Source organism: Neomonachus schauinslandi, chromosome 11 (genome assembly GCF_002201575.2).
Source record: "Neomonachus schauinslandi chromosome 11, ASM220157v2, whole genome shotgun sequence".
NCBI lineage: Eukaryota > Metazoa > Chordata > Mammalia > Carnivora > Phocidae > Neomonachus > Neomonachus schauinslandi.
Genome location: NC_058413.1, coordinates 11,582,292 through 11,654,380, shown reverse-complemented (window position 1 = coordinate 11,654,380; position 72,089 = coordinate 11,582,292). Strand labels below are relative to the sequence as shown.

At 40.5% G+C, this 72,089-nt stretch overlaps 6 protein-coding genes across 6 annotated transcripts; all 6 read left to right on the top strand.

Moving 5' to 3' along the window:
• The first annotated feature begins 7,330 nt into the window (after positions 1 to 7,330).
• Positions 7,331 to 8,289, top strand: LOC110576152 (olfactory receptor 5A1). Its single transcript, XM_021685228.1, is given in 2 exon segments — positions 7,331 to 7,637; positions 7,640 to 8,289. Coding segments are annotated over 2 exon segments (957 nt in total).
• Positions 8,290 to 22,630: 14,341 nt separating this feature from the next.
• LOC110575851 (olfactory receptor 4D6) lies at positions 22,631 to 23,575 on the top strand. The gene has a single exon (XM_021684875.1). The coding sequence runs from the start codon at positions 22,631 to 22,633 to the stop codon at positions 23,573 to 23,575; it is 945 nt and encodes a 314-aa protein (XP_021540550.1).
• A 7,336-nt stretch (positions 23,576 to 30,911) lies between these two features.
• LOC110576154 (olfactory receptor 4D9-like) lies at positions 30,912 to 31,847 on the top strand. Its single transcript, XM_021685229.1, has one exon. The coding sequence runs from the start codon at positions 30,912 to 30,914 to the stop codon at positions 31,845 to 31,847; it is 936 nt and encodes a 311-aa protein (XP_021540904.1).
• Positions 31,848 to 43,857: 12,010 nt separating this feature from the next.
• Positions 43,858 to 44,793, top strand: LOC110575853 (olfactory receptor 4D10). Its single transcript, XM_021684876.1, has one exon. It carries the CDS (start codon positions 43,858 to 43,860, stop codon positions 44,791 to 44,793), a length of 936 nt encoding a protein of 311 aa, XP_021540551.1.
• Positions 44,794 to 59,076: 14,283 nt separating this feature from the next.
• On the top strand, positions 59,077 to 60,012 carry LOC110575855 (olfactory receptor 4D11). The gene has a single exon (XM_021684877.1). It carries the CDS (start codon positions 59,077 to 59,079, stop codon positions 60,010 to 60,012), a length of 936 nt encoding a protein of 311 aa, XP_021540552.1.
• A 9,154-nt stretch (positions 60,013 to 69,166) lies between these two features.
• Positions 69,167 to 70,102, top strand: LOC110575856 (olfactory receptor 4D9). Its single transcript, XM_021684878.1, has one exon. The coding sequence runs from the start codon at positions 69,167 to 69,169 to the stop codon at positions 70,100 to 70,102; it is 936 nt and encodes a 311-aa protein (XP_021540553.1).
• The last annotated feature ends 1,987 nt before the right edge of the window (positions 70,103 to 72,089 follow it).

The following is a 72,089-nucleotide window of genomic DNA, read 5'->3' as shown; positions in this document are numbered from 1 at the left end:
TGTGAAACCTACATGAAAACCATTATGTAAAAACAATTCAAATGGGACAAGTTATTGTTCTGTTTTTTAAATTACCAATGTGTCTCAGAAGACACATCTCCAACTGTAGTGTTCTGATACCAGCTTATTAGAAATGCATGGTAATCCATATTATTTTTGTGCCCGGCTAACTATATGCTTTCATTAAACACTAACTAACTACTGTACGTTTTAATTAAAATGCCAACTAACTTGGACATAGTTTTTAAAAGGTTTTCATGTTTAGCAAATCTTGGCGCAATAATTTTTTTATAAATGGTCATTGCTATCACTGTCATTCTTTATTATTTTGAGCTTAGTGTTACTATGAACACTATTTGTGAATGATGTTGATATTATACTTCTGGAAAATAGTTGAACATATTAGACTCTCTTGGAATTGCTAGGTAAGACTTAAATTCAAAATGAATCATTAGGTGATTATAAGTGTTGAATCCTAGGGGTGCCTTGGTGGCCCAGTTGGTTGAGCGACCAACTCTTGGTTTCGGCTCAGGGTCATGATCTCAGTGTAGTGAGATTGAGCCCCACGTCTGGCTTGAGTTTCTCTCTCTCTCTCCCTCTGCCCCTCCCTCTTGCACTCTCTCTCTCTCTCTAAAATAAGTAAATAAATCTTTAAAAAAAATAAGTGTTGAATCCTAAATAAAATGAAAATATCCTTAACAATTGATATAGTAAAAATGGCAGCAAAAAATTTAAACTTTAAATAATCTTTTTTTTAAAAAAAAGATTTAATTTATTTATTTGACAGAGAGAGATAGCAAGAGCAGGAACACAAGCAGGGGGAGTTGGAGAGGGAGAAGCAGGCTTCCTGCCGAGCAGGGAGCCCGATGCGGGCCTCAATCCCAGGACCCTGGTATCATGACCTGAGCCGAAGGCAGACGCTTAACGACTGAGCCACCCAGGCGCCCCTAAACTTTAAATAATCTTAATGGAAGTTTAAAAATGTCCCCTACTGTTATCAAGGCATTTTAAGACACATATAAATCAACATTATCTCAAGTATGAGTTTTCCAAGAAGCCTTTGAACATTGTTTTGACTAAGCATCCATGGATCTAAATTTCGCTCAGGAACTCTCAAAAGGAAGAGCCCAAAAGAAGAATGAAAGTGCACTCATCTGGTTTCAGGACAAGGGTGCAGGCTGAGAGGAGAGAAGTGATTTGGGAAAGAACCATTTTTTTATCACTTAAATCATTCTTCTGCCAAAGCCCAAAGAGGCTAGGCTCTTCAAACAGGGTAAGAGACTATTCTCGTAGCTAGGAAAGTTCAGAGTCACTTGGAGGTTCAAGATTATCTACTTCAAAAAAAAAAAAAAAAGATTATCAGCTTCATTTGAGCTTATTCAAATGTCCCCCATTCCAATTCTCATCAAAGTTCAATATTCTCAGTTTAAGAAACAAATGAATCAAACCTCTTCCTTTTCTCCCTCCCTCTCCAAACACATGAATTATTGACTTCCTTTTTGTTGCCTGTCTAGCCTCAAATTATTTTTTTTAAGATTTTATTTATTTATTTGAGAGAAAGAATGAGATAGAGAGAGCATGAGAGGGGGGAGGGTCAGAGGGAGAAGCAGACTCCCTGCTGAGCAGGGAGCCCGATGTGGGACTCGATCCTGGGACTCCAGGATCATGACCTGAGCCGAAGGCAGTCGCTTAACCAACTGAGCCACCCAGGCGCCCCTAGCCTCAAATTATTTTTTATTTGTACATGGCCCTCCGTAGAATAAAAGTCTTTCATCTTTATACTACATCATGCTATACCAGAGTAAATTTAACAATTTTTAGAGGAAAAAGTCCTGTATCTAAATGTCTCTCCCAGAGAAATATAACTAGGTTTCTGTGGAAAGAGAATGGATCAATGAATGGAAGGGTACAGTTGACCTTATCAACACATTTAGGTACAGTTGCATTCCAAAATAAATGCATGCACCATTCATATGCAGAGTTTGGTGTCACGTAATTATGGGTTCAAATATTGGATCGATCTCTTATTAGCAGTAAAATTTTGAGCAACTTATTTAGCTTTTCTGCACATATATACAGTTCTGCTTCTTTTGCAGAGTAGGTGCTTATCTTGTCCTCTATGTTCTGTTGCTATCCTGAGTTCATTCATCATGTACTACCGGAAGAGATTTTGAATGGCGTTGGGGGATCAGAGGAGCTAGCCATTGGGATGGAGTTTAATAAGCATTTATTGTCAGAGGATTTATATGAGTATGTGTTCTCCATACCACCCCAGAGATCAATTAACTACAAATCTGTGAGGTTTGGGTGATATATTTTTTTCGCTTTCAAAAAAGACCCTCAAGGGCAAATGTAATGAAACTTCTCCAAGGAGAGAGGGAAAAAAAACTCTCTCAAAACCATTTCCAATCCCAGCTTTGAAACATTTTCCCAAAATGACCCCAAATGCAGATATTGGCAGATACCAGAAGAGCTTCTTAAAGATTTTCTCTCTTTTTTCCATACATTTTTTTCCCTCCACCTTTCTGCCCACAAACACGCATTCTATGCATCAAGTGGATATTTTTATTTTTGGTGAACAAACCAGCCCCAAGCTTGCTCTCCCAGCTCATTAGCACTTTGGGGATTGGAAGCAGTTACCAAAGCCTGACTAGACTCCTTACAAAGCAAAACTCAAGACAGGCATCAGCTAAAGGACAGACAAATAAGAGGAAGAGGGTGAGTGCAGTCATTCATCTTTTAATTTTTGTTTTCATGCCCACATTAATCTTGCTTTACAGAGCAATTTAGATCTTCAAGCTCATATAGATGACTAAGGAGTTCTTTGGATTAGAGGTTTTCTCCATGTACCTCTCAATTCTGTCTTTCCCCACATTCAGCCACAATCTTACCTTAACACTGCTTTGATGGGCTTCCTGGACTATGTTTGAGCCCTTGCAACTAAAAAGAGAATTGAGAGGGAATGAAATTTTGGAAGGAATTGTTACACCTTTGAACAGAGCTCCAATTATTAGTAAGTGGTTTGAAAAGTGATTCGGAAGTGCTGTTATTGAAGCAGACTTTATACAGCTGATTTTCCAAACACCGCAGAGACCTCTAACCTCCAAAACCCTCCTTCTCTATTCTAACTGGTGGCCTGAATTTTACCATCTGAATCTTAATTCTTGGATTAAAGCTTTGGTGCCTTTTGAATGCTCACCTTATGTCAAAAGAGACTCTTTCATTTCCATCAAGTATTTGTACATTTGAATGAAGGACAGACCTGGAAGAAGACCTTGAGGGCATCAGGCTTCTGCAACGGTGAGAGGAGGCATCATAAAGTGGAGGACAGAGCTCAGAGCAGGAATGACGGGGAGATCAAACGATCCACTCCTATTCCCCAGTTTCGCTGAAGTTCTCCTTGTCATTATACCGTGTATTTTTAAAATTTTTTTAAGATTTATTTATTTATTTGAGAGAGAGAGAGAACTGGGGGGAGGGGCAGAGGGAGAAGGAGAGAGAGAATCCTCAAGCAGACTCCCTGCTGAGCACAGAGCCTCATGCTGGTCTTGATCCCTGGACCCTGAGATCATGACTGGAGCCAAAATTAAGAGTCTCCCACTTAACCGACTGAGCCACCCAGGCTCCCATTATACTGTTTTTTAACTCCATCACCAACTATGTTAAGCTCAGACTAGGCAGACTTAGCACTTTCTTGCAGATATTTGATAAAAGATGAGCTGAGTTGTAAATCAACTTGACCATTTCCCATCAATCTCTGAGTGTCTTCTATGCGCAAGGCACCGTGCTAGGTATCTGATTTTACTGTGTTATCCTACCTTCACCAAGGCCCGAAGACTAGTGTGATTTACAAAGATGCAGCTAAACATCTGTAAATGCAGTGAGGTCACTGAGCCTCCCGAACTCTCTTTTTTTTCAGCTGCTATTGATTATACCTATATGATAGGATTCGTAGGGAGTCTAGATTCAGATCAGACTAGCTCTCTACCCAGCTTGCTGCCAGTGAAGATTTCTTTCTCTCTAAAAAAAAGAAGCACCTCTCTGTGAGCAGAGTTCAGTGACATAAAGTGCTCCATAGAGCCCTGAAGATACCTTCTGTTTAATGTTCTAGGGTAAGATGGTTAAGATTCAGGGCATCAGTGGGGAAGAATAAAACTCTGGATATGCTTTTCCTTCTGTTCCAATTTGTCCAGATTCACTTTCTGTTTCTGGGAATGGGAAATTTCATCCTTAAATGTGAAAGTTTTCCCCCTGATGGCAACATTGAAAACAGACTTGCAGTTGACCCATCAACCCCCCCCCCGCCCCCGCAGATAATTAGTCTTCAACCTTTACTCCCAAACACTTGTTACAAACCTACATGGCCCATCAGGGGACCTCTCATTTCAACCCACCACATGAGGGAAAGTGTTTTCAAATAAGACTCTGTTCCTTAAAGAATTCTTTAAGGAATATTCACTGCTGATAGCAATCACAGTCCCAATTTGTTAAGCAAAGATATTATCTCAAGACCCATGAGCCTTTTGCATATTATCTTAAGCAATCCTCCAACAACACTGTTAAGTCACGATTATCCCCATTGTACAAATGGAGGAATTGAAACTCAGAAAGACTAAATGAGTTGCCCAACATCTCACACCTGGCAAGTGGCAGAGTAGGGATGAGAACCAGGCTTATACTGAAGCCTACCCAGAATCAGAACCACCACCTTATTCCCCTCCTTTTGCTGCTAACCTGAGTAAGTGCTCCAAACAACCTCGAATCATATCATGAACCTCAGGTTTCTACCTGACTGAAGGCTGAGACTACATGAATGGGTGAAGTCTCCAGCAGAGCTGTTTCGTTTTGCTCACAATTTCTCCATGTGACTCTACATCTGTACTAGACGATGCCAAACTTTGCTGCAGGTCTCTGTCTTTCCTTCAAGGGGAAAGAATCCTCTCCTGATTCTGGGAGGTTTACACGCCCTTTCACAGACAGGTGCAGAGCCTCTGAGTATAAAGCTTAAAACCATACTGACAAGATTGGGATAAGTGTGTGGGATCTCTGAAACTGCACAACGATGGCATGGTAATGACCAAAAGGAGCTTCACATTCTCTCGCTATCCAAATTTGAGTGTTTTAGCACTGAAAAGTCTGTAGCAGAAACCATTAAGAGGAAGGAGCGTGGACCCCAATTCCAAGGGCATCTCCCTGTTTATAAGCTTCAAGAAGAAAGTTAAGGTCAATGACCTTGACTGGCAATGGGTAGATATGAACTGATTTATGAAAAACTGGGATATCAAAATAAAATGGCTCTCTCAAACTGAGCAATAAAATTCAGAGCAAATCGAGTATTACTTCCCAAACTGTGAAGTGACTGTCTTGGAATGACTTGTATAATATATGTAATTTATTGAGGGTTTGTGTTCTATAATACAAACACCCACACACACGTATATATATTTGCACATGTAAGGTGTACTCCAAAATGTTAAGAGCTCTTATTTCAGGAAATAGAATGTCATAATTTCCAGGCTTTTCTTTTCTTTTTTTCTTTTTTCTTTTTTTTGCCTTGATCAGGAACTGAACATGATTTTTAGTTTCAACTTTTCACGGTTATATATTGATCCAATTATTGTACAGTGCTCACATTTTGCTTTTAAGGTCATAAAATAACACTTCCATTTTGAAAAATAAAATGGAATTTATGAGATTCTCTATACTTTAAGAGGTAGGTAGAATAGGCTGAAAGTATGGTTTAAGAGACAGTTAATGTAATTTTGTTGAGTTCCAAATTGTTAAGACCCGAGGAAGGATCAAGATATGTTCCAGACCTATAAGAGTCATTCACCATGAGCCATGGGGTCCCTCTGACCACACTTTTCCTTCTGCAGGGATGGGACCTCAGCATCAGAGATCTGCTGACAGCAGGAGTTCTTTCCTGATTTATAGGGATTGAGACTTAGTGTGGGTGTGTCGGGGGGTGATGGGAATTCTTATCCATGTGAACTTGATGGAATCAATCCCTGATCTTGAAAGATGTTTCGGGCGCCTGGGTGGCTCAGTTGGTTAAGCGACTGCCTTCGGCTCAGGTCATGATCCTGGAGTCCCGGGATCGAGTCCCGCATCGGGCTCCCTGCTCGGCAGGGAGTCTGCTTTGCCCTCTGACCCTATCCCCTCTCATGTGTTCTCCCTCATTCTCTCTCTCTCAAATAAATAGATAAAATCTTTAAAAAAAAAAAAAAAGAAAGATGTTTCATACACTGACATTTCTAAGAATTTGATCAGGGACACTTTGTATTTAGGTTTAAACAACAACAGCAACAACAAACACAGAGTACTTACTATATATAAGTTAGTCATGTCCTAAAGGAGATGATGGATAGATGATAGCTAGATAGCTAGATGATAGATAATAGACAATAGATAGATGGATAGATAGATGATAGATAGATAGATAGATAGATAATTGATATATATATAGATACTAATTATGAAGTAAGTGCTGTTATCTCTGATTTTACAGAGACGGATGGAACGTCCAAGTGACCTGCCCAAGATCACACCTTTACTAAGTGGTAAACCTGGGGACTGAATCCAGGTTGTCTAAATCCAGAGTCCCCATTTCCTAACAAGTCAATAGTTTAGAGCTAGGACTACAGACAAATTTGAAAATACAACTACATTAGTGTATTCAGATCTAACAGTTGACAATTGAGAGCACTTCTGTATACATCTGGCCTAATCCTTTGGATTAAAAACATTCTAAATGTCTGATTGTTTCACAACTACAGAGCTGAACCTGGTCCCTCCATTAATTTCCCTGTTCCATTATTGAAACTTGAATAAAGCTAGATGACTAGTTAATTCAGGGAATGACATGACTCATCTGGGACACACAAAACTGTCCTGACAACTTTCACCTGGGACATACTATGTGTCAGTCACTTTACACACTTTGCCTTATTTAGTTCCTAAAACAAATATATGAAGTAGGTCCTGTCACTCATTTTGGAAGATAAGGAAACTGGAGCGTAGAGATGTTGGATATCTCACCCTAAGTGACACAACTACTAAGTGGTAGAGACAGAAGGTGATCACAGGGCATCTGAATCCAAAGCTTGAGCTCACATCAATCACACTGTACTATATAAAAAGAAAACAAAAATTAAAACAATGACTAAAATTGCCTTCTGAGAGAAAGAATCTTTGCATAAAGTTGTGATTCTCTCAATACTGTGCCCCCCTCTTGTGCATTTTGTAATTTTTTGTTGACGGACGTAACCTGTAATGTGGATTATAATTATTATGGCAGGTCTGCATCTTGTCCTTGTGGTCCATGGGAAACATGTCCACAACTAAGGCCTGGAACAGCTCTTCAGTGTCCATGTTCATCCTCCTGGGATTTGCAGACCATCCAGAACTCCAGACTCTTCTCTTTGTGACCTTCCTTGGTATCTATCTTGTGACGCTGGCCTGGAACCTGGCCCTCATCTTTCTGATCAGAAGTGACCCCCATCTGCACACACCCATGTACTTCTTCCTCAGCAACTTGTCCTTCATTGACTTCTGCTACTCTTCTACAGTGGCCCCCAAGATGCTCACTGATTTCTTCCAGGAGCAAAAGACCATATCGTTCTTGGGTTGTGCTGCTCAGTTTTTTTCTTTGTCTGCATGGGTCTCACTGAGTGTTTTCTCCTGACTGCCATGGCATACGACCGATATGCAGCCATCTCCAATCCCCTGCTCTACACTGCCATCATGTCCCACAGCCTCTATATACACATGGTGCTTGGGGCATATGTTGGTGGCTTCCTGAGCTCCCTGATCCAGGCCAGCTCCATATTTCGGCTCCACTTCTGCGGACCCAACATCATCAACCATTTCTTCTGTGACCTCCCACCAATCCTGGCACTTTCTTGCTCTGACACCTTCCCTAGTCAAGTGGTGAATTTTCTCATGGTGGTCACTGTGGGGGGGACATCATTCCTCATCCTCCTCATCTCCTACAGTTACATAGGAGCTGCTGTCTTGAAGATCCGCTCAGTGGAAGGCCGAAGGAAAGCCTTCAACACATGTGACTCGCACCTGATGGTGGTGACTCTGTTGTTTGGGACGGCCCTTTTCATGTACCTGCGACCTAGCTCCTGCTATTCACTTGGCAGGGACAAGGTGGTGTCTGTGTTCTATTCGCTGGCCATCCCCATGCTGAACCCTCTCATTTACAGTTTGAGGAACAGAGAGATCAAAGATGCCCTGTGGAAAGTGCTGAAGAAGAAGAAAGTGTTTTTCCTAGTTCATGATTGAAAATATACGTCTCTAAACTGACAGAAAAAAATGATCTCTAGCATCTACCTTCACTTCTGGCATCAATGAGGGAGACATCTTGTGTGCATGGCCATTTTTCTGCTGACCCCACCATGGATAGTCAAAAGGGGGAAGAGATTACTTCAGCAGAAACACCACCCCAGGATACCCTATCCTCACAATCGGTATTACAACTACCTTTTATTGGGTGCTTAATGTGTACCAGGCACATTATTTAATTAAATAATTAAGTTCATTGCAGCTGTACGATCCACACAGTACCATCCCCTTGTTACAAATGAGGAAATGCAGTCCCAGCAAGGAAGACTGACTTACCCAAGGCCATACAGGAAGTCAGAGGCAGAACCCATTCAGACCCAGGGCTTCCTGACTCCAGAGCCCATGCTCTGCCCAAATGCTACCTTCCACATTCAACAACAAAGAGCCCTGAAGTTGTACAAGTGTATGACTCTTACTACTGGCATATGGCAGAACTCAAAAAGATACACTGTGTATGGTTGAGGTGAATTAAAAGAACAAGATGCCTACTCCATTCAACACTCTTCCAAGACGTCCCTTTTGTTTTTTTGTTTTTTTTTAAAGATTTTATTTATTTATTTGCGAGAGAGAGAATGAGAGACAGAGAGCATGAGAGGGAGGAGGGTCAGAGGGAGAAGCAGACTCCCCGCTGAGCAGGGAGCCCGATGCGGGACTCGATCCCAGGACTCCAGGATCATGACCTGAGCCGAAGGCAGTTGCTTAACCAACTGAGCCACCCAGGCGCCCTACCAAGACATCCCTTTTGGACTCCCATTATGACTACTGAATAATTTGCTAAGACTGAAGGACATTACCTTTGACTGCCTTTCTACCTCAGCTATGTAGGGATCTAGAAATTCTGAACCCCATAGAATCACATCAGTGCTCTTCTTCCCAGTCTCAGTCACCTAACCTGTTCAGCACCTGACTCAATTTCACAGCATGCTCTCCTTTTCTCATCACTTTCCAAGTTCCTCTTGCTCTCTTCTATCTGAACCCATTGCTCCTATAAGATCCTTGTTTCTTTATCTGTATAGATTAGCCCTTGCAGACCACAATGAGTATTATCTGCTATCATCTCAGGAAGGTACACCTCAGGCTCTCACCTCCAGGTTATTCCTCCTTTATGGAGGGTAATTACAGTGGAGTTGGCCAGAACAACCATTCCTGCTGGCAAATCCCTCTCTCATTCATTTGTGGCTCTGTCCCCTTCCCAGCACACTTTCCAATAGTGTGGGTCTATTGGATATGCAAAAAGATTTTATTTGATTTTGTTGTCCATATAGGTGGATCAATTATTTCTTTCATATCTGGAAGACCATAAAGGATGCATGGGGAGGAAAGATGTTTGTCTCATGTCTCCTGGGTTCTCCAGTCTCCTAAATTCTTTCCCAAGGTCAAGTAAACTTAAAATGACCCATAGAAATAACACCCAGTGGTATTACCCAATAGGTAACTTTTCCTAAAGTTTCTTTATCAGTTGCCTTTATGAATATTAAGACCTATATGGCTTTGCACTGGAAATTCTGAGAATCACCTCTATTGATGGATTCTATGCCCCAGATAGCTCTAGTTTAATCTTCCCCAGCTGGCAGAGGATAATGTGAGGAAGCCTCTACGATTATTTCAGATGTAAGATCCAATGAAGGGGCCAGACTGGCCAAAAGAGCAGACTTGGGGACCCAAGAATAGATTATTCCTTTGAAGCTTAGAATTGACAGGCTTGAATTCTGATATATTTGAATCCAAATGAGTAAGTTTGATTAAGGATAATTATTCTTTCTGCCTAAAAGAAGTGATGCAGTTTATGAAAGATATGGGAAAAGGTTTACCTTAAAGAAAATCTACATATTTTTCAATATCAAATCATTTTACCTTCTTCTTTAAGTTAAAACACACATGCATGACCTTCATTTTTCCTTATCTGTCTTATTTGCCAACCCATCATAGACCTCCACCTGACCTCGTGAGGGAGCTTTACATTTAGCAGAATAAAACACGGCCCTACATAGTTTGATCTGAGGAATCTGAATGTATTAGTTTACTATCACTGCTACAAACTAATTACCACAAACGAAGTGGCTTAAAACAGCATAAATTTATTATCTCACAGTTCTGTAGGTTAGAATAAACTCAACCAAGATCCTTCTTTTTTCTTGAAGACAAAGACTGATCCTTGTTCACTCTTGTTCACCCAGTACCTAACACAGTGTCTAGAATATAGTAGGCACGGAATAAATATTTGTTTAATAAATGAATGATTCACCGTGGTATGGCTAACAAGGCTTCTTGTAGATTTGTTTCAATGAAAGAGAGACCAAACTAAATTAGACCCTTTTTCCATCTATTACTCTTTTTAAAAAAAAAAAATTTTAAGAGAGTTTTAAATTCAATTGTTACTCATAACAATTTGAAACTTTGGCAGTACTAATTAAGTATAATATACAACTAGAGATAGTTAAAGTGGAAAGCAAACACCAGAGTATCAGCACAAATAAAACACCTTATACATCAATCCTCAATCATTTTCCATCTTTGCTCTCTCTAGGTGTAACTTATTTAAACGTGTGCAAAACTGCTTAATTGCAGTGAGAGATGTGTTACCATATTCCTGGCTTGAGTGAGCTTGCATCTTCAATCAGGTATGAAAGCATCCATTTCTCTAGTCTGAGAAATCTAACCCACTTTGTGCCTAAAAACAAGTGAGAGCCTACTCTAGTCTTCTTTAACCTTCTCTACCCCCTTCCTCTTTAACTGTAGACAAAAGGGAAAAAGAGACCATTGGATCACAACATGAATCCACTGTTTCCAGAACAACATACTCTGAAGACCAGCTTTCTCCCTCTCATTCAGAAATCTTCCATCTCTGAAATGTAGCTATTTTCCCTTAGAAATGAAAAGCTGACTTAATTTGGTTAAAGTATAAAGGAATTTTAGAAAATATTTACAAACTCAGTTTTGCCATAAACACTTTCTAGAACATATTTAAACATTAAATAACCTATTTTTTTAAGTTTTGAGGCAGGATTAAAAAGTCTCCACTTTTTAATTTTTACTCTTTCTAGTTTCAAAATATTTTATTCTAGTTTCAAAATTCAAAACATCTTACTCTTTCTAGTTTCAAATACACATGCACTGCACAAAATAAAGCAAGTTGCAAAGAAGTGAAGAGTTATATGCTTTTTAAAAGTTATAATGCTGGGCACCTGGGTGGCTCAGCCAGTTAAGCATCTGACTCTTGGTTTTGGCTCAGGTCATGATCTCAGGGTCATGAGATTGAGCTTCATGTTGGGTTCCATGCTGAGGGTGGAGCCTGCTTAAGATTCTCTTTCTCCCTTTTTTTTTTTTTTAACATATAATGTATTATTTGTTTCAGAGGTACAGGTCTGTGATTCACCAGTCTTACACAATTCACAGCGCTCACCATAGCATATACCCTCCCCAATGTCTATCACCCAGCTACCCCATCCCTCCCACCCCCAACCACTCCAGCAATCCTCAGTTTGTTTCCTGAGATTAAGAATCCCTCATATCAGTAAGATCATATGATACATGTATTTCTCTGACTGACTTATTTCGCTTAGCATAATACCCTCTAGTTCCATCCACGTTGTTGCAAATGGCAAGATTTCGGGTTTTTTGATGGCTGCATAATATTCCATTGTGTGTATAGATAGATAGATAGATAGATAGATAGATAGATAGATAGATAGATAGATATACCACATCTTTATCCATTCATCTGTTGATGGACATCTTGGCTCTTTCCATAGTTGGAATATTGTGGACATTGCTGCTATAAACATTGGGGTGCACATATCCCTTCGGATCCCTACATTTGTATCTTTGGGGTAAATACCCAGTAGTGCAATTGCTGGGTCATAGGGTAGCTCTATTTTCAACTTTTTGAGGAACCTCCATACTGTTTTCCAGAGTGGCTGCAACAGCTTGCATTCCCACCACAGTGTAGGAGGGTTCCCCTTTCTCCGCATCCCCGCCAACATCTGTCGTTTCCTGACTTGTTAATTTTAGCCATTCTGACTGATGTGAGGTGGTATCTCATTGAGGTTTTGATTTGGATTTCTCTGATGCCGAGTGATGTTGAGCACTCTTTCATATGTCTGTTGGCCATCTGGATGTCTTCTTTGCAGAAGTGTCTGTTCATGTCTTCTGCCCATTTCTTGACTGGATTATGTGTTCTCTGGGTGTTGAGTTTGATAAATTCTTTATAGATTTTGGATACTAGCCCTTTATCTGATAAGACATTTGCAAATATCTTCTCCCATTCGGTCAGTTGTCTTTTGGTTTTGTCAACTGTTTCTTTTGCTATGCGAAAGTTTTTTATCTTGATGAAGTCCCAACAGTTCATTTTTGCCTTTGTTTTCCTTGCCTTTGGAGACGTGCCTAGCAAGAAGTTGCTGTGGCCAAGGTCACAGAGGTTGCTGCCTGTGTTCTCCTCAGTAAAAGAGTTTCTTAAAGGTTACAGTTTCTCTCCAATCTCCCTCTGTCTTGTCATGTCTAGCGTCTGCCCACAAACACACCCTCTTGGGCCCAGGAGGATGGATGAATAAGGCAGATGCAAATTCTCGTAGCTTCATTAGAGAGCAGCAACGCGAGGACAGGGAAGAGCTACATGTTTCTGAATGCAAAGCAGAGTCAAAGTACAAAGTACTTAGAGAACAGACGGGCAGGTGCATGAGGGAGGGAGTGTGCCCACAGACAGTCGGCATTTGCTGCGTGTGCATGTACCAGCCGGGCTTATTTACTATTTACGAGCCCCCTGGGAACTATAAGATTCAGCCAGAGAACAGAAACTTCTTGAGCATCTCTTCTCCATGCATTACTCTAGACTTTCTTTCTATAAACTCAACCCAGATCCATCCTTTTCCTCTTCTGCTCCTCTGATGACATCCTGATTAGCATCCTGACCCATGTTTGAATCTTTGCCTCAAGGAAAAGAAAAAAAAAAGTTCCCGAGGAGGTTGCCTGCTCTCAACCCCTTACCTAAAAAATTAGGAGTGACATATTTTCTAAGCACAAGGAAAGTCCCCAAACTCCAAACTCCCCCTATTTGCATGCTGATGCCTAGAATTCTACCATCTGAAACTCATCTGTTAATTTAAGGCTTGCCCCCTCTTAAAATACCAAGCTCCCCCTTTTAATAGAGGTGAATTACTCTTCGAGTTTCGCAGACGTGTGTACAATAAGGATCTGAGAGTGAAAGAAGGCTCTAAGCACCTGGGAAGTTAAAGGAGGACAAGTTCTGGACCAGAAGAGGGCGCACTGCAGACAAAGCACGCAAACCCCAGCCTGATGCAGGTCTGGTTCCTTACATGGATATCAATGTATGCCGTTTCACTTTCACGGTTCACGGTCAAGACACCTGTCAAATCAAAACTGTCGATCCAAATGGTCAAGCCACACATTTTAAGACATTTGAAACTGACAAGAGCCAATTCAGTGAGATAAGGTGTGTAAAACATTCTGGGTCTTGCGCACCAATAAAATTATGTTTTATTAGTTCTGGTATTATCATCTAACTGGAGAAGGATCAATTCCCCAGATGCCTCCTACCATTCCCCTACAGTATACATAAAGGAATTAATGTTTACCTATTACTCATGGAGCGTTGTGCTAGACAGCACAGTGGCTGTTTTATGTAATCAGCACGATAATCTGCCAGGTGGGTATTTCTCAGATGATCAAGGTTCCAATCCCAGAGCCACAAATTGCTGATGGACAACTTATGGATTTCACTTGTGCTGTCACATCCTCCGTCTCTAAATCTACCAAGGGTATGCTACTAACTTAAGATTAATTAATATTTAGGACGCTTGGGTGGCTCAGTTGGTTGAGCGACTGCCTTCGGCTCAGGTCATGATCCCGGAGTCCTAGGATCGAGTCCTGCGTGGGGCTCCCGGCTCAGCGGGAAGCCTGCTTCTCCCTCTGACCCTCTACCCTCTCATGCTGTTTCTCTCTCAAATAAAAATAAAATCTTTAACAAAAAAAAAGACTGATTAATATTTAATTTCACATCTATTTGGCACAATAAGTATGGGAATTAAATTATATAATATATGTAATTTGTGGAATTTATGTTAGGTTTCCATCTCTCTGTCTCCTTCTTGGTGCAGACTGAATTCTCTGTTTTATGGCGAGGGCAGACACTTACCCCTCTGTCTCCAGGAATGAATATCTCCTCTTCTAAGTTCAGAGAGTCTTTATACTTTTACAATAAGAGTTCAGGGATTACTGTTACATCAAAAATCCCTGATGATAAATCATTCTAATTTGTTTGTAAAGTAATATTCAGGGTAGTATATCCGTATGCCTCTCCTTCTGGTGTCAATTTATCAAATAGAAAATAGAATTTATGGTGCTAAGAAATCCTACCCTTAAACTGTGAATGTTCTATCTCAAGGCTATTCTCTAAACTGAATTTTTAAAGACAAGATAAAAGAAATCAAAAAGAGCCCCTTGATTGATGCTTCAATCTCAGGAAGACTAAATTCCCAACATTACCTCTACAACCACCTTCCTCTGAACTTGCATATCTCTCACAGGGGACTCAGTTTTCCTGTATTTAGCATATGTCAACATGGAGTCCATGACATATACTCCATCCATGCCCAAGAGCCACCACTGGTAATATGCCCCTCTATAGGAGCACTCACTTGGTGCCTGGAACTTTATTTTAAGCTTTATATACTTCTTCTGAAACAAGAATCTCAACAGCCCCATGAGATAAGCAATATCATTCCCATTGCACAATAGGAACCTAGCCTCAAAAATAACCTGTTGCAGGAAATGCATATCAAAACCACAATGAGATATCACCTTACACATGTCAGAATGGCTAGAATCAAAAACACAAGAAACAAGCGTTGGCAAAATGGGGAGAAAAGGAACCCTCATGCACTGTTGGTAGAAATGTAAATTGGAAACTGTGGAAAACAGTAGGAAGGTTCCTCAAAAAATTAGAAATAGAACTACCATTTGATTCAATAATTTCACTACTGGGTATTTACCCAAAGAAAATGAAAACACTAATTCAAAAATATATACCCTATGTTTATTGCAGCATTATTTACAATTGCCAGATATGAAAGCAATCCAAGTGTCCATCAATAGATGAATGGATAAGGAAGATGTCACACACACACAAACACACACACCTGGAATATTACACAGCCATAAAAAAGGATAAGATCTTGGCATTTGCGACAACATGGATAGACTTATTATGCTAAGTGAAATAAGTCAGACTTAGACAAATATCATATGATTTCACTTATATGTGGAGTATAAAAAACAAAATAAATGGGGGGTGCCTGGGTGGCTCAGTCAGTTAAACATCTGCCTTCGGCTCAGGGCATGATCTCAGGGTCCTGGGATTGAGCCCTGCGTCAGGCTCCCTGCTCAGTGGAGAGTCTGCTTGAAGATTTTCTCTCTCCCTCTGCCCCTCCCCTGTGCTCACATCCTCTTTCTCTCTCAAATGAATACATAAATAAATCTTTAAAAAAAAAAAAAAAAAGACAGAGACCACAGAGTGGATGTTTTTTTAAAGACCCAACTATATGTTTTCTATAAGAAACCTACTTTAAATATAAAGACACAGGTTAAAAGTAATGCAGTGAAGAAAAATATACCAAAAGAAAACAAGTAGATACATTAATTTGAGATGAAGCAGACTTCAGAACAAGGAAAATTATTAAAAGAAGATCTTTATAATGATGATGATAAAGGGGTTAATTCTCCCAGTATGTAATAATCATTAATGTGCATGCCCTTTAACAGCAGAGTATCAAAATAGGTAAGGCAAGAACTGATAGAAATACAAGGAGAAGTAGACAAACCCACTATTATAGTTGGAGACTTCAACATCCCTCTGCCCACAATTTAAGATCCAAAAGGCAGAAAATCAATAATGATACAGTCGAATTAAGTAGCAACATTAATCAACTGGATCTAATTAATATTTATATTTCATCCAACAACAGCAGAATACACATTCTTCTCAAGCTCATACGGAACATTCACCAGGATACACCATATTCTGGGCCATAAAACACACCTTCACAAATCATACAAGGTAAACTCTCAGACCCCAGTGGAATTAAACTGGAAAGTGAGAACAGAAAGATATATGGAAAAAATCCCAATATATACACGCTAGTGACTTTTTAATAACTCCCATTGCATCTGCGACTGCCAACTTCCCCATAGAAAATTATATTTCCTACAAATATCTGACACTATTCCCTATGCTGATTATTATATGAGACTTCCAACTAGTGTCTAAGGGAGCATGTAGACTGCGTGCATTTGGGAAAAGAGGAGCAGAGCAATGAAGATGGGGCAACTGGCAGACCCCCCTTTCTAATGCAAAGGTAGGTGAGGATACCTGAAGACACAATTACAGGCAACCTAGCTTAGCCCACACACAATTTTAGGATTTCAATAGCGTTCAGTCTCCAGTGCCTGAAAGGTACCATAACCATGTACAATTCTTGTAGTATTTGTCCATTACAGCTAAAACCCTTAGGCTGATTAAGATCTCCTGCCTCTTTTGTAAAATACTAGGCTTCTCAAGACACATTCAAATTAGAAGTGATTTTTTTTCACTAAAACTCATTCTATAAACATTACTGAGCACTTACAATATATAGAAAAATAACTGGTACAGTCTTTCTCTAAAAAAGAGATTAAAAGCTAGCAGGATGCAGGGAGAGAAACAGAACTATATAATGCCATTAACATTATGGTGATATTACTACCCCATGCTTGTATGTGCTTTGAAGTTTACAATGTGCTCTCATATGAATTGTCATTCAAAGGACTTAATGCAGCAACAAAAGTGAATGGGGGGCAGAGAGGGAATGTTTAGGATGAGGCTGGAGATGAAGTGAAAACAAACAAGTACTTGTTGAGTAACTACTGTATTTCAGACACTGGCCATCCATCTGTCCATTCATCTATTCAAAAAGAATCACAAAATAACTGATATATGCCTGGTAGGAACAGGAGATACAATGGTGACAAAACAAAGTCTCTGCCCTTAAGAAATTTACATTTGGAAGAAGAGGCAGAAACAAATAGATACATAATGACAGGTCATAAAAAGTGCTAGGTTGGGGCGCCTGGGTGGCTCAGTCGTTAAGCGTCTGCCTTCGGCTCAGGTCATGATTCCAGCGTCCTGGGATCGAGCCCTGCATCGGGCTCCCTGCTCGGCGGGAAGCCTGCTTCTCCCTCTCCCTCTCCCCCTGCTTGTGATCCTGCTCTCACTGTGTCTCTCTCTGTCAAATAAATAAATAAAATCTTTAAAAAAAAAAAAAAGTGCTAGGTTATCATAAGTAAACCCCAGTCTGCAGAGTAAACCTTATGCTTCCCCCTTCCACGGAGGGAGATTAATAGGTGCATAAAGGTTAAATTTCTCGGGGTCACACAGTCAACATTTAAAATGCTTGAACCTGAATTCAAAGGCTGTGCTCTTTTGAACAAACTGCCTCTATGTTCCATAATGCAGCCCGAGGTTATGAGATAGGCCACCATTCTATCCTGTCCTGACATTGCACCAAAATCTGGAACCTTCTAAGATGATTGACCAGTAGAGTGAGTGGAATCATATTAATTCAAAGGAGAAACCAATAGTAAGCAACTTCAACACCAGTGTCGAGATCTGACTTGGCTGGTCCCAGGCTCTCTTCTAGACAGCTTCAGCCAATGCCTCGCAGAACCATTAAATAGCAAGAGAACACTAGAACTGTCTTCCCTACACTTCTCTTTTCTTAAGAACTCACTTTTCTTAAGACAATTTTACAGAAAAGGAAGAGGAAAATACAAGAGGCATACTATCAGAGTTCAAATTAATGGGGAAATCTACTTCAAGTTGTAAATATGTGAGATTTTGGTTTTTTTTTCAAAATTAGAAGGCATTTAAAATTTTTTTTTAATTGGACACAATAGAATATCCTCTTAAAGTAAAATTACCAAAACCCAATTACTCACAGGTACTGGCTGCTACCACTGTGATATCTTTTCACATTTCTTCCAGGCATGTAGATTTTTTTCCCCCAAGATAACATTATATGATACATTCAGTGTTTCAATCTGTCACTGAAAGGGAATATTACCATGTCTACAAGTTCTACATTTTCAATCTAAATGACTGTAATACTAGATTGTTCTACTGTACCATAATTTACTGAAACAATTTTATATATTAGACATTAACTTAAATTCTAATTTCCTCTATGATCAAATTTTTTTGTGCTTATGATAGTAAGCACTTGGTTTACTAACATGTTAGCATAAATTCCTAAAGTAGAATTACTGTATGGAAGGATTTTCATATTTTAAGTTTTGACACATATTTCCAGAATGACCCCAGAAAGTTTGTCCTTGTGTATACACACCTACCAACCACTATGGCGTTGATCAACTTTTCATATGTGGACTGACCAACTGCATTTCTCTGTGAATTATGACCCATTTTTGCTTTAAAGTATCTATTTGGTTCTTATTGATTGACAAAAGTTCTTTATACATCAAAGATATTAAGCCTATTTGTATTATGTTTTTTACATATATTTTCCCAGGTTTTTCATTTATTTTTAACTTATTTTTCATGCTTTTGAACATTAAAGTTTCCTATTTTTATTTAGTCAAATCTAATAATCTTTGGTGTTATTCTTACAAAGTCCTCTACCCCCAAAATTATAAAAACATTTAGTTAAACTTCTTTCTAATATTTTAATTAATTTTTTGACATTTATATTACTAAGATGACAAAATCTTCAGTCTTCTATTCCCATGAGAAGTTAAAAAGTAATATAATTTCTTTCAGCTCATAGCATCTACCTCTAAAAGGAAATCAAACAAAAAGAAAAAGAAATCAAACATTCAACACAACTAAAAATGGGCTGCTTCTTTACAATACCTTAATCATCAGCTAAAACTAGAAAACTAACATATTATTTGACCTTGTAAGTCCAGATGCACACAAAAATGTATTTACAAAATGTTGAGAGCAGCATTCTTTGAAAATAGTAATTAGAGCCCAACTAGGCAAACTGAAGAGGTCAATGTATGACTTTTGTGACCCCTCACCTAAATATATTCTACAAGCTTGACTTCCAATGCCACCCACCCACCCCTAGTTTCCATATTCCCTCTCCAACCCCTGTCTCCCAAGACTGTTATGCTCGCCTGGCTAGCAACCTCCAATCCAGTCTAGCCCTAATGACCAATGCTCATTCTCGACCTGCCTGGTTGCCATATACCTAAGAAAACCATTCTCTACCTTAGTAGTCAATGTATTTACTCCCTGCATTCTACAAAGGATTAGGGAGATCTTATAGCAACAGCAACAAAACACACATAATAAAATAATAAAATGTAAGTAAGAAACTGTTAAGAGACTACACTTGAAAAAGTATGGCATAGGAAATTAAGCTACATATATGTTTCAAGTGTATGGAAGACAAAGCAAGGGGAAATGGTAGTACATAGTCTTCATTGTCTATGAGGAAGAATCTTACTGGTTTCCCAGGGGAGCGCTCTCTTACACTGGGGTTTAGGACAAATGTTTCCCTTGTGGTTTCAAATGGGGACACTGAATAGATCCTGCCCTTAATACAGTCTTAAGGTGGGCTCTCCTTTTTAGACACCCCTGTTAAAGACAATAACATAATTCTGAATACAGAATACCATTTGCAAGGCTTTCTATTTGTTAGGCGGCACTAAAAAACTCCAGAGTGCCAGTTTTAGGCACTTGTTTAAAAAAGGACACTTGTTTAAAATGTTATTCCTGGATGCTGGCATACATAGGATTCCTATCAGATCATATTTAAAAAAAAAAAACTTTTAAGAAAAAATTCAATTTTCAACAGGAATTAAAAGGCTCCAGTGAAAAGAATATAAGGGATCTAGGAAAATCGACAGAGAAGTTTATTTCAGAGGCTTTTTTAAAAGATGTATTTATTTATTTGGGGAGTGGGGGCTGAGGGAGAGGGAGAGAGAATCCTAAGCAGATTCCCTTCTGAGCACAGAGCCCAGTGCAGGGCTCCATCCCATGACCCTAACTGAGATCATGACCTGAGCCACCCAGGTGCTCCCAGAGGCTTTTTATATGTCCCAAACCCTCAAGTTAAATCATAAAAAGCTCTCAAGTATAACAGAACTGGAAAAAGAAACATCAAAAAATAGGTTGTTTGCAGGATGCTTTGTTATGCTTTTATTTCAGGGAAAGTGCTCGCTTCTTCTTTCATCTGGTTTACTCTCTTCTTTCTTAGCCTGTTCTCTTCAAATATAATGTCATTCCTGCAGCTACCAAGACTATCTATCTTCTATTGTTGAACTGGATTTTAGTCATCTCAACTATTTGAATTTTTAAAACTTATCTGTCCTTGGACATACTGATATTCTTATTGAAAAGAGTTTTGTCCTCTGATGGCCAAATATCTGATTTTGAAAAAAACAAACATTGTATAATATAGCAATAGTAGAAAATCCCTGAGGTCTGAATCATCAAACCTGGTTAAAAATCTCTTTCTATTAGTCTGACTATTTTAGAATCCACATATAAGTGAGATCAGAAAGAACTTGTTTCTCTGTGTCTGGCTTATTTCATTTGCATAACATGCTCTACTCATAGCAGCACAGAGTAGAATGGTGGTGACCAGGGGCTGGAGGGAGCAGGAGATGGGAGGTGTTGGTCAAGGAGCACAACATTTGAGTTACGCAAGATGAGTAAGTTCTGGAGATCTAATGTACAGCATGGTGACTACAGTTAAAAATACTTTATTGTATACTTGAAATTTGTTAAAAGGGTAGATCTTAAGTGTTTTCATGACAAACAAAAAAGAAACAGAAAAGTACTTGAATATTAAAAAAAAAAATTCTCTGTCTTTCACCAAATCAGACTGGTTCTTGAAGAATAAACAATCTTCTCTGTTCACCCCTAAAGTGAGGAGTTTTGGATTAAGTCACCTCTGAGGCTTTAATAGTTTGTCCATAATACCTGCATGTGCTCTGATCAAAGACTGCAGCTCTACCCTCTATCAAGAGCCCTGTGGGCCCAGTGAGGTCCAAGTGTCTCTGAGGGCCCGGAGGATTACTTATCAGGGCCTGATTCTTCTTTTCCTTTAAAGGAGGAGGTAAGGATTAAGTAGTCAGGCTATTTAATTAACCACTTAAGCCTTATCTACCCAGTATAATTCTGATAAACCAAAGTTAAGTTCCAGACTCTCTCATCTGGCAGAATGGTACAGGGAGAAAGCCTCTGGAGTCTGTTAAACAAAAACTATTCACTGGACACTTGTTTAAAATGGCAAGACAAATTTTATTCAAGACTCTTGCAACAGGGGTCAAGATGATTGCAATAAAGGAAAGAGATTAAGCTTAACTCCAAATACAATAAGGATAGGTGGGGATTTATAGCCAATGAGCAGAGTGAGGGGGTCAGTGGATGGAAAATTATGACAAGGACATATGAAGACCAAGGAATTCAGGCTAAATTGGCTTAACAGGACTCTTTAAAGATAAGCCAAGGACTTAGATACAAGGAGTTAGATATCAAGGGCCAGGGAAGACACATTGATCAGACGTCAAGGTAGGGGCTTCTTGCTAAACTGATTTAGCAGGATTCTCAGCACGTAAAGACACAGAAAGCCAAGATCTAGGCCTAGTTGAAAAGAGGGCTCAGAGGAGCCCAATTAACATTTGGTCTTTGTCAAGTCCAAAAAACTATTTGGATTTGAATCCTCGATTTGCCACTGACTAACTTTGCAGTTATGCAAATGTGGGCAAGACATTAACTGCTCCTTAAGCTTCAGCTTCTCCAATATAACATGGAGATGATCATAACCACTCTCTAGACCCCACAGAGACATCATGAGAATGAAAATCAAGATGAGATGCTGCCGGTGAAAGCCTTTGGTAAAGTATAAAGCCCTGCATACATGTGAGGAAGCTACTCTTGCAGCACATAAGGCAAGCCATTAGTCAAATGACCATAGTCTTGCCATCTCCCTCTTATCAGAGGAAAGGCATCGGAGTATGATGGCTCTTGCTGTCCACTCAGGGTATTTCCAATAGGAGAGAAGAATCATCAGGATAAAGAATTTCCTGGCCACAAAAGGGGAGACCCTAGCCCAGTTTTTCTGAGTAGTCATGATGATCTGGATGCTCAATAGAGCCTTATAAGAATATACAATAAGTGATGCTGTCCCCTCATGGCACTCTACTCCTAACCCTAACGTACCTTCTCCCAAGGTAGACCTGGAGGAGGATGGTCTGCACCATGGGCCAGAGCAACCACACCAATGTGAAGGAATTTGTCTTCCTGGAACTCACTCACTTCCAAGAGCTAGAATTGTTCTTGTTTGTGGTCTTCCTTGCTGTGTATGTAGCAACTGTGCTAGGCAATGCCCTCATTGTGGTGACCATCACCTGTGAGTCCCACCTTCACACTCCCATGTACTTTTTGCTGCGGAACAAATCGGTCCTGGACATTGTTTTTTCATCTGTCACTGTTCCCAAGTTCCTGGTGGACCTGTTATCAGAGAAGAAAACCATCTCCTACAATGGCTGCATGGCACAGATCTTCTTCTTCCACTTCGCTGGTGGGGCAGACATTTTCTTCCTCTCTGTGATGGCCTATGACAGATATCTTGCAATCGCCAAGCCCCTGCATTATGTGACCATTATGAGGAGAGAGGTGTGGGTGGGTTTGGTGGTGGCTTCCTGGGTGGGCGGTGGTTTGCACTCAATTGTCCAGATAATTCTGATGCTCCCACTCCCCTTCTGTGGCCCCAACATCCTGGATGCCTTCTACTGTGATGTGCCCCAAGTGGTTAAGCTGGCCTGCACTGACACCTTTGCCCTGGAGCTTCTCATGATCTCTAACAACGGGCTGGTGACCCTGCTGTGGTTCCTCCTGCTCCTGGGGTCTTACACCGTCATTCTGGCCATGCTGAGATCTCACTCTGGGGAGGGGCAGAAAAAGGCCCTGTCCACCTGCACCTCCCATATCCTTGTGGTGACTCTGCACTTCGTGCCTTGCATCTATATCTACTGCAGACCCTTCACTACGCTGCCCATGGACACAGCTGTGTCCATCAATAACACGGTCATTACCCCCATGCTGAACCCCATGATCTACACCCTGAGGAACCAGGAGATGAGGTCAGCCATGAAAAGACTGCAGAGAAGGCTTGGGCCTTCTGAGAGCAGTAAGCTGGGGTGAGCACTCACATAGAGACTGGAAATCTATGATCTGGGTTCCTCGAACTACTATCCTGAGGCAACAGATGGCTAGCTAGCTCACCAGTCATTTCTATATATCCTCATAGCCACTCAACTCTCTTAGCAGGAATCTAACAACAAAAGGAAGAGAAGAGATTGAACATGAGCTATTGGGCTTGTGAACTTGGGAGAAGCAGTGGGTAGAAGATGGAAATCAATTACCTAAAGCTATTTTGGTGTAATCTGTGATTCTCTGCCAACATATTTTACCTTACTTTGACCCCCTGCAATATGGAAATGACATTGTCTGCTCACAAGGTGTTCATGAGAATGAAGAATGATAAATGTTGAGAGGATGGTGGTTCTGAAGATTAGCACCAATGGTGGTGTTAATCAGGCATGCAATCCACGTTCCCTATTGTCTATCCCTCTAATCCCAAATATGCACATGTGGAGATTATGGATGTGTTTATTTCATAGGTGCTCTCTCTAGTGACTCTGTATTTCCAGTTAATTATTAAAATCACTTCTTGATTTAATATTCTGAATACAGAATCTTCAATATATTTCACCAACTAGTGAAAAGAGAAGAAATGTTTTAAACGTGTTCAGTCGGATATATACATGGACAAATCTACACATGGACCAAGAATTTCCTCTTCTCAGGTCCATTCTACTAATTTGCCCACAGAAATTAACCTCAAAAGTGCTTGTATGGTTTGGGGATATATCTGCACAAATTCCACCATGGTAATTTATTTTATGTTAACCTGAACTTTCTTCTTCCCCCTCTTCTCTCCCCATTTCACTCTCAGAGCTTTTATAGCTGGAGCAAATCTATAGTTTTTGTCTTTGAATGCCTGACAGTTCAAGAGAAGTCACTTAGAACAACAACAAAAATACCTAAGAAATACCTTTTCACACACTCAATACCCGTTTTGTGTACCAGGAGAGGGAAGAAACATATCATATGCAGGGTCATTTAGGAATAGCCACTGGGTCTGTGTTGTAATCCACATCTCTCCAAAGAAGAATTCCACAGAATTTAATATGTAGAAAGACAATAAATGCTTCTTCACTCCCTATGCTCATGTCAAATTCCACCCTCCAAGCCTACAATCGTCATTCAGAAATCAATTAGTAAAAAAGCAACATACAGTAAATCAGGATATTGTAACATACAGAACAATTTTTTGCAAATTGTTATGATGCATTAAAAGGTCCTAGTAAGTGACACATAAATGTGATCTTCTCTGAATCCTACAAGACGGAGACATTAGGCCAAGACTTTTTTTTTTTTTTTACCTTTGTTTTTATTTTATACAGAATTTACTCCCAGGCCATAAGGTTTTTTTCTTTAGTTTCTTCTGGGATATTTTTTTCTTCTGTGCAACCTCCTCTTCTAGTTTAGGAACAACCTTCTCTCTTTCAGTAAGGAGCATCTCAGAGCGGCAGGGAGAGCTCATGTGTGGGTTAACCTGACCATGAGCCCTGTAAATTCCATGCCGCATCTTGGGAGCTTTGTTCACCTGGATGTGCTCAGTGACCAGAGAACCTACATCTAAACCCTTAGGGTCAGCATGACTCTCTGCATTTTTAAGCATGTGCAGTAAAAATTCAGTACTCCTTTTGGGCTACCGACCCTGTATCCAGCCCCACTATTTGGCCTGAGAGCACCGACCAACTCTACCATTATAGCAACAGAATGGCACACATTGCTTCTGCAAAGTGACATCCTTCAGATACTTGGTGGTTTTTCAGATATGCATACACCTTGATGGCCTGGGTAGTTTTATGTGTGTTCTTAGAGTGAACATGAAGATTTGCATGATTTTGTAGGGTTTTCTGGGTCAAGTGAATAGTGAACCATTTTCAGAGGTCACTTCAGGCCACTTATGGAAGAGCCTAGGCCAAGACTTAATCATATGTCAGTGCTTCTCAAATTTTTAAAAATTATTGCCCCCTCCAAGGAACTTTATTAGATATTTTTCCTAATTGCTCTCCCACCAGAAAAAAATTTTTTTAAGATTTTATTTATTTATTTATTTGACAGAGAGAGAGTAAGCAGGGGGAGTTGCAGGCAGAGGGAGAAGGAGAAGCAGGCTCCCTGCTAAGCAGGGAGCCCGATGCGGGGCTCAATCCCAGGACCCTGGGATCATGACCCGAGCTGAAGGCAGACGCTTAACTGACTGAGCCACCCAGGCGCCCCACCCTAAGAAAATTTAATACCAAAGATATACAGTGTATCTTTTTATGTACTGAAACTCTTTGAAGAGCCACACAGCACTGTAATATCTAAGAATTTTTTGGCCCCCAAGAACCAATTTTTGTCCCCTTGGGCATGTTGCTCACATTGAGAATGAATGATCATATGACATTAGATGTTTATATTAGTATGTTTCCCTAAAACTCAGAGAGTCACAGAGCTGATAGATTTATACCTTCGGCATTTTACAAGAATTTAGAAAACAGAAACGTGGGCATCTGTGTGTATGTATGCATGTGCATATGTGTGGACTTGCATGCAGTAATGACTTGGAAACTGTTTAATAACCCCCACTGGAACTCCAACATGATCAAAGAAGGTCCATTCTCTCTTTCCACACTCATATCCAGTAAAATTCCCTTTGCTAATTCTTGTATTTAGGCTTGGGCCTGAGGGATTAGTGCATGTGACAGGGGAAAGCAGAAGAGTCATGATGACACAACTCCCTGAGTCTGCCCTTTCCAATGTGAAGGTGGAAGAGAAGACCTTGAAATCTAGTGTTATCTAATCTTGAGACGGACTTGGCCTTCTAACATGATGGTTCCCCAGCATCAAATACGCTGACACCCACCCACCCAGTCTCAGATGGTGCGAATTCCTGTTTGGACACCGAAGGTTTAGGTAAGGACATGGACCTGTCAGTGTGAGACACTGTGGATTATGCATGAATAGGATAAGCATGAAAAATGTACCCAGTGCATTAGATACTGCAAAAATAGCTCTCTCTTTAGTGAGAGAAAATGAAGTGGATGTTAAATATTGGGAAAGGAGGAATGTCTTTCTAAGAAGGGGCCACAGACATGGGGTCAGCATGCTTAAAGAGAAAGCAGCTGGTATTTGGTAGAACAACTGAATTGCATTTAAGGAGATTTTATTCCAGCTTAGGGTCTGTCCATGGGGATCACAGAGCATTCTTCCACAAGATGCGTGTTTCCTTAAAAATACATGATTCTAAAATGCCCTAAATTCCCTTAAAAACTGTAGAGGTTTTGGGGTACCTGGGTCGCTTAGTCAGTTTAGCGTCTGCCTTTGGCTCAGGTCATGATCCCAGGGTCCTGGGATCAAGTCTTGCATTGTGCTCCCTGCTTGGTGGGGAGCCTGCTTCTCCCTCTCCCTCTGCTGCTCCCCCTGCTTGTGCTTGGCGCTCGCTTGCTCTCTCTCTGTGTCAAATAAATAAATAACATCTTTAAAAAAAAAAGAAAAGCTGTAGAGGTTTCAAAGGCAGCCCCATATCCACACATTGCCCATGATTCACTGAGTATCTTTTGCCTTTGATCCAGAGCCAGCTTTATTCCCAAACCCGATGACCTAGCACTGAAACCTCTGACCCATTTGGTTAACCCACATAAGTTCATTGAAATAGAAACAAGCAAATTGGTTCAAAGAGAAGCTGTTCTACTGAATAATATTTTACATTCTGCCAACGTCTTCTTAAATAACTCTTCATGACAACCAGGGAAGATCCTGTTTTCAGGGGAAAGGGAAAGAAATCAAGTTAATTGAATGCCTACTATGTGCTGGGAACTTTACAGACATAATCGTAGTTGCTCTTTATGCTACCCAATGAAGTTAAGTACTATGCTTCCTAGTTTACAGAGGAGGAAACTAAAGGAAAATAGAGGACTTGCTCCAGGTAAAAAAGAAGGAAGAGGCAGAATTCTAGTCCAGGTATGCCCTACTCCAAAGCCCTTAACATTGCTCCACACCATATCACACTATTTTACAACTGAGGATCTGAGGCAGAGAGATGAATGACTTTTTCAAGGTCACAAAGCTATTTTATAGCCTGGATCAGAAAATGCATCTCTATCTGGTACCCCTGAGGTCAAATCAAGGACATTAACAAAAGAGTTGCTTAGCCTGTGTTTGTCAAGATCCTTCTCACTCACCCTCATTCCAACGCCAATGCCTATGTCATGATGAACACTTACCAGGTAGGTTTATTCATTAATTAAAAAAACAAACAAACATTTTTTGAGCACCTAACACTTGCCCAAACTAGGTAAAGCTTTGGTGATGTTAGGATGAATGAAACACTGAGCAGGTAGGATGAACTTGAGGCGTAATAGGGAAATTATACTGAACTAAGGAGAGACAGACACGTAAGAACTTAGATGGAACGATCTGTTACAACTACCAGAAGAGAAGTCAGTGCAGAGAATGAGGAGTCCCAAAGGGGTGTCAGAAAAGTTTTCACAGAATAGGAGACTCTGACCCTGAGTGTTGAAAGATCAGTGTCTGTGAAGGCAGATAAATAGGAGATTCTGGAAGTGGGGAGGGCATGGTGGGTAGAGCAAGCCACAGGAACACAGATCTAAAGGTGTGGGCCAGAATTTGCATAACATTTAAATACCTGAAACAGAGGATCAAAGGAAACAGGGTACCAGACAATACCAACAGGAGTTTAATCTTTATTCTGTAGACAATAGACAATATTCTGTAGACATTAAAGATTTTCAGAGAAATGAATATATGGTCCCATTTGTGACTTGTAATTACATTTCTGGGAAAAACAGACAGGATGAATTAGAGAAAGCTACACTGAAGGAAAGGAAACCAGTTAGGAAACTTGCAATGATCTAAGGAGAAATGATAAGGGGTTAACTGAGGAGGAAGAGAAGGGGACACACTGGGAGAGGTGAAGAAAGTAGAATCCTCAGGAGAGTTTTTACAGTGTCCCGGTTCCTTGCAATGTGAGTGGCTCAGTAGAAGTCTTTTGGATAAAACATGCTACCTATCAGTACCTGCTGTGGGGGCCACTGTGCTCACCAAGACAGAATAAACAGAGGAAACAAGGCAAGTGGTCATATTCTTCAGAGCAAAGGAGATGCAATGTGTGTTTGGAGGTTATTTATCCACATAATTTCTCAAGGCTCTCAAAGCTTGTTTCTACACAGACCAAGAGTGATGCTTCCCAAGTGGGCACATTCTGGGGACCACCTAGATGGTGGTGCCAGATGGTTCAGACAGATGCTTAGGCTGAAGATGGCTTTTTCCTCTGAGTTAACTTTGTCACCACTGCCACCATCATAAATCTCAGAAATTACTAAAATGGCATGAGTGGAATATGTATTGTGCTGAAAGCTAAACTTCACCACTAGCTTTCTCTATGTCCTTCTGCATGTCAATTAAACTTCCCTGGGACTTTTTTTTTTTTTTTCAAAATTGACCCTCAAGCAATAAAATATTGCTCACTCCTGACTCCCACAGGCAAACTAGAATGAATTGAAAATTCTCTAAGTTGGATCTGCCACTTCCTTCCCAAACAGGACTCTATAGTAAGAGAACCTATGGGCCTCCAGGGACAGGGAGCTACCATTGTTCCATTGGGTGTTGATCTGTATGCTGTTAGGAAATGCAAATCCTAAGCTCATCAGAAACTCCTCAGGTTTTATAGGAAGGGTGTACCTGCATTGCCTATATCTCTGCGGTAGGCTTGTACTTCATGCCCTCTCTCTACGTATGCATGCCTAGACTTTGCTGTCTTCTTTGTGAACAGAACCATCTCTGGTACCATCCTTGTCATCTTTGTGTTAAACCCCGACCTCTGGGTATTGATGAAATGAAATTTTTTAAAGTTGAAAAAAAAAAAAAACAACTTGTCATTTCTAAAAGATATAGAAGCTCCCTCTGACCCTCCCCCCTCTCATGTGCTCTCTCTCTCTCATTCTCTCTCTCAAATAAATAAATTAAAAAAAAATCTTTAAAAAAAAAATAAATAAATAAAAGATATAGAAGGGCAGTGGTCTAAAATTCCTTGGTCATGGAGAGAGGAAATGAAGGGGCTGATGAAACCCACTCTTGAAAGGACTAGGAAAATTCTGTAAAGAGTCTCTTATACAAATTATTCTTGGATTTATATATTCTGAAGCTGGCAGGCAGCATGGAAGAGTAGAAAGATCCTAGAACTAAGAGACAGAAGAGACTTGTGTTACTTTTCCTGTGCCACTGATTTTCCATATGACCTTGGAAAATTGGCTTAATGCTTATTGAGTTCACTCTTTCAGTTTTGGTATTAATTGACATGGGAATGCTAATACCTTCCCCTCTAACCTCAGAGGGATATTAGAAAAATTGATTGTAATTAGGTGGGCAGTGCTTTTAAAACTATAACATGCTGTTCAAATCAATCCCATTCATGGTGTCACTGAAAGGCCTATGAGGGTTGTTTTATTCCAATCGCTTTTAAGGCATAGGAAGAAAGTGGAATGAGAATAAAATCAGAGGTGCTCCCATTCATGGAGGTGTAGGGAACCCACAGCTCCTTCCATGAAGCCTTCCTTAGTTCTCTTCCTCAACAACCTCTGGGGTGGATTTTTTTTTTTTTTGAACCAAAATATCATGTAACATTTAATAATTGCAAATATATTTATTACAATTTACAGATTAAAGCTATATACACAAATATAATTTTAGCTATAAAATCCCAACAAACTGGTTACATTTATGTCACTGGATCTGTAGAAGCCCATTTAGAGTCTTCTAGTCCCCTAAATTCACCTTCCTTAAGTTATCCAAAAATAAAATCTGATAGTTTTAATTTCAAGTTAAAGATGAAGAGGTGCTGTTATCACATTACAATACTCAAAAAACTTTACCTGTCTGTACAATGCCTTTCACATGCTACATTGATACTTAAAGCACCATTGCAAGACTTTAAATGTGTATGACATTCAATTACAACGTCCAAGTTTAACTCTGTTCTAACAACTAGGATTGGGATGAAACGACAAGAATTTTTTCTCCATCAGTCCAACTCAGAAACAGCCCCTTCGGTCCTGTCTGTCTAGGGTTGGATTTTAACAGATGCCAGAGGCCCCAGTAAGTACAGTAGGGAAATGAATGATCTAGCTCAAACCACATTTTGGGCTAAGGAGGGAGCTGAAGCAAGTTAAAACTGAGTGACTTCCCCAGGTAACACAGCAGGTTCATAAAGAATAAGACATATGATTAAAACTATATTTATGCATGTTCAATTTCCACGTAAGAGATAAATCTTTGCTTGATTTCAATGCCTCAGCAATATTATTGTTTCTTTCAAAGCTGTACATGGAGGAAGAAATACCATCCAATGGCCCTGAAAAATCATACCAGGGTGTCTGAATTTATTTTTTGTGGACTTACCCAGTCTCAAGAGTTGAGCTTGCTCTTATTTTTCTTTTTATCTGTAGTTTATGTAACAACTGTGTTAGCAAATGTTGCCATCATGGTCACTGTGACCTATGAGTCCCGCCTTCACACCCCCATGTACTTCCTGCTCCGCAATCTCTCAGTCTTGGACATCTGCTTCTCCTCCATCACTGCTCCCAAGGTCCTCGTGGACCTTCTGTCAAGGACAAAGACCATCTCCTTCAATGGTTGCATCACTCAGATGTTCTTCTTCCACCTTCTCGGTGGGGCAGACGTTTTTTCTCTCTCTGTCATGGCCTTTGATCGCTATATGGCCATCTCCAAGCCCCTGCACTATGTGACCATCATGAGTAGGGGGCGATGCACTGCCCTCATTGTGGCCTCCTGGGTGGGGGGCTTTGTTCACTCCATCGTGCAGATTTTCCTGATGCTGCCCCTCCCCTTCTGTGGACCCAATGTTCTTGACACTTTCTACTGCGATGTCCCACAGGTCCTCAAACTTGCCTGCACTGACACATTTGCTCTTGAGATCTTAATGATTTCCAACAATGGTCTGCTCACTACCCTGTGGTTTGTCCTTCTTCTTGTGTCCTACACAGTCATCTTGATGATGCTGAGGACTCACACAGGGGAGGGCGGGAGGAAAGCCATCTCCACCTGCACAGCCCACATCACTGTGGTGACTCTGCACTTTGTGCCCTCCATCTATATCTACGCCCGGCCCTTCACTGCCCTCCCCATGGACAGAGCTGTCTCCATCACCTTAACGGTCATCATCCCTGTCCTGAACCCCATGATCTACACCCTGAGGAACCAGGAGATGAAGTCATCCATGAGGAGACTGAAGAGAAGACTTATGTTTTCTGGAAGGGGATAACCTCATTATAGACTGTCGATCAAGATACAAACATAATGGAAAAATGTTCTTAAAAATATTCGCTGTCACATATTGGGGCTCAACCATGCATAGACAATTAACTATAGCAGGATGGCACAGACACAAAGGATCAGTGACCTGAAACACTGGTATTGAGAAAGAACACTGACAGGAAGTTAAACAGGAAAACACAGTACTTGCAGAGAAATTGACAACAAGCAGGTTATAAATGTGAAATATAATAGGAGGTCTTGGGTGTCCCAGCAACAGGGTGAAGGATAGCACTGCGATGTCCACACATGCAGTAGGCAACAGGGACATCTATCTCAACATAGCAGGGCTCCAGCTGCTAGGTCCCAGTCCAGCAATAGTTACCCTATGACTATTTATTAAGCATATACTGTGTATCAAAGACTGCTTGTAAACATTCTTCTCCATCACCTCTGCTTTGTCAGCAACTTTGGGCCTTTTTAATCAATTCACCTACAAAATACACAACAATGTAAACACAACAATGGCAAGAATCCAGAACAGCCTGTCCTACTGTTCAGAGCACTGCCTAAGGCATAATAGCTGAAAAAAGAAAAGCTGTATCCAACCCAATAAATACTTTTATTTTTCCTATGTGCACTCCTTTATCATTTCCCTTACCACAGTGTATTAAAATACCCCATAAAACTCCATGTCACTAGATCTGGTTTTCTTTATATTCCCAGTGTCTAGAATAGTGCCTGACCTGTAAAAAGCTGTAAATGTTGGTTGAATCTGTGGAATGGAATGAAATGAATGTCAGAAGATGCCAAATTCTACTTAATCTTGTCTTTTAGTATTTAGAACTGACTTTGGAGCACCTGGTGGCTCAGTCGTTAAGCGTCTGTCTTCGGCTCAGGTCATGATCCCAGGGTCCTGGGATCGAGCCCCGCATGGGGCTCCCTGCTCCGCGGGAAGCCTGCTTCTCCCTCTCCCACTCCCCCTGGCTTGTGTTCCCTCTCTCGCTGTGTCTCTCTCTGTCAAATAAATAAATAAAGTATTTTTTAAAAACAAAAATAAATAAATAAATAAAACTGACTTTATTTTCTAAATAGATACTTCCTCGTGGAAGCCAAAGGAAATTGAAATGGCTAAATTAGAGTGTACTATAATCTTATACTCAAAGTCTTAGCATCGATATATGTCTTTATAAAATCACCAAATCAAGTGTTAGATCCAAAAACGTTTGTTGAGAACCATGTACACAATTGAAGATAAACATCCCAGGGCAAATGAATGTTTTGCAACACTCAAGGAAAATGAATGTACAAATTCATTTAGAGTTCCAATAAACCTGTGCTCTGAGTATGTCCAGACAGCCCCTCAGGATGCCTGGTAATTGTATACAGAAGCATGGGATGTATTTCCTCTTCTCTCCTCTCTCCTTCTCTGGAGCATGGGACCTAGTAAAACTGAGTAAGGAAAGAGGTTCATGGAAATGTAACTACAGGTTAATTATAATAATAATAATAATAATACTACAGGACCACATTCCTTTATCTTAATTTATTAGGACCAAATAGGCTTTGGAATTTGGAGTTCCTTAGATTTTAAAAAGATAGCATAGTGCATGTATTGTATATTACATCATTTCTCCCGTGGGGAGCACCTCATATCCACACTTTAATATTTCTGTAAGAAAATGTATAAGTAGGGGTGCCTGGGTGGCTCAGTTGCTTACGCGTCAGACTCTTGGCTTCCAGGTCATGATCTCAGGGTTGTGAGACTGAGCTCTGCGTTAGGCTCCACACTCAGGGAAGAGTCTGCTTGAGATTCTTTCCCCCTCCACGCCCACCCCCTCTGCTCCTCCCCTCGCTCATGTTCTCTCTCTTTAAAAATAAATAAAATAGGGGCGCCTGGGTGGCTCAGTCGTTAAGCGTCTGCCTTCGGCTCGGGTCATGATCCCAGGGTCCTGGGATTGAGCCCCGCATCGAGCCCCGCATCGGGCTCCCTGCTCGGCGGGAAGCCTGCTTCTCTCTCTCCCACTTACCCTGCTTGTGTTCTCTCTCTGGCTGTCTCTCCCTGTCAAATAAATAAATAAAATCTTTAAAAATAAATAAATAAAATAAATAAATAAATACAATCTTAAAAATAAAAGGAAAGAAAATGTATAAATAGTCCCACTAAGTATAATCAATAAAACCATGCATGGCCTCACACTAACTCAGATCAAATTTTGCCACAAAATTAATTCAGGTAGATGAGATTTTACTACCAAATGATCTTCTAAAAACCTTCCAGCATTCAGAGTTTGGAGACTTCAGAATGAAATGAGAAAACTGAATAAGAGGGGATTGTAATAGGCAGAATAATCTCTGTCTCCCCCACCAAAATGTTCAAATCCCAATCCCCAGAGTCTGTGAGTGTGCTATGTTATATGGCAAAGGAAACTAAGGGCGCAGATGGAATTAAGGTTGCTAATGAGCTGACCTTTAAATAGGGAGACAAGCCTGATTACCTGGGAGGGCCCAATGTAATCACAAGTGTCCTTAACAGTGGAAGAGGTAGACAGAAGAAGAGGTCAGAGTCATGCAATGTGAGGGGTACTTGACTTAACATGGCTAGCTGAAACAGTGGGAAGATCCATAAACCAAGGAATGTAGCTAGCCTCTAGAGGCTAGAAAAAGCAAGAGGATTGATTCTGCCTTAGAACCTCCAGAAAGGAATTCACCCTGCCAACACCTTGATTTTAGCCAGTTAATACTCATCAGATTTCTGACCTAAGAATTTGTAAGACAACAAATTGGTGTTGTTTTAAGCCACTAAATGTGTGGCGATTTTGTTACAGCAGCAAAAGGAAACCAATACAAGGGTAATACTTCAATTGGAAATTATGAGGCTGTAAGAGCTGAAAAGGAAAAGGAATAGAAAGATGGATACAAGGAAAAAGGGCTGGAAGTAGGAGGTGAAAAAACCAACGGAGGGTGGTCACATGCTTCTCCCAAGAGCCCAGGAATGGGCACCACACCCATGCCCAAATCTCAAGTACAAGTGCACTAGGCTAGAGAAGCCAGTCCCAACCTGTCACCTCTTCATGGACTCTGCATAGGATGGAATAAAACATTTGAATCTGGAGTAAAGATCTAATTTAACACCCTCTGAAATGCCCCCATGTAACTGATTAATAGTGAGACCATTTGACACCAAGCAGACTGCTTCTATACTTTATGAAAAGAGACACGGAGATGGAGTTTCGAGTATTTTTGCATGGTGACTATACCATATTTGATTGAAAAGGTCATCCGCTGGAAAATGCCACTTTAATAACAACTATGTTGTAAAAATGAAGCAGTACCGTGTTACATGTACTCATTGATGGAAAGACACATCTTAATTTCATGGACATTAAAATGTGAAAAACCAGGGTGCCTGGGTGGCTCAGTTGGTTAGTCATCTGCCTTTGGCTCGGGTCATGATCTTGGGGTCCTGGGACCCAGCCCCGCGTCCGGCTCCCTGCTCAGCCAGGGAGTCTGCTTCTCCCTCTCTCTGCTCATGCTCTCTCTCTCCCCGTCTCTCTCAAATAAGTAAATAAAATCTTTAAAAAATAATAAAAAATTTGAATAAATAAATAAAGTGTGAAAAACCATCTGCAACAACATGGATGGAGCTAGGGGGTATTATGCTAAGTGAAATGTCAGTCAGAGAAAGACAAATACTACATGATTTCTCGCACATGTGGAATTTAAGAAACAAAACAAACAAGTACAGGTTGTTTTAAACGCAGTACCGTGTAATGAGCACAGTCTTTAAATGCAATAACATGGTCTTATTTATATATACAAGTGGTGGTCTTAGAAACATCTTTTTTACTAGTGATACTACAGAATGGTTTAAATTCTGCCCATGAGTTGAATACATCTTTTCCTTGAAAAAACACTATCCAGATGCAATGTAATTCTATCGCTCTTCAAAACACCTTTTATACTTATGACATTACATAGTGTGTCCCTTGAACTACAGTGTGTATATCACATTCTTTAAATGAAATAACGCAGTAGTTCTGGCACTTACAGAAATATCTATTATATGTGTTCCTTTATTAAGTGCAGCAAAGTATTGTGAACACAGTCTTTCATTGAAGTAATACCTAGATGCAATAAAATTCTATTACTGATTCTAAAAATGTGAAAGAAAGAAATATTAAAAAGAAAGGTTCACCTTAGAACTTAAGAAATTCAATATTTAGGGCGCCTGGGTGGCTCAGTTGGTTAAGCGACTGCCTTCGGCTCAGGTCATGATCCTGGAGTCCCGGATCAAGTCCCACATCGGGCTCCTTGCTCGGCGGGGAGTCTGCTTCTCCCTCTGACCCTCTTCCCTCTCTTGCTATCTGTCTCTCATTCTCTCTCTCTCTCAAATAAATAAATAAAATCTTTAAAAAAAAAAAAAAGAAATTCAATATTTAAAGATATAAGTAGGGGGCACCCTGGCGGCTCAGTCAGTTAAGCATCTGCCTTAGGCTCAGGTCATGATCCCGGGGTCCTGGGATCCAGCCCCGCATCAGCTTCTCCCTCTCCCTCTGTGTACTCACTCTCGCTCTCTCTCTCAAATAAATAAATAACACTACATCAAAAACTAATGATGTACTGTGTGGTGACTAACATAACATGATAAAATTAAATTAAATTTAAAAATAATAAATAAATCTTAAAAATATATATAGATATAAGTAATCAGTCCCTGATGTGTGCACACACACTCTCTCTCTCTCACAAACACACAAACACTTTCCCAAAGAGAGATAAAAAGCAAACATGTTTAATTTGGTCAACCCTGTGCTTTAGGAACACATAAGACTGTCATCAACTCACTAGTACAAAACATATTTTTTATGACTAAATTTTGATCATCTATTACACAAATTACATTATTCATACACAGTTTATCAGTTTCTTGGTGTTAAAAGAAAGTTTGAAACTGCTATTTGTCCTCACTTCAGGGGACCAAAGATACTATTGCTATAGTTCCTCATATTATCTTTTTTTCATACAGAAAACATACAGAACCCTCCTTTTGTTCCCCAAATATCCAGGCACATCCAAGAGTGACAATTCTCTCGAGTATACAAACAAATGTAATCTATGAACTTGCACCCTACTAAGAGAAAGAAGTAAAGACTCAGTGCACTGAAACATAGTATTAAATTTTTACAGGATGGAAGAGAGAATATAATTTCCATGGAAAATATAGGTTACCAAAATTGACTAAAGGAAAGGGGGAAAAAATCTTAATAGATCAATAATTATAGATGAATTGAAAAGGTGTCAAAAATAGACCCTTTGAAAAGGCACCAGGCCCAAACTGCTTTGTCAGTGATTTTCAATAAATATTCAAAAAGCTAGTAAATCCAATATTTTAACTAATTGTAGAAAGCTTCTTAACTCATTCTATAAAAATGGCATAACCCTATCTATAAACTAGATAATAGCACCTAATATATCTAGTACTATCGTGTATCTAATATATGTGTACACACCAATCACATCTTTGAACAAAAATGTTAAGTTCTTATTACTCTTTAGCAAATTACATACCAATGAATTAAAACAATGACAAATTATCATCAAGTAGGGTTTATTCCCAAAATTCAAAGAGAACTTTTGGGGCGCCTGGGTGGCTCAGGTCGTTAAGCGTCTGCCTTTGGCTCAGGTCATGATCCCAGGGTCCTGGGATTGAGCCCCACAATGGGCTCCCTGTCCGTGGGAAGCCTGCTTCTCCCTCTCCCACTCCCCCTGCTTGTGTTCCCTCCCTTGCTGTGTCTCTGTCAAATAAATAAAATCTTTAAAAAAAAATTTTTTCAAAGAGAACTATTAATGCAATTCACAGCAATAATGGATTAAAAAGAGAAACAATGTGATTATTTCAGTGATGCAGAAAATATTCAATACAACACAATTTGTTCTTACTTGAAGAACAAAACACCTATAAAGCCAAGAACTGAAGAAAAGTTGTATTATCTTTTTTTTTTAAGATTTTATTTATTTATTTGACAGAGAGAGAGAGAGAGAGCACAAGCAGGCAGAGCGGCAGACAGAGGGAGATGGAGAAGCGGGGAGCCTGATGCGGGGCTCGACCCCAGGACCCTGGGATCATGACCCGAGCCGAAGGCAGCCACTTAACTGACTGAGCCACCCAGGAGCCCCTGAAAAATTGTATTATCTTGATAAAAAAAATATCTATTAGAACCAGAGAGCAAACAGTATACCTAATGATTAAACATTAAAACAATTTCCATTACCATACATAACTAAACAATGATACCCACTCTCACCACAAAGTCATTAAACTTGAATTTACTTACAATTTAAAAACAAGAAAAATGAGAAAGAATATAAACTTTGGAAAATTAGAGGAAAAAATTATTCTCAGATATTGAGAGGCTATCTATATCTAAAATAATATAAAGAAAATTCACCGAAAGATCACTGAAAATAACAAAAGAATTAAACTAGGTTGTTACATACAAAATCAAATTACGTACACCACTAGTCTCCCGTATACAACTATATCCATGGAGAAAATGTAATAAAGCTATTTCAGGCAATATGAAAGACTATATATCATGAAATAAAGTCCTGATTTAAACATGCATACACACATTAAAGTGCTTCTTGCAAACATTTACTTTAGTTTACTTAATTTACTTAAGTGCAAACAGAACTCACAGAAAAGGAAGGGAAAGGCTCAGGACCAAAAATAGAAATAAAGGAGGAAACCAGAGAATTAAATATTGCTCCATCTGTGGAAAGGTAAACTGGAAAAAAAAAAAATCCACCTACCAGCAAAGAGGATAACTATCAGAAAGAGAAATTAAGAAAACAATTCCATTTACAATTTCATCAAAAGAACAAAATACCTAAGAATAAATTTTTTTAAAATGTTTTATTTATTTATTCATGAGAGTCAGAGAGAGAGAGAGAGAGGCAGAGGCAGAGGGAGAAGCAGGCTCCCCACTTAGCAGGGAGCCCGATGCGGGACTCGATCCAGGACCCTGGGATCATGACCTGAGCCGAAGGCAGACGCTTAACCATCTGAGCCACCCAGGCGCCCCCCTAAGAATAAATTTAACCAAGGAGGTAAAAGATCTATTCACTAAAAACCATGAGACATAAATGAAAGAAATTGAAGAAGATACAAATAAATGGAAAGATACTCCATGCTCATGGATTAGAATAATATTGTAAAATGTCCATAGTACCCAAAGAGATCTACAGATTCAATGTAATCCCTATCAAAATTCCAAAGGCACTTTCCACTGAAATAGAAAAAAAAATCCTAAAATTTATGTGGCACCACAAAAGACTCCTAGTAGCCAATGCAATCATGAGAAAGTAGAACAAAGCTGGAGGCATCACGATTATGATTTCAAACTATACTACAAAGCTATAGTAATCAAAATAGCACAGTACTGGCATAAAAACAAACATATAGACCAATAGAACAAAACTGAGAGCTCAGAAATAAAACCACACATATATAATCAATTAATTTACAACAAAGGAGGCAAGAATATACAACGAGAAAACAATAGTCTCTTTAATACATGGTGTTAGGGAAACTGTATAACCACATGCATAATAATGAAATTAAATCCCTATCTTACATCACTCACAAAAATTACCTTGAAATGGATGAAAGATTTTTTTTTTTAAGATTTTACTTATTTATTTGACAAAGAGAGACACAGCAAGAGAGGGAACACAAGCAGGCAGAGTGGAAGAGGGAGAAGCAGGCTTCCCACCGAGCAGGGAGCCAGACACGGGGCTCGATCCCAGGACCCTGGGACCATGATCTGAGCCGAAGGCAGACACTTAACAACTGAGCCTCCCAGGGGCCCTGAAATGGATGAAAGATTTAAGTATAAGACCTGAAACCATAAAATTCCTAGAAGAAAAACGCGAGTAAACTCCTTGACATTGGTCTTAGCAATGATTATTTTGGATAGGACACCAAAAGCACAAGCAACAAAAGCAAAAATGAATAAATGGGACTACTATATTCAAAAATGAATAAATGGGACTGGATCAGCCTTAACTGATGTCATTATAAAACTTCTGCATAGCAAAAGAAACAATTAACAAATGAAGAAAACAACATATAGAATGGGAAAAAAGTATTTGCAAATCATATAGGGCTAATATGTAAAATATATAAAGAATTCATACAACTCAACAGCAAAAAAAACCAGTCTAATTTAAAAATGGCAGAGGAACTGAAGACACTGTTCCAAACAAGACATACAGATGGCCAACAAGTACATGAAAAGTGCTCAACATCACTAAACATCAGAGAAGTGCTAATTAAAACCACAATGAGACATCACTCAACACCTGTCAGGATGGCTATCATCAAAAAGACAAGAGATAAGTGTTGGCAAGGATGTGAAGAAAAGGAAACCCTTACGCACTGTCAGTGGAAATATAAACTGGATCAGCCACTATTGAAAACGGTATAGAGATTCCTCAAAAAATTAAAAATAGAACTACCATACGATCCAGCAATCCCATCTCTGGGTACATATCCAAAGGAAATAAAATCAAGATCTCAAAGAAGTATCAGCACTCCCATGTTTATTGCAGCATTGTTTACAATATCCAACACAGGAAAACAATCTAAGTGTCCATTGGATAAATGGATAAATATGTGTATACACGAACAAATACACACACACACACGCTGGAATATTTTCAGCCATAGAAAAGAAGGGAATCTTGCCATTTGTGATAACATGGATGGGTCTTGAGGGCATTAAGCTAAGTGAAATAAGTCAGACAGAGAAAGAAATACTGTATGATCTCATTTATATGTGGAATCTGAACTCATGGAAATAGAGTAAAGTGGTGGTTTCCAGGTACTGAGGGGTGGGAGAAATGGGGAGATGTTAGTTAAAGGATACAAACTACCATATAGGATGAAAAACCTTTGGGAACCTAATGTACAGCATGGTGATTATAGTTAACAATACTATATACTTGAAATTTGCTAAGACAGTAGATTTTAAGTGATCTCACCACAAAAAAAGAATTAGTAATTATGTAAGGTAATGGAGCTGTTAGCTAACACCACAATAATAATCATTTTGCAATATATAAATGTAACAAGTCAATACATCATATACCTTAAACATACACAATATCATTGTATATGTTTAAGGCTGGATCAGCCTTAACTGATGTTATTATATCTCAATAAAGCAGTGGGGGGGGGGGGAATTACCTATCTCAAATATACAACCTGTCTCATACAGTTTTCATCTTTGTAGATCAGTTTAATATAACAAAACAAAAACAAAATGGAAAAGCAGGTAAATCCAAACCCATCATCCTTGTAGAAACAGAAGATACAAAGTCAAGCCATTCAATAAATTGAGTTAATCCTAAGTAACTACTGTAGTTGTTAGCTTTACTAACATACTCATCTAGCCATATCCAAATTGAAAGATACCACACGTGCAGAGTATAGGAAAACAGGAAAAATGTGCATTCCCCAAACACCATCTAAGTCATGTTTCCCCACATGTGGGGACTTACAGTAACATCATGAGACTATAATCATCCTGTGTATAATTAGAAATTGAACTGGCAGCAAAGGATTTTAGGTCCAGTTCTCTTGTAGTTTTCTGGCAATCTAATTGAAACCTATATATAATGTCCTCTGAGACTTGCAAGCCATGAAAATTGGACCCTTGTAGTCTCTTGGGCACAGCATTTGGCACGTTTTAACAGTGTTCCGATTGAGCTGTGGATAAGGGGATAGATTTCCACTACTGCTTCTAAATAATTTGGACACTAATCAAAATGTGTCCATCTGTGTGTGTGTACACATGTGCATATCTTGGTAACTTTTTAATAACTCCCATTGAACCTTCATCACCACCAGCAGAATCAAGCATCTGACTTCCACATCCTTGCCCAATAATATTCCCTTTGCAATTCTTACATTAGGCCTGAGGTTGAGGGATTTGTACATAAGACAGGGATACAGTAGAAGTTCTTGAAGATGTGATGCTTTGAATCTGCCCATTTTCTCTTGAAAGGAGAGCAAAGGTACTAAGATTTAGTCTTCCAAAAGGCTTTCCTTCAGAAACAAAATTTTCAAGAATTAATGTCTCCAAGTGTAATATTCTGCACTGTACCTAAGAGTGTACAATTTTTAGTTGGAATTTCAGGATCAAAGGAATTCGGTCAAGACATTAAACTTCTAGCTAAGGTTAACATTATGAATAGTGAAACTGACATGTTGTCATTTTGATTATATATAAATAGTCTGACTTTGATATTTTCCAGGTGTATCAAGCACTTCAGAGCCAAAATGATCTTCCCAGCGACAGAAACAACAAAGGTGGGTGTTAACTATCAGGAAGAGGGATGCTGTGTTAAAAGGGATTCCAGAAATGAGGTCCGTTCAGTGTGAGGGAAGACATCATATATTTGTTGTGATCCTTTGAGTTGCTTGTCAGTGAAGCCACCTCAGACTAAGGTCGATGTAAATGGGGTTTCCAGAGCCCCGTTTTGCCAAATCCCTGTCTTCGGACAGACTTTATCAAACATTCTTGTTATATGAAATAAGACCCTCCAAATGAGATTGAAGGGGGAAAAAAGAAACCTCTATTTCTTCCATCCTGTTTCCATCTCTTCCTTCCCTTCAGCCAAACGTAGACTCATAGTACATTCCATATGAAAAACAAGAATAACATTAATATTTACTAAAGGATAGTGGTGCACATTAAAGGGCATTAAGCTAAGTGAAATAAGTCAGACAGAGAAAGAAATACTGTATGATCAACATTTTATAACTCTTCACACATAGTAAGCACTCACAAAGTAGTAGCTTTTGTTGCTCCTGGAAATCACAATATCTATACCATATCTCTTCTCCCACCTAAATCTACCTTCACTTTTCTCATGACACATTTCACATTTTATCATGCATTTTGTTCATCAACTTACACAAATCACCCACTTTTGTTAGAGTGTAAACACTTGGACAATGTGGTCCAACTTATTCTTATACCTATGAAGATTGCAATAAATATTCACTTGCTAAGTACAAAGTGGAACAAATAAAAATTTATAAAAATAAGTAAGAATTACCCATAACAGTGTATGAAAAAAAAAGCATTATTCTAATGATACTAACGTCTCTCCTTGCTGTGTGATCTCTCTTTCTCTTAGCTCTGATCCAAAAAAGAGGCAGAAGAGTATGATGGATACAGAATAGTTCACTTCTCAAAATCAGGTCATTATCCTTATTCTTTCCCCCACACTCAGGCAAGGACCACATCAGTTATAGAAGATGAAGAAGTTCTAGAAAACTGCTATAAAACACTGTGCACCTAAAAATTTGTTAAGAGGGTAGCTCTCATGTTTAATTGTTTTTACCACAATAAAAAAATTTAATGTGATTCTTTGAGATTTAGATTTATACGCTGTCTCAATCTGTTCTCCAATAGCAATTTTTGAATATTTTAAAATGATTATCAAGCAAATAATCTGATTAGTATAAAGTAATAATCACAGTAACAAGTTACCTACATGGAATAATAGGCTGAAGATTTAAGAAATTTGACATAAAGCAGTCAAGAGCAAGGAAACTGACTCATGCCACAGCAACATTGCAATAAGAAACAGAACAACGTTATTTTCTAGCAAGATAAGACCCTCTTGAAGTCAATGGAATATTTGCTAATATGAACATTACGCTTGTAGACTATAAGTCTACAATGGCTGGAAACATGCTTATTCTTTCCAAAATGAGTTTTATAGGAAGAGAATTATTGAATGACTTTGCATGTGGTAATTTTATTTGATCACAAAACTGATTTCAATCTTAAAATTTGGACAGCCCAACAAATTGCAAACACTATAGCCATATGGGCAAGATTCTGAATTGCAGTGTTAGTGCTTAGGAGGAAAATGAAATCAATAGCCAAGTACGTTCATGTGAAGTAGCTTGAAACAAAAGAGAAAAACAAAATGACTCAATGGAGCTGAAAAATTACACCAGGGTGAAAGAATTTACTTTCCTTGGCCTAACCCAGAGTCAAGGACTGAGCTTGGTCTTATTTTTTTTCCTGCTTCTTGTGTACTTGACAACTCTCCTGGGAAACCTCCTCATCATGGTCACTGTGACCTATGAGCCTCGCCTTCATACCCCTATGTACTTCCTGCTCCGTAATTTATCGGTTGCCGACATCTGCTTTTCCTCCATCACAGCTCCCAAGGTTCTGGTGGACCTTCTGTCACGGAGAAAGACCATCTCCTTCAATGGCTGCTTCACCCAGATGTTTTTCTTCCACCTTCTTGGAGGGGTGGACGTATTTTCTTTGTCAGTGATGGCACTGGATCGATATGTGGCCATTTCCAAGCCCCTGCACTATGTGACCATTATGAGTAGAGGCCGTTGCATTGGATTAATAGTGGCTTCCTGGGTGGGGGGCTTTACCCACTCCATCGTACAGATTTCCCTGTTGTTCCCACTCCCCTTCTGTGGACCCAATGTTCTTGACACTTTCTACTGTGATGTCCCCCAGGTCCTCAGGCTCACCTGTACAGACATTTTTATGCTTGAGCTGCTGATGATTTCCAATAATGGACTGCTCACCACACTGTGGTTTTTCTTCCTCCTGGTGTCATATATGGTCATATTATTAGTAGTAAGGTCTCAGGCAGGGGAGGGAAGGAGGAAAGCCATCTCCACCTGCACCTCCCACATCACTGTGGTGACCCTGCACTTTGTGCCCTGCATCTATGTCTATGCCCGGCCCTTCACTGCCCTCCCCACCGATAAAGCCATTTCTGTCGCCTTTACTGTCATCTCTCCTCTGCTGAACCCCTTGATCTACACTCTGAGGAACCAAGAGATGAAGTCAGCCATGAGGAGATTGAAGAGAAGACTCATGCCTTCTGACACGGAATAGACAGGTAGTTCACACCTTCTCAACACCCTTAAAAAGTCTGTCCATGAAATAAACTGTATTTATTCAAGGTTTCTAATTAATTTTTATGTTTCTGCTAAGCTACAGAGGACTTTCAAAGATTCTGCTCAACATGCAGTAATAATGTCAAAATATGGGTTCCATGGTACAAAAGAAATCAAAATATTAGCCAGGGGGGGTACATGTTGCCTTTGCAACACAGCCTTGGAAGAAACAAGGAAATAAAAATATACTCATTTTATCAATTTGGAATTTTCAACTCTACTGAGGTATTATTGTGTGAAAATAAAGGAAACCTCATTTAAAAATGGAGTCGGGAAGCCCTGAAGGGGGCGCTCTCACACTACCACTGGCTGTAAGAGGCCTACCCGGCATTCCCCAGCAGGGAGAAGGCTGTTCTGCCCCAGCAGGAGGAGGGAAGAATTTCTCCTGGCCCAGCAACAGCCCCGCTAATGAGAACTCAGCAAAAACAGCCCCGCCCAGCTTCCTTCTCTCCAGTATAAAAGCAAGCGCCTCTCCCCTATTCTCCCCCACTTGCCTGTTTTTTGCCATAGTTGGCTTGTTCTGAATAGCAGTTCCTCAACCGTCCCCAAATAAACTCATTTTGCTGGTAAAATAACTGGCCCTTTTGGTTTTTAAGGTCAGTATTACATGGTGACCACAAAGGAACCTGAAGGAGATAAACCCCTAAGTAAGTAATGGCCTCTAGAAGCGTGTGAGGCACCCACTTGAGCCCCTTGCACTCTCTGCTTCCCTGAGTCATCTTTTCCCTTTGGGTTCCAAGTCTCCTCTCAGATCAGGGTTCCCTCCTTCTAGCTGAGCTCCACAACTGTATTTGGAATCTGGTTTTATGTTGTTGGGAAGGCACTGCCCCTTCTGGTGACTACTCTTCTGTTTACCGAATCTCTGGTTTTGAGTAACGGCATCTGAATCTGCTAAATTCTCTCAGGAAGGTCCTCCTTCTGGGGCCCAGTGTGGTTTTATGTTTAAAAACTATGGTCCATAATTTTGAATAAAGACCTGATCACAGCCAGTGAGAAAAAAAAAAAAAAAAAACTATGGTCCTTCCTCAAGAGTATTTTAAATTAATTGGACCAACTTAACCAAAATTAATTTAGAACTCCAATGGCCATTAGGGGGCACTTTTGATCTCCCCAAATTTGCTTTTCTTAGAAGACCACAGCTTTAAAAAACACAAACGGAATGGGATGCCTATTTCAGCTGGTATCTTGAGGCTTCCAAGTGTGTTCAGGACTCTAAAATCACCTCTCTACAAAATGCCATTTCCAAGTTAACTGAGGCAAACAAGCAACTGAAAAAAGACAAGCTTTTGAGGACTTGTTCTCCCCCCCCATCCTCTTTATCTCCATCCTCACTTTCATACACTCCACTTCTCTCACTGAACTTCCCATTTTTTTCCAAACCTCTCCCCATGTCCTCCTCCTCTGAACCCATTGGAACCTGTTCCTTTAAACTTAGGCCCTCTAGGGAGGTCTGGGTGGCTCAGTCAGTTTAGTGACTCTAGATTTTGGCTCAGGTCATGATCTCAGGGCTGTGGGATGGAGCCAGCCACGTGTTGGGCTCTGAGCTCAGTGCAGAGTCTGCTTGTCCTTCTCCCTCTGCTCCTGACCCCACTTGTGCTTGCTCTCTCTCTAAAATAAATAAAATCTTTTAAAAGAATAAAATAAAGTAAGATAAAATTAGACCTTCTGAGGATCCTAAATGGTAAGCCTATAATTTCCTATCTTTCCTGGACTAAGGATGAACTATGAGCCATGGCCAAAGATTTTCCTAGAGTTACTGAAGATCCTCATAGATCTGCCAAGGAATTTAACAGTGGTTCAAACTTACCAACTAGGTTTCTGATTTGTACCAGCTAGCTCACATGCTCCCTGGTGAAGGCCAAGCCAACGCTAGATGAAAGCAGCTAATTGGGATGATCCTGAAGGCTCCAGGACTGCAAAACAAGAGGCCAATCCCCTGTCTTGTTATGTGATCAGGCTCACCAATCACTAAATGACTCCCCCTGGCAACCCCTAGGCTTTCCCAAAACCTGTTGATTTAAGATTCAGGCTCGCACTCAGAAACCCAGGGAACCTGTGCATGATGATTACCATCAACTACAAATTGTTTTTAAGGAAAATTCTGGCCTTCCTATGGATGTAGAATCCATTCAGGTAGCCTTCAACTCTGTGTTTAGTAATAGGCTGAACTGGCATCTTTCCCTCCTAGTTAAAAGGAGCAGGATAGAATGGGAAACTGTATCCACTCCAGATTTAGTTAATTTAGCAAATCAGCTCACCTGCACCATTGAGAATTCAACTAAAAGGAAGACCACTAAGATCCTTAGTTTTCAGTTCCAACAAATGGGAGTCCCCTAAATAAAACCCCCTCCTGGCCTCTGCTATTATTGGGAAAATCCAGGACGTTGCAAGAAAGGTTGTTACAAAAGTGCTCCAAGTGTCTTCAGCCCTCTGACCAGCCTTTCCCACACCCTCTCACAGGACTCCGAGGAAATACAGGGACTTTCCCCAATTCCGCTCTTAACCAGCGTGGAGAAACAACTCTCCAGATTGGGAATGAATCTCTCCCTATACCTTATTGACGTCAGAGCCACACTCTTGGTGCTCAACACCATTGTTATTAAACCCCTGCTCTGGGGTTCTGAACCATCTGAAATGGTTCAAACATAGGGAGTCTCAAACCTCAACACCTTCCTATCTCTAAGCTTATCCCCTTTTGGTTAGGCCTCCTAAGAGATACTCATTCTTTTCTCCCCAAAATTAATCAATACCCTATAAATTAAGAGGATTTTCAAGGCATCAAGTCCATAAAAAAAGATCATAAGGCTCAGGACCTCCTGATCCCCTGCTCTAGTCCTTGTGATATTCCTACGGTGCCTGTGAAGAAACCCAAAGCCCGCGGATAGAGATTTGTCCAGGATCTCTGACCCATGAACAATATTGTTATCCCTCACCATCCTGTTGTTCCAGCCCCAATATTTTGTTAGCCTGCATCCCCACTGAAAGCAAATATTCACTGTGGTTGATTTATGTAGCACCTTCTTTAGTATCCCTGTGGATAAGGCCAGTCAATATCTGCCTCCACTTGGGAAAGAAAGCAATATGCCTGGACAGTAATGCCTCAGGGTTTTACCTAAAGTATTTCCACTTATCCCAAACCTTAAAAGCGAATTTGGATGATATAAGTTACCTGGAGGCTCTACTTTATTACAACATGTAGATGACTTAGTTCTCTGCTCCCTTTCTGAGGCCTCTTCACAGCAAGACGGCATCCACCTGTTAAAACTTTTAGCCTTAGTGGGATGCAAAGTCTCCAAGGAGAAATTGCAATTTTCTTGCACTCAGGTGTGATATTTGGGGTACCTGATTTCACAACAAGGGCTACCTTTAGATCCAAATAAGCTCCATGGCATCTTGAACTTCCTCAAACCCAAAACTAAGCACCAATCGCAAAGTTTTCTTGAGCTGGCTGGTTGCTGTCAAGATTGGATTCCAAAATCCCTTATGGCCCAACCCCTTTATATTTTCTTTTATTTTACTCCTATATATTTTATTAAAAAAACAATAAACCTGACCCTGTTATTGGGGAAGATCAAGATAACTTAGCTTTTAAAGCCCTGAAGGGAAGTTTGGTAAATCCCCCTGCTCTTGGACATCCCAATTATCAACTTCTCTTTTTCCTTTTTGTATTTGAAGAGGAAGGGAACACCCTTGGGGTACTCACCCAAAACATGGGCCCCACCACTGACCCATAGGGTATTAGAGCCAACAGCTGGAGCCGATGGCACAAGGTCACCCCCCCTTGCCTCAGAGCCGTTCCTACCAACACCCTTTCAGTCAAGACCACTGAAGAGATAGTCATGGGATCCTCTCTCAAAAATCTTTGTACCCCGGGCGCCTGGGTGGCTCAGTTGGTTAAGCGACTGCCTTCGGCTCAGGTCATGATCCCAGAGTCCTGGGATCGAGTCCCGCATCGGGCTCCCGGCTCAGCGGGAAGCCTGCTTCTCCCTCTTCCACTCCCCCTGCTTGTGTTCCTGCTCTCACTGTCTCTGTCTCTGTCAAATAAATAAATAAAATCTTTTAAAAAAAAAAAAAAAAAAAAAATCTTTGTACCCCATGGAGTTGAAGCCCTCCTGAGTGCCCATCACACTCAACACCATTCAGCCAGTTGTCTCACCTCCTCTGAAATCCTCTTGCTAACCATGCCTCACATAATTCTTGCTGTAATAATTTTAACCCTGCCACCCTTCTTCCCTCCTCTACAGACGATACTCCTCATGACTATTTGACACTGACAGATCTTCTCCCGACCCCTTGTGATGACTTACAGGAAACTCCTTTGGATAACACTGATTTTTCACGGTTTACCAATGGTTCTTATTCAAGAGATGAAAATGGTAAACATTATGCTGGGTATGCTCTTGCAACTCCTTTTGAAATCATTTAGGTGGTACCTTTGCTGTTGGCTACCTTGGCCCAGTGGGCTGAAATGTGTGCTTTTGCTCAGGCCTGCATTTTTAACCAAGGACAAAACTGCAAATATCTATGTTAATAGTAGGTAAGCCTTTGGACTAACTCATAACTTTGGGGTGCTATGGAAACAGTGAGGCCTCCTCACTTCCAACAGGGACAAAATTTTAAATGGTCTTTATGTTCAGGAATTATTAGGTGCCATACTCTTACCAGCTGCTTTAGCCATTATCAAGATCCCTGGGTATCCCAAACTTGATTTCCTGGAGGCTAAGGGAAACCACCTTGCTGATATTTCCACAAAGAAACTTTATATACCCCAACAGGAGAAGGGAAGAATTTCTCCTTGCCCTGCAACAGCCCAGCCAATGAGAATTCAATAAAAACAGCCCCTCCCAGCTTTCTCCTCTCCCCTATAAAAGCAAGCCCCTCCCCTCTGTTCTCCAGACTCACTTATTGTTCACCATAATTTGCTTGTCCCAAATTGTAATTCCTCTGCTATTCCTAAATAAACTCATTTTGCTGGGGGGGGGGGAAAATAGCTCCTTTGATTTTTAAGATCAACAATTGACAAAAATGGCACATACTTAAGATGTACAACTCAATGTTTTGATATATGTAAATGATCATAGGGGGAGACTGCATTAAGGTAGGATCTCTGTTATTTCCTACAACTGCATGTAAATCTACAATTGTCTAAATTAAATTTTCGATTAAAAAAACACCTGTCTATGTATATACTCAGAGATTCCCACTACATTCCTGCCCTGTTACCAGGAAGGGAGCTGAGACACATACTAGAGACATAATGTATCTTGGGCATCAAAATTCTACAAGGTCTTTCATAAGGTAATCACATCTTTCTGGAGTAAACACATCCAAATTAAGTTCATCTTCTGCCTCTATAATATTAATAAGGTAACTATTACCAGAAGATTGTTCCATCTAAAGCCCACATCCCAGTGGTTGAGAGCAGGTTCCTTGAAGTTAGCCCAGCTTGAGTAAGATTATGCACCTCACCAATTATGAGTTCTGTGAGCTCGTGCAAGGTCCTTACCCTGACCTTCTCTGAACTGCAGGCCTGTTGGCCACACGAGCGCTGCATTCCCTCAGCACCTGGTGCTTAGCTCTAGCACAGAACTCAGGATCCTGTTTCTTTCTTTTTTTTAAAAAAAATTTTATTTATTTATTTGAGAGAGAGAGAACACATGAGAGGGGATAGGGTCAGAGGATGAAGCAGACTCCCTGCCAAGCAGGGAGCCTGATGCGGGACTCGATCCCAGGACTCCAGGATCATGACCTGAGCCGAAGGCAGTTGCCTAACTGACTGAGCCACCCAGGTGCCCCGTCAGGATCCTGTTTCTATTCCTTCTTCTCTTTCTTCCTATCTCTCCCACTAGGTTTATGCTTTACTTATTATTGTATCCCCAGCATCAGCATCAAGTGGAATATAGTAACAATGCATTAAAAATTGTTGAATTAAGACAACTCAATGATTTCACAATGTTTCTCAATCATTTCTGCAACTCAAATCGTTGGAGGATATGGTTAAAAAAAAAACAACCAAATCATTTTTACTATCTGATAACATGACTCCCTAAAATTGACAGAAACCTATGAAGCTGCTTTAGACCATGCATAGACATCAAAAAAGTTGGAATGAAATGGAACACATTATTTAACACATCAACTCAGTATGTATTTGTTTACTTATTATGCTATGTATAGCTGCTGGATGTTTTTTTAAATCTTAGATCTTAAAATTTTTGAAACTAAAAAAATGTTCACATCATGATACAGATCTCAGTCCACAAATCCAGATGTTCAAAGGCCCTGAGTTGGGGATTTGCCCAGATCATCCAAGAAACAGCAAGGAGGACTTTGTAACTAAATGAGAAGAAGCAAGGAGGAACGAGGTAGCCGTTGAGGTCAGAGAGATCATGGGGCCACAGGACCTGGCACTAGGACCTTTTAGATCATTGTAAGGATTTTGACTTTCCCATTAGGTAAGATAGAGGGTGTCGAAAAGCAGAATAATGATGTTTTAACAGAATCACAGGGTCCACTATGATGAGTAGACTGAAGAGGAGTAAGGACAAAAGCAGGGAGACCAATTAAGAGGCTGCTGTATTAGAAATAATAAAGACATGACTTAAGGTAGTAAGGGTGGAGTTGGTGAGAAGTTGGAAAAATTCTAAAGGTCAAGCAAGTAGGATTTGCTGGTAGATCCAGTGTGGATTTCCTGGCTACTTGTGTATCCTTTGAGAACTTGGTCATCAACCCATCCTCAGTTCCTCCACTCCCGCCTAATAACCCCGTCAGGTCCAACGGTCCTTCTAATACTTTTGTGCCACATGTCAGAACTCCCCCTGCATGGGTGACACTGCCTGAGGAAGTTGTTCAGAATCCCTAAGAATCGATATTTATTTTCCAACAGGAAAATTACTAAGAGGAAACACCAGAGTTAAAGGGGTGGGGGTGCAGGAGGCTCTGGCTAAACCAACCTAATGGGATTCTTGCTGAGGTGATCAGATATGAGGGTGGGGGATTCTAGCTAACCTGACTTAGCGGGATTGTTGCTAAAATCGGACAATGCAGAGACAGACACGGAGGTCCAAACGTTGAGTCCTGCTTAAAAAATTCAGGGGAGCCTGAGTAGAGTTTGGCCAAGGACAGAAACTTTCTCACTGCTAGACAATTTTAGGCCCTGACAAAAATGGGTGTTCCTAAGTATGTGGGCCTAATTATGTCCTAATTACTCCCTCAGAAACAACCTCACCATCAGCAGACGTTTTCCATAACCACATCCAACTAGAATCCCTCTGATAATTCTCACACCAGGTTTGGGATTAAGGAATTGGTAAATAGGATGGGACGCTGTGAATCAGCATGGGAGAGACAAGAAAATACTATTCCCTGAGTCTTCCCTTTTCCATGTAAAGACAGAAGAGGAGCCACTGAAATCACCGGCCTTCTGAGGGGTGTGTGACACAATTTCCTGAACCTGGATAGTTCCCAAGGTTCACGTGAACATAACCTCAGATGGAGTCCTGGAAAGAAGGCTGGAGACTTCAGGTAAGAAGTATAACTCTACACGAGTGTGTGTAGTGTCTGGATGTCCATGTATAAGAGTGACAAATAAGAGTGAGAAAAACTGAAATCTAGATAGAATCATTAATATTCACAAATACATTTTGACTAAAAATGTGATGTGTACACAAGGTGCTGTATTCCAAGGTTCACCTTCAGTAAGAGCACAGATAAGGAATATTGACCAAAAAAGGCATTGTGAAATGAGAGACAGAGAAATAAGTTCAGTTTGGAATTAGAGAAAAGGCATTTTTGTTTTCTGGGACCCCCTAAATTGCACAGAGAGATTTTTTTTTTAAGATTTTATTTTTATTATTTATTTGACAGAGAGACACAGCGAGAGAGGGAACACAAACAGGGGGAGTGGGAGAGGGAGAAGCAGGCTCCTCGCAGAGCAGGGAGCCCGATGTGGGACTCAATCCCAGGACCCTGGGATCATGACCTGAGCCGAAGGCAGTCGCTTAACTGACTGAGCCACCCAGGCGCCCACACAGAGAGATTTTTTGCAGGCCCTGTTTCCCCTACATGGATGTCCTCAGCCTGAAATCTGTAGAGGTATTTCTTTTGTTAAATTTAAAAGTAGAGGGAAAAATAAAATATTTTAAACCTTCAGAAAAGTTGAAAGAATTACACAATAAACACATACCGTTCCTCAGGTTTACCAAAAAATAAAAATTTTCAAGCAATGATTTTCTCTCCATGCCTTCATGTTTGCATCCTTTCTTTCCAGCCAATCTTCCCACCTACAAGCAACTTTTTTTAAAGATTTTATTTAATTGAGAGAGAAAGGTAGCGCATGCACGCAAGTGGGGAGGGAACAGAAGGAGAAGGAGAGAGAGAATCTCAAGCAGATTCCATGCTGAGCATGGGGCCCAACTGTGGGGCTCGATCCCAGGACCCAGAGATCATGACCTGAGCTGAAGGCAGATGCTTAACCGACTGAGCCACCCAGGCGCCCCTACAAGCAACTTTTATATATTCCAGTTGTCCCCTAAAGCCAGAGCTCCCTTTTTCTCCATTCCTGTGTGTCCCAAACATAAATGTCACCCTCTCCATGCAGATTTCTCATAGCTTCTAGTGAAAAATCATCCTTTTCTTACATGCAGCTCATCTATCTTCAACACACCCATATTACTATTTGATTTCGATTCTTTTCCCACTGGTTGTATTTCTTTCTCTCAAATAACCTAGAAATCTGCCGATTTCCCATCAAGATTTGCTAAACAAGTGGATGGATTAAAAATAGGAAAACAATGGAGGCGCCTGGGTGGCTCAGTCAGTTGAGCATCTGATTCTGATTTCAGCTCAGATCATGATCTCAGGGTCGTAGGATCGAGCCCTGTGTCAGGCTCCATGCTCAGTGGAGAGTTGGCTTGAGATCCTCTCCCTCTGCCCCTCCCCCCACTCAGGCACACTCACTCTCTCTCAAATAAATAAATAAATAAATCTTTTTTAAAAAAAATAAAAATAAAAATAGGAGAAAGATGGAGAAGCTGAAAGATGTTGTCTGAATTTATGGGACATATTGCTAATAGGCCTGACTTGGGGTTTGAGGTACCTTCTCCCATTTTGCGTAGATTGCCTATTATTTACATGCGGGTCCCTGTGGAAGACTTTCATAACTAGGTTGGATCTCCTCAGTAACTATTGAGTTGGTGTTTTCTGATGATCATTTGCTCTCTCTTTAAACTAGTCAGGATTGATAGCCGAGCTATCATTTAGTTCAACACACTCCCATTTACCGATGATCCTCCAGTATTAAGGTTACCCAACATAGTACTAATCATAACAGATAAGCAGCCTGTATGCTGACACTTCTGCATATGTTAGTTCACCTAATCCTCATAGCTTCCCTGTGAGATGAGTATTATAAGCCCCATTCCATGGATGCAGAAGTGAAGTCTCTCACTTGCCCAAATTACAAAGCCAGGACTTGAGCCCAGAAATCTCTCACTGCAGAGACCATGCACTGGACTTTTCTGGTTTGCTAAGATGATGTCAGACAAGAAGCCAAATCAGGCAAGCTCTCTTCTTGCTACCATACACTGTCACCACGCTCTGGGTCATTCTTATTGCCACTGAAAGAAAAACATCTCCTATTTTCCTCAAAACAGTATGTTCTGATGAAGCTGTTTTAGAATACATGTTCTGGGAAATATGCAGTCCCTCCACGAGATTGTTGGACTATTTAAAGACTGTGTGTCTGTGAAAGCAACTGACTCAGAGTTTTTCTTTAAGGAAACACACACATAATCACATTTATTATGGATTATAGATTAGACAATGCTCTAAGTATTGATGGTTTTGCAGAGATTAGTTCATTTAATCCTCACAAAAACCATATGAGGGGGATGCTATTGTTTCCAAATACTGATGCAGAGACTCAGGCCAAAGGGGTGAAGTAACTTGCCCACGTCCACACTAAGTGCCCGGCTGGGATTTGAACAGGCAGGTCGTGCCAGAGTCCCCCAGGTATCCTCTGTATGCTACGATACCTCTTAGTAGCTTTTTCAGCTTTCCATATTAAATAGACTTTGGACAAAATTACACACAGGTGAAATAAAGCTTGATGGGAACCTGAGCTAAGTGAAAAGAAATATCTTCCCTGGAACTGAAAAACATACCCAAAAAAGTAAGTTCACCTTCCTTTTGTTTCTAATTATGGTAAGAAAAAGGAGATTAACTGCAAAGAAAGAAATTAAGGCCCATTTCAAGGATTCGTGAAAGAAAAAGAAAGGAATTCAAAAGCAGTAAGATTATACAGGAAATATACATTTCACCTTGTAAGAAACAGCCAAGCTGTTTTCACACGTGGCCATACCATTTTCTGTTTCCACCAGAGTTCCAATCCCGCTCCATTTTCACCTATTCTTGATACATCTGTCTTTTTTATGTTAGCTATTCTAATAGGTATGTGCAGTGGTTTTAATTTACATTTCCCCAGTGATAAATGATGCTGAGCATCTTCTCACATTTTTATTTGCTATCCCTATATCTTCTTGTTGAAGTGTCTGTTCAAACCATTTATCCCTTTGTGTTTCATTTGGGCTGTTTGTTTTCTTATTATTGAATTTTAAGAGTTACAGCCACTCTACTCCTGGGTACTTATCCAAGACAAGTGAAAACATATGTCCACACAAAGACTTGTAAATGAATATTTATAGCAGCTTTTTTTTTATTCTTATGTTAATCCCCATACATTACATCATTAGTTTTAGATGAAGTGTTCCATGATTCATTGTTTGTGCATAACACCCAGTGCTCCATGCAGAATGTGCCCTCCTCAATACCCACCACCAGGCTAACCCATCCTCCCACCCCCCTCCCCTCTAGAACCCTGTTTGTTTTTCAGAGTCCATCGTCTCTCATGGTTCGTCTACCCCTCCGATTTCCCCCGCTTCATTCTTCCCCTCCCACTACCTTCTTCTTCTTCTTCTTTTTTTTTCTTAACATATATTGCATTATTTGTTTCAGAGGTACAGATCTGTGATTCAAGAGTCTCACACAATTCACAGCGCTCACCATAGCACATACCCTCTCCAGTGTCTATCACCCAGTCACCTCATCCCTCCCACCCCAACCCCCACTCCAGCAACCCTCAGTTTGTTTCCTGAGATTAAGAATTCCTCATATCAGTGAGATCATATGATACATGTCTTTCTCTGTTTGACTTATTTCACTCAACATAATACCCTCCAGTTCCATCCACGTCGTTGCAAATGGCAAGATCTCATTCCTTTTGATGGCTGCATAATATTCCATTGTATATATATACCACCTCTTCTTTATCCATTCATCTGTCGATGGACATCTTGGCTCTTTCCACAGTTTGGCTATTGTGGACATTGCTGCTATAAACATCAGGGTGCACATACCCCTTCGGATCCCTACTTTTGTATCTTGGGGGTAAATACCCAGTAGTGCAATTGCTGGCTCGTATGGTAGCTCTATTTTCAACTTTTTAAGGAACCTCCATACAGTTTTCCAGAGTGGCTGCACCAGCTTGCATTCCCACCAACAGTGTAGGAGGGTTCCCCTTTCTCCACATCCCCGCCAACATCTGTCGTTTCCTGACTTGTTAATTTTAGCCATTCTGACTGGTGTGAGGTGGTATCTCATTGAAGTTTTGATTTGGATTTCCCTGATGCCGAGCGATATTGAGCACTTTTTCATGTGTCTGTTGGCCATTTGGATGTCTTCTTTGGAAAAATGTCTGTTCATGTCTTCTGCCCATTTCTTGATTGGATTCTTTGTTCTTTGGATGTTGAGTTTGATGCGTTCTTTATAGATTTTGGATACTAGCCCTTTATCTGATATGTCATTTGCAAATATCTTCTCCCATTCTGTTGGTTGTCTTTTGGTTTTGTTGACTGTTTCCTTTGCTTTGCAAAAGCTTTTTATCTTGATGAAGTCCCAATAGTTCATTTTTGCCCTTGCTTCCCTTGCCTTTGGCGATGTTTCTAGGAAGAAGTTGCTGCGGCTGAGGTCGAAAAGGTTGCTGCCTGTGTTCTCCTTTAGGATTTTGATGGACTCCTGTCTCACATTGAGGTCTTTCAACCATTTGGAGTCTATTTTTGTGTGTGGTGTAAGGAAATGGTCCAGTTTCAGTCTTCTGCATGTGGCTCTCCAATTTTCCCAACACCATTTGTTGAAGAGACTGTCTTTGTTCCATTGGACATTCTTTCCTGCTTTGTCAAAGATGAGTTGACCATAGAGTTGAGGGTCCATTTCTGGGCTCTCTATTCTGTTCCATTGATCTATGTGTCTGTTTTTGTGCCAGTACCATGCTGTCTTGATGATGACAGCTTTGTAATAGAGCTGGAAGTCCGGAATTGTGATGCCGCCAGCTTTGCTTTTCTTTTTCAACATTCCTCTGGCTATGCGGGGTCTTTTCTGGTTCCATACAAATTTTAGGATTATTTGTTCCATTTCTTTGAAAAAAGTGGATGGTATTTTGATGGGGATTGCATTGAATGTGTACATTGCTCTAGGTAGCATTGACATCTTCACAATATTTATTCTTCCAATCCATGAGCATGGAACGTTTTTTCCATTTCTTTGTGTCTTCCTCAATTTCTTTCATGAGTATTTTATAGTTTTCTGAGTACAGATCCTTTGTCTCTTTGGTTAGATTTCTTCCTAGGTATCTTATGGTTTTGGGTGCAATTGTAAATGGGATCGACTCCTTAATTTCTCTTTCCTCTGTCTTGTTGTTGGTGTATAGGAATGCCACTGACTTCTGTGCATTGATTTTGTATCCTGCCACTTTACTGAATTCCTGTATGAGTTCTAGCAGTTTTGGGGTGGAGTCTTTTGGGTTTTCCACATAAAGTATCATATCATCTGCAAAGAGTGAGTTTGACTTCTTCTTTGCCAATTTGGATGCCTTTGATTTCTTTTTGTTGTCTGATTGCTGTGGCTAGGACTTCCAATACTATGTTGAATAGCAGTGGTGATAGTGGACATCCCTGCTGCGTTCCTGACCTTAGGGGGAAAGTTCTCAGTTTTTCCCCATTGAGAATGATATTCGTATTTATAGCAGCTTTAATGTGTAATAGCCAAAAACCTAAAAGTAACCCAAATGTTCATCAACAAGTGAATGGATAAACAAACTGTGGTCTATCCATCAATTAAAAGGAAGAAAATATTTGTGCACACAAACACAAGGATAAATTTTATAAGTGAAAAAAAAAACAAAAAGGAAGTCTATATTATAAGATTCAATGTATGGAAAATTCTAGAAAATACGAACTAATGTATAGTAACAGAAAGCAGATCAGTGGTTGCCTGAAGAAAGAAGGGCAAAGGGAACATATAACAAAGGGTCACAAGAACACTTTTGGGTTGACAGATATGGTAACAATCTTAAATATAGTGATGTCATGGGTATATGGTTATATCCAAACATCAAAGTACGCACTTCAAATACGTGAGTCTATTGTATGTCGATGATAGCTCTACAAAAAATAATAATAATTTTTAAGAAACAAACTAGAACGATGAACAGAAGAGAAGATCTGAATTACACTTTCATTTCCACAGCTGAGGAGCTATTCAATGGGGGTTTTGGTACTTAAAGTAGTGTAAATAAAGGTAGAAATAAAGAAGTCTTGTGAAGTGAGAATAGACCAATAGCGAAGACCTTCATGGCTTTAAAATTTTCTCATTTTTCATAGAATTAAATTTGCAATTTAAAAAAGGGAAGAGTGTTTCTGTGGAGTTCAGTCCAAAGGGAACCATTTTGCAGATACAGGTTCTTAGACCATTTAAATGGAGCATGCAATCTGGAAAAGAAACCAGCCAGACACATTGCCTTACCCATACATCAAACTGACCCCATTTTTATATCCCTCGTGCCCAAATAGTCCCTTTCTGAATATTTAACATCCACCTGTTTATCTTGAATGCTTAGAACTTCTATTCATAGAACATTATTTTTATGCCACATCTAAAATATTTATAATTTACAGAAGAATAATTAGATGCATGCTTGTGTTAATCAGATGTCATTTTCTACACATTAGCAATAACCTCAGAACAGCTTTTTATGTGGTAATAGCAGCTCACTAGTTCTCAGACCTAATACCTGACTCTGTCTGATATATTAAGGGACAGTGAACACTTCCTGAAATAATATTTTTCATTTTTCCCAAGCTACACAAAGAAGAGGAAACATGATTCAATGGAGTTGGGAAATAGCACAAGGGTAAAAGAATTTATATTTCTGGGACTTACTCAGTCCCAAGACCTGAGCTTGGTCTTATTTCTTTCTTTGTGTTTGGTGTACATGATAACTCTTCTGGGAAACCTCCTTATCATGGTCACTGTGACCTGTGAGTCCCGCCTTCACACCCCCATGTACTTCCTGCTCCGCAATCTAGCTGTGCTTGACATCTGCTTCTCCTCCATCACTGCTCCCAAGGTTCTCGTGGACCTTCTGTCAAAGATAAAGACCATCTCCTTCAATGGTTGCATCACTCAAATGTTCTTCTTCCACCTTCTCGGTGGGGCAGACATTTTTTCTCTCTCTGTCATGGCCTTTGATCGCTACATGGCCATCTCCAAGCCCCTGCACTACATGACCATCATGAGTAGGGGGCGATGCACTGCCCTCATTGTGGCCTCCTGGGTGGGGGGCTTCGTCCACTCCATCGTGCAGATTTCCCTGTTGCTGCCCCTCCCCTTCTGTGGACCCAATGTTCTTGACACTTTCTACTGCGATGTCCCACAGGTCCTCAAACTCGCCTGTACAGACACCTTTGCACTTGAGCTCCTGATGATTTCCAACAATGGCTTAGTCAGTACCCTGTGGTTTATTTTCCTGCTTGCGTCCTACACAGTCATCTTAATGATGCTGAGGTCTCACGCTGGGGAGGGTAGGAGGAAAGCCATCTCCACCTGCACCTCACACATCACTGTGGTGACTCTGCACTTTGTGCCCTGCATCTGTGTCTATGCCCGGCCCTTCACTGCCCTCCCCACAGATAAAGCCATTTCTGTCATCTTCACTGTCATATCCCCACTGTTGAACCCTTTGATCTACACCCTGAGGAACCAGGAGATGAAGTCAGCCATGAGGAGACTGAGGAGAAGACTCATGCCTTTTGTGATGGAATAGTGTAAGAATCTCCAACCTCTTCATCACCAAGAACTCCTTCCATTATTTTTTCTATAGTGTCATATTTATATACTTGAATATATTGTCAATAAACCAACTATACTTACTAGATAACAATTTATTTTCCTATTTAAGTTAATAGGTTACTAATAACTCAAGCTTCTGGTGAGCATGAAGTAACTAGTATTATAGGATTGCACTGATTGATGTATTTCTATTTGAGGAGAACTATATGGCAGGTAAAGAGATTGATCGAATCCTTTTTCAAGAGGTAAGTTAATAGAAGCCTAGATAGGAGTGATTTCCTCAAGATTTTATATCAAGTAAATTGCAGAGATAGGTCTTCAGACACCTAATCTATTGTTCTTCCTCCATATGAATGTAATGTGCTACATTACCAGAACTGTCTATACCAAACTACAATCCTGTTCTAGAAAAGATCTCATGATCAGTGCTTCTGTAGTACACATAATGGGTACATATGGCCTATCACAGATTAAGAAATTTTCTCAGCCCAGTTAAACTCCATATGGGCTCATGACCTTTTGAGAACCTCAACAGTACATAATGGTTGTCCTCCCCGATTCCTATCAGTAATGAAGAATCTTAGGAAGATTTCCGCATATGTCCTAAAAGGATTTATCTCATGTAGAACCAGACGTGCCAGATTCACATTCTCAAGATAAATTTAGACAAAGGCAGAACCTCAGGGATCGTAAATGAAGAGCAACCCATTTTTATTATTTGAAGAACCGATTTTCCAGTCTCAGATTAGCTTCACCATTGAGGATTTACATTATTCCCACCAGAGAGGAGGTGTTAAAGAAGGTAAAATTCTAATCAGTCTGTTTTTCAATCTGTTGGTGTTTGGGAAGAGGTGGTACAGGCTAGTGTTTTATCTGAGAAAGCCTCGTGAAGAAGTAAAGTAAAAAGTAAAGCACTGTGACCTGGATCCAAATCCCATCTCTGTTATCCATCAGCTGTGTGATCTTGAGCAAATTATTTTGTCTCTCCACAGGTTATAGTTCACTATACAAAGATACTTATACTATGCATCTCATGGAGTCACTGGTAAGGTTAAAAGGAGATGGTATGTGTGAAACATACAATGCCCAGCAGATAGTAAATGTTCAGTGCAAGGCAAATGTCATTCTCAATGTCACCCTTACTGCTCTGCCTAACACACATTCAATCCCCCTAGCCTGTTACACTCTTCTCTTTTACGGCCCATACCTCATTATGAGGGGGAAAAAACCCTGATGGGATAAAAAGCAAAGGAATGTACATTGAATTCAAAGCATCTATCATCTTAAAACTTCTAGCTTCCTGTCATGAGGTTGCTTGCTATTTATACAACTTAAAGAGACACCCTGCAGCTGATAAGTTACAATGCAGGAGAGTCTCAGATCAAAAGAAGATAATGAGTCAAAGATAAACCCTAGCTTTGAGAGTGAGATAAGGGACCAGACCAAAAAGTCAGAGTCAGTAGGATAGAAAAGAGCCCAAGGAGAGTTAGCCAAAGGGTGATTAGTGTTGAGGACAGACTTTAGTTATAGCTGTCATCGGATCTGGGCTGGCCCCATAAGCATTCATTAACAAACTGGCTCAATTGTTTGCCATTTCCTGTCACTTTGATCAATCAATTCTAACTTTTTACAATATTAATCTACCTCTTCTAGCATGAAAATTCTAAGAATAATTCATACTTGTCAAGTCACCATTCATAGAGTCCTGCTACATTACTCAGGTAGCTTTGCTCTCAACAGTCTTTAGGCTTTTCTTTATGAAACTGCCTATAAAAGATGCATACCACGAGCCATTTTATAGTCCATTTCATGCAAATGTGTCCTTTCCTTTCCTTCGTATCTCTGATCACTCATTCAAATCAGATTGTTATTGCTATGTCAGAATTGGATAGCACCAAAGATATATGGAGTCTGAATCATTGTATTGCAGAAGCATAATCACAAAGGGCAAGAACCCAGAAATCTCTGCCACACCATTGCTCCTGACACCTCTTCAAACCATTCAAAATGTACAACATAACCTGATCGATAATTCAGAGGAAAGGGAAGGCAATAGCATCTGATTACACAAACATACATCATTTATCTGGATGACATCAAATCACAACTTCGACTGCATTTTTTCCATTTAAATCAGTTTTTATTATTTTTTAAGTTCTGCTGCTGAGAACCATAGAAAATTTAACAAACTCTGGGCATACATATAGCTCTCAAATTACCCTTTCTTGCATTGTTCCCGGAATAAAACACATTAGTGATAAACATCTCTGGGTACCCACAAACCAAATAACATAAAATAATGCTGAAGTAATTAAACTGATGAGCTGTCACTGTGCTACCTCCCTAGGTTTTAAGTGAACTATGGATCTCGGACATGTAGTAGATTAAAGATCATGCATGAGGTGCGGGGGGGTGCGCCTGGCTGTCTCAGTTGGCAGAGCATGTGACTCTTGATCTTGGCCTTGTGAGTTTGAGCCCCACGTTGGGTGTAGAGATTACTTAAAAATAAAATCGCTTTTAAAAAATAAAATAAAAAATAAAGTAATTGTATAGGGACAATGTACATATTGTATTAAACAGAAACTGCACAGATAAATCTACACTGTCCAGTCTCTGAAAGCTGCCCTAACAGTAGCCACAGGGCTTTAATTTTTCCACTGGTACTCTTTTACTTAAGTTTCATTTCCCAGCTGATTGCAAGCAAATTGATTTTGGTCAGGAGGAAGACTGCACAGTCCTTGGTGTGATTGAACACAATGCTGTCTTCTTGAGCCAAAGAGGATAATGCACTGTCTCATATGCTTCTTCCAGAGAAAAGGGTATGTCCTGAATGTGCACTGGGACCTCTGCATTATGTGTGAGATGGGGGCAGAGAAGAGATGAGGGAGAGAGAGGGGAAGGGCTTGGTGACATTTTAATGACTCCCACAGGAACTCCACTGAATTGGCCACTTAGCTTTCTTGTTCGTAACTGACAATATTCTCTTTGCTCATTCCTATATTGGGCTTGTGGCTGAGGGACTAATCGAAGGGGCTGAGACACTGTAAGGCAAAGATGAAGAGTCAGTAGGATGTGATTCCCTGAGGCTGCCTTTTCCCATCTGAAGGAAGAAAATAACAAAATCACTAACCTTGAGGTAGGCTTTCCATTAAACATTGAATTTCCCCAGAACCTACTTCTTCTAAGGTGCAGTTGGAGCATCATAAGAGGATCAATTTCCCACTTGGAGACTGAAGTCAGTTAGTGTTGGTATGCATGAACTTCTGAAACTGAAAAGCTGTCAGTGTTGATTTTTCAGAAGTACTACAAGTCTATAGGATGCTCCTGTTGAAACCAAAATTCTAATGAAGCAAATAAAAGTGGTGTTTTTTCACTCTTAGGAAAAGGGGAAGTGGGGCTTACAGAATACAAGAAGAAGGTGAGTTGGCTTCAGGGATGTGATATATTCTACTTGGGATGTTGAGGTTCAAAGTGTTGAAGGTAGTTGAGAAGGTGCTAATATCCCAGTTCTCAGGAGGGTGACTGCCGCAGAAAAACAGCACCAAGACAACAATTCCTGAATTCAGTCTATGTTTCTTGGCTGGGAATGGAAGTTTGGGGGCTTTGAGTAAAGTGTTTTGATGGCTAGCTTATCTATGCCCTCATGTGCTAATGAATATGAATCATGCTCCTGAAACTTTTAGGGATTCAATTAAGAGTAGAGGTTTTTCAATATTGGGAAAAAGAAAACTGTGACATGATTTAACTCCATGTATAGAATGGGGCAGCATTTGCCCAGTGGGAAGCTGGGGTACGAGGGTAACCCTCTGGCTGCAGGCTCTGTCCAACATGTTTGACAAGCTTGTTTCCTAAGGATGGTCTCCTTTGAGGTGACTCCTAAGAAATTCTTGTGCTCTGTATCTTGACCTTGCAAAGACACATAAGATTGTATTTCTTTGTCCAACCCCCCACTCTGTATTATGCATGTGTTTCAATGCAATATGCATAATCTAATACTCTCAAAGTATTCTTCCCACTCTTTGTAAAAAGACAGCATCCATTGGAACCCACCAGATCCATTATTTCCAAGAGGAGTTTATATTTAAGGTGATGCTACTCAGATCTCATTTCTGCACCTTGCACGGGAGCTCTGCATGCCGTTGATGCAGGCTCTTGGTGAAGGTACCTCTGAAGACTGCAAAGTCTGCTCTTCCAAACTGCTTTTTTTCTCTCCCAGTCACTCTGATATCCTCTCATAGGAGAGGGTGTGTAGTCTCCTAACACCCACATACTACTTTCACCTGATTTGGAAAGATTATTTTTTTCTTTGCAGCATTTTCTGGGAAGGGCTGATCACCACTGGGGAGAGGTATAGTTGCAGTAGTTAAGAGTGTCAGTCTGCAATAAGACGGATCTGAGACATGGTTCTACCAGCCGTGAGACACTGAGCAAGTTACTTAATGTTTCTGTGCCTCGGGGTCCTCATTTGCGAAATCAAGATAATATCTATTTCACGTAGGTACAATAGGTTTGGGAAGCGATAAAATGAAGCGGTTGGTATAGCACCTAAGAATCACTCTATAAATGTTCACTGAAAGCAAGCAAAAACTAGGGGTGCCTGGGTGGCTCAGTCGGTTAAGCATCTGCCTTTGGCTCAGGTCATGATCTCAGGGTCCTGGGATCGAGTCCCACATCAGGCTCCCCGCTCAGCGGAAAGCCTGCTTCTCCCTCTGCCTCTGCCTCTCCCCCTGCTTGTACTCACTCTCTCTCTGTCAAATAAATAAATAACATCTTTATTGCAAAAAATAAGCAGAGTAGAGCTCCATTATTCTGCTCACATTTCCATAATGCTGACATCTTGAGAGTTGCATGGACCCCCACCACCCCCACCACCCTTCCCTGCCCGCAGAGCCTGATACCCAGATGATTACCTTTCCAATTGAGGGTTGTTTTTTTATATGAATACCTATATTTACAACTGCATACAAAAATAAATGTATTGGTGTTTTTAAGCAGATATGTAATACAATATTCTGAATTTTTTTGAACATAGTCTTAGCTCAAATCCCTAAGCAAAAAATAAAAATATTAGTAAAGGAGAGACTGCATTTTAAATTTACCCCAAAATGTTGGGAAGAGGGCTTTGAACCAATAGCAAGATGAGCCACTCTCAGACAAGCCCCCACAGATGGACCTGGCTTGTGTAAGGAAGAAGCTCTCACCTGAGGCTAGTGACACGGGGCAGCTGGCTGGCAGAATCAGCTTCCTCAGCTGCTTCCAAAACAGGTATATAATCTCACCTCCTTCTTAGAAGGATCCTGCATATGAGGTAGGTCTTATTATCATCATGTTGCAGATAAATTATAATGGTGCAGGCTAAGAAATAACTCTAAGCCATGCCCTATGAATCTTATATATTTATCATGAGTTTGGTACTGTTAGTAAGTAACTTGCCAAAGGTCATACCAGCTAAGAAGTGGTAAAACCAAAATTGCATAAGTGTTCCAGATGATCCACCCATGTGTATCCCAAATGCACATGTGGGATGATACTATTCATCTGGGCTCGTAGACAGGGTTTACAAACATTATGTGCCCAAATGGGACTGGTTTTTGTGTACATCCCCCATGATTTTGTAGCTCCTCACTTTTCTTTCCACTAATTGCACAAGCTACAACGCTCTTACTGTTTTCACTGTAAACTTCTTAAAGAAAGGACAGATATTTGAGTTAGCTTTCTCTCAAAAAGATCATCTCAGGGGCACCTGGGTGACTCAGTTGATTAAGCATCTGACTCTTGATTTCAGCTCAGGTCATGATCTCAGAGTCATGAGATCGAGCCCCAAGTCCGTCTCCCCACTGGTCATGGAGCCTGCTTAAGATTCTCCCTCTTCCTCTCCCTCTGCCCCTCCCCCCATCACTGGCGCGTGCACTCTCTCTCTTTCAAAAAAAAATCACCTGACTGTCATCATAATGGTTAATTTTATATGTCAGCTTGACTGGCCACAGGGTGCCCAGATTAAACATTATTTCTGGGTGTATCTGTGAGAGTGTTTCCAGATGAGATTAGTTTTTGAATCAGTGGACTTGGTAGAGCAGATGAATTGCCCTTCCCATTTAAGGTGGATATCCTCCAATCCTTTGGGGACCTGAATAGTTTGACAAAAGGTGGAGGAAGGAGAAATTCACCCCCTTTCTCCTGCCTCACTGCCTGAGTCAGAACATCTCATCTCACCATTTATACCAATGCATCCCTGGTTTTCAGGCCATCAGACTAGCACTGAATCATACCAATAGCTTTCCTGGGTCTGCAGCTTACAGACAGCAGGTCGTGGGACTTCTCAGCCTCCATAATAGTGTGAGCCAATTCCTCATAATAATTCTCCTTTTATGTATATATATGTAGGCACATATAGGTGCATTATATGTACATATTATATATTTTTTTAATTTTTTAAAGATTTTATTTATTTTACAGAGAAGGAGAGAGAGAGCACAAGCAAGGGGAGCAAAAGGCAGAGGGGAGAGGGAGAAGCAGACTCCCTGCTGAGCAGGGAGCCTGGTGCGGGACTCGATTCCAGGACCCTAGGATCATGACCTGAGCCAAAGGCAGACGCTTAACCGACTATACATATTATATGTATATATGTATAGATTAGGAGAATCCTAATACAGTCATGGACATGGTATATAAGGAAGAAAATAAAGAAAATGGATATGGTAAAGAAAAACAGGAGAGAGAAAGAAGGGAGGGAGGGAGAGGACAGGAGGCACAGAAAGCTCTTAGGTTTATTGCAGTAGTGTCCAGAGCAAAAGATTTGAAACCTATTAACTTATTATTCCAGTATCCAAAAGAAAGATTCTAGAGTGGATTGCTGTCATCCATTAAAATATGTTTCTGCAGTCCAGACTGATCAGACTCCTTCTGAAATGATTTCTCCACCTTCTAGCCATGGTGAGTATAGTAAGGGGAATTCTTAATTCTGGCATCCTGGAGACCTGAAGTCTCCTGCAGTCATTATTCTGAACATTTATTCTTGTCACTCCATGTCGTTACTAAACCCCCAAGACAGGGAGACTGAGCTGAATCGGAACAAATGATAATGGAATGGGGAGGGAGCTCTTATGTTTCTGTGGGAGCAAAAAGGAGAGTACTACATGGGGAACTGTGGTCAGTTAAGGATTTTTTTCCCCCTAGGATTAGAAGAGCAAAATGAAGAAGAAATGCAGAAATTAAAACTAGAATCAGAGAAAGAACTACAGGGCAGCCTGCGTAATACTAGGATTTGGGAGGACCTAAAGTCCCTAAGTGGGAGAAAAATAAGAAGGCAACCCTCAGGTTGTAGCCGGTAAAGGCTACAACTACAAAACTCTAAAAGTAACCATTAGGAAAGTGCGTAGTCCATTTAGTGTCATTTTCAATGAAATTCATTTTTTTTTAAAAGATTTTATTTATTTATTTGACAGAGAGAGAGACAGCGAGAGAGGGAACACAAGCAGGGGGAGTGGGAGAGGGAGAAGCAGGCTTCCCGCGGAGCAGGGAGCCCGATGCGGCGGGGCTCGATTCCAGGACCCCGGGATCATGACCTGAGCTGAAGGCAGATGCTTAACGACTGAGTTACCCAGGCGCCCCTCAGTGAAATTCATTCTTTAGGCATGAGATTAAAATGTTACAATCAGGGGTGCCTGGGTGTCTCAGTCCATTGAGCGGCTGCCTTCGGCTCAGGTCATGATCCTGGGGTCTTGGGATCGAGCCCCACATCCGGGTCCCTGCCCAGTGGAGAGCCTGCTTCTCCCTCTCCATCTGCCTGCCACTCTGCCTACTTGTGCTCTCTCTCTCTCTGTCAAATAAATAAATAAAATCTTAAAAAAAAAATAAAATAAAATGGTACAATCACCACATGTTCACTATGTTTTACATTTTATGGAAGTATAATATACATACATACAGAAAATGCCCATGAGTGTATGGCCTGGTGAATTTTCACACACGCTGATACGCCTTTGTAACAATCACCCTGATCAAGAAACAACATCATCAGCACCTCAGAAACCTCCTTCGTGTTTCCTTTAGTTTTGTATCTTCTTATCCTTTTTATGAACAAAATAAGAGAGTGTACGCTCCTTTGTGCCTGGATTATCTGGCTCCATGTTATAAACACAATGAGGTTCATTTATACTATTAAACATAGTGTAGATCATTCCCACTGATGTACTGGGTGGATTTAACACTATTTGTCTTTCCTGCTGTTGATGGGCATTTGTGTCTTTCTCCAATTTGAAGCAATTACAAATAGCACTGCTATGAACATTGTAGGATATGTCTTGTGGTGCATGTGACAGGTGTACAGATTTCCTAGGAGTGGAATGGATGTTCTTATGTATGTATCTCCATCCTCTGCGATACATATACAGCATGAGCAGATATAACCTGACAGTAAAGAGGCTCTGCCAATCTCACATGCCCTTCTGCAGTGTATGAGCATTCCAGTTGTTCCGCATCTTCACCAGCACTTGGTATTTTCAATTTGGCCATGTTGGTGTGTATGTACTAGTTTCTTCCTGTCATTTTAATTTGCATTTCCCTGATAACTAACAAAGTTGAACTGGCACTTGGATATTCTCGTTTGTGCAGTTTTGGTTCATATCTTTGCCATTTTCTGATCCAGTTGTCATCTTTTTTGTTCCTGATTTGTAGACTTTTTTATATATTCTAGACAGGAATATTTTTTCAGATATACATATTGTAAATACCTCATCCCATTTGTGGGTTATCTTTTAATTCTTGTGATGATGTAGTTTGTGAACAAAATTCTTCATGTAGTTGAATTCATGCTTATTATTTATTATTTTAAGTGTCAGATTGTATAGTAAAAGGACAACTGAATAACTTCACAGACCTGTCACCTGTATTTCAGTGACCGCAGTGATAGAACCTATCTGCTTGGATGACGGAGTAAAAGCCCGGATTATCTTCCACCTACTGGTGGCATGCTGAATTGCAGGCACAGCACATGCATAGGAAAAGAGCTTCCTCCCAAGGCAAACACCGAGAGTCGAGAGACAGAAAAGACAACAGAAGATTTTATAACACATTCTTTAACTGCTTTATTTCTTCCAAACATATACTTGAAAAGGATCTGTGACCCAATGGATCAGGAAAATTATACCAGAGTGAAAGAATTTATTTTCCTGGGTATTACCCAGTCTCAAGAGCTGAGTTGGGTCTTGTTTGTCTTCTTGTTTATAGTGTATATGACAACTCTGCTGGGAAACCTCCTCATCATGGTCACTGTGACCTGTGAGGCTCACCTTCATACCCCCATGTACTTCCTGCTCCGCAATCTCTCAGTCTTGGACATCTGCTTTTCCTCCATCACTGCTCCCAAGGTCCTGGTGGATCTTCTATCAAAGAGAAAAACCATCTCCTTCAATGGCTGTGTCACTCAAATGTTCTTCTTCCACCTTCTGGGAGGAGCAGATGTTTTTTCTCTCTCTGTGATGGCCTTTGATCGCTATGTAGCTATCTCAAGACCCCTTCACTATATGACTATCATGAGTAAGAGACGATGTACTAGCCTGGTGTTGGCCTCCTGGGTGGGGGGCTTTGTCCACTCCATTGTGCAGGTTTCCCTGTTGCTGCCCCTCCCCTTCTGTGGACCAAATGTTCTTGACACTTTCTACTGTGATGTCCCGCAGGTCCTCAAACTTGCCTGCACTGATGCCTTCACTCTGGAGCTCCTGATGATATCCAATAATGGATTGGTCAGTTGGTTTATTTTCTTCTTTCTCCTCATATCTTATACAGTCATCCTGGCGATGCTGAGGTCTCATGCTGGGGAGGGCAGGAGGAAAGCCATCTCCACCTGCACCTCACACATCACTGTGGTGACCCTGCACTTTGTGCCCTGCATCTATGTCTATGCCCGGCCCTTCACCGCCCTCCCCACAGATAAAGCCATTTCTGTCACCTTCACTGTCATTTCCCCTTTGCTCAATCCAATGATTTACACCCTGAGGAATCAGGAAATGAAGTCAGCCATGAGGAGACTAAAGAAACGACTAGGGTATTCAGAAAGGATTTAAATTCTGTAAGAATGAGATAGCTCCCAAAGGTAAATATAGACATTAAACTTCACTTTCTCAAAATGGGAAGACATCACTTTAATGCCAAAAACAAAGGGGCATCTATGGATATCATGGAGTCCTCAAAGACGTTGGTTCTGTAGTACAGTATGTGCTAAGGACCTCTAGGTGACACTGCTTTAAGGTGAAGCTCATTCATCACTTCCATTACTCACTTTTAATTATTCATTCGGCAAATATTTTACAGAACACACAGTATGTGCTTGACAGTGCTAGGATTCAGACTGCTGCAAAAAGATTAAATATAGTCACTTTCCTAGAGCCACACTCCAAAATGCTCTAATGAAGATATGAGCAAAGTGCTGTGGAAATATTGTAGGCACTTTACCTGAGAGTTTCAAAAGGCATTTTACAGTGAGTAGACCTTTTCAAGGGGAAGAGACAGAGAAACACAACCCAAGAAAAGAAATCAGTATTACAAATGGAGAGACTGGTGTAAGAATATGCCACGTTTGTGCAACAGTGAGCTCAATGTAGCCATGAAGTAGTGTACTCATGTAGTGAATACCACTAATTGACATTTACAAGGAAAGTCAGGAAAGCAGAACTCCATTTGTGGTCCCTTAAGCAATGCAAATCTATGATTTCTGTTGGGAAGAGAGGATCCTCAGATCACTTCAAAGCCATGGTTTCCTCCTAGACAGAAGGAGGTAATGCTGTGAGTGGGAGCATTCATCAAGAAATAACAGTGATTGGGCACCTGGGTGGCTCAGATGGTTAAGCGTCTGCCTTCGGCTCAGGTCATGATCTCAGGGTCCTGGGATCGAGTCCCGCATGGGGCTCCCTGCTCCTCGGGAGCCTGCTTCTCCCTCTGTCTCTCTCTCTCTCTCTCTCTGTCTGTCATGAATAAATAAATAAAATCTTTAAAAAAAAAAAAGAAATAACAGTGATGGGTAAAGGCTGTGGACAGCTCACCTGGATCTGTGCAAGGCTTAAGCAAATAGAGATGCTAAGCACTCGCCTGGTGAAGAAACTGACTCCTCATTGTGTAGTAGGATTATCCCAATCACAGATGAGTCAGGCCCAAATTCCTTATTGTTTCTGCACATAGGGACCCCACAACTTTTTAACACTTTCCACTCAATCCATTAAAAGGTAAAGAAAGCATGAAAGGTCATAAAAAGCATGAAGGCTTAATCATTGAATCTGGGAATTTGCTAGTCTTTGTAATGAAAGGGATGAGAAGGATACTAGGAGAAGGCTTACCTAACAATCCAACTGATGTTTTGCTGGGATCTATTGATTTTACTAGACTATGTCTCTCTTCATAATAAAGCTCAAGCCACAGAAACTGGCACTAGTCTGTTAATCAGAGTAGATCAAATGCTGTGACAAAAACACCCAAAACCAAAGTACTTAACAACTGGAGTAAAAATTTATTTCCTGCTCATGGCACAGGCCAACGCTGGTCTTTAGAAAGAGCTGTTCATGCATCATTTAGAGAGACAGGCTTCTTCCACCTTGGGCTCCACATTTCTCAAGGTCCTTAGAGTCTCTCCATTCATCCAGCAAATGGAGAAAGGGAGAGAGGATTAAGAATCATGGGGGGGGCAGGGGACACCTGGGTGGCTCGGTTGGGTGTCACAACTGGGGTTGTGATCTCAAGGTCATTAGATTGAGCCCCGGATGGGGCTCCATGCTCAGCAGGGAGTCTGCTTCCCCTTTCCCTCTCCCTCTGCCCACCCCCCAACTCACGGGCACGCATGCGCTCACGCTTTCTCTCTCTCTCTCTCAAATAAATAAATAAATCTTAAAAAAAAAATGTGAAGAATTATGGGGAGAGGGGAAGGGTCATTACTGGCCAGTCCTGAGAGTGGTATGTTCCACTTCTGATCATATTCCATTGACCAGCCCTTGGTCATATAATCCCAATTCACTGCAAGGGAATCTGGAGAATGTAATCCAGCTCTATTCCCAGAAAGAAAAG

Coding starts and splice junctions, on each gene's coding strand:
- LOC110575856 (XM_021684878.1), top strand. CDS start 69,167: ATGGATCAGGAAAATTATACCAGAGTGAAAGAATTTATTTTCCTGGGT.
- LOC110576154 (XM_021685229.1), top strand. CDS start 30,912: ATGGCCCTGAAAAATCATACCAGGGTGTCTGAATTTATTTTTTGTGGA.
- LOC110575853 (XM_021684876.1), top strand. CDS start 43,858: ATGGAGCTGAAAAATTACACCAGGGTGAAAGAATTTACTTTCCTTGGC.
- LOC110575851 (XM_021684875.1), top strand. CDS start 22,631: ATGGGCCAGAGCAACCACACCAATGTGAAGGAATTTGTCTTCCTGGAA.
- LOC110575855 (XM_021684877.1), top strand. CDS start 59,077: ATGGAGTTGGGAAATAGCACAAGGGTAAAAGAATTTATATTTCTGGGA.